This window comes from Chiloscyllium plagiosum, unplaced genomic scaffold, assembly GCF_037043375.1.
Source record: "Chiloscyllium plagiosum isolate Xiang-an unplaced genomic scaffold, Cpla_swu_hap1 HiC_scaffold_9, whole genome shotgun sequence".
Taxonomy (NCBI): Eukaryota; Metazoa; Chordata; class Chondrichthyes; order Orectolobiformes; family Hemiscylliidae; genus Chiloscyllium; species Chiloscyllium plagiosum.
In genome coordinates, this window is record NW_028270147.1 from 116,247,752 (window position 1) to 116,319,840 (window position 72,089).

Here is a 72,089-nt window from a genome sequence, read left to right on the forward strand (position 1 = left end):
AGGCAATTCAGCCCCTCGAGCCCACTCCACCATTTAATACAATCATGGCTGATCCCATCTCAGCCTCAACTCCACTTTCCTGCCCACTCTCCATCATCCTCTAACCCATTATTCATTAAAAATCTGTCCATCTCCTCCTTGGTATGAGACAGGGAAGGGACCACTCCATTTCAGAAAAGACTGACCATGGAAGGGGAAGGAGAGGGGAAGGGATTGGAACATGTTGTGAATGGACAGGATGGGTCAGTGGGTCAGAGTCTGTCCTGTCCCTCCAGCTCACACTGATGGCCTGAGGATCTCCTCTCTCTGCTGGGCCTTCATGGAATGAGGTTTATGAACAAACCAGTCCCCAGTGAGAATAGGCCAACAGCACAGAACTGTCCTTTGTTTGACAAGAATATGTCCGTCTTCCTGACAGAGGCCAAACCCTGGTCAATGTGGAAATGGGCCTTTACTCCAGGAGAAGACATGCTTCTGGGGTCAAGGGTTAACATCCATTTGTGGGGCAGAGCAGAGGGAGATTTATCCTGCATTCAACTGTCACCACCTGGGATACTGTGAGAAAGAGAGAGAAGCGAGACAGAGAGAGAGATGGAGGGTGTGTGAGAGAGAGAGAGACAGAGGCAGAGAGAGACTCTGTGTGTATGTGTGAGAGAGAGAGAGAGAGAGAGAGACAGAGATACAGGGAGAAGCACTTGAGACAGTGTGGGATATGTGAGAGGACCAAGAGGGAGATAGAGGATAGAGGGAGGTAGAAATGGTGAGGCTCAGGGATACAGAGACAGATGTGAGTCAGTGTGATTGAGAGAGATGGAGAGAGAGAAAGAGACAAGGAGAGGACAAAGAGACAGGATGGGTGTGGAACCAAGCATGAAGAGAATTGAGAGAGAGGGTAGGGTTGAGTGTGAGAGCAAGAGGGACACGTGAGTATGGGTAGATACAGAATGACAGAGAGGTAGGGAGAGAGACTGTAGACTGGAAGGTAGAGAGGGAAGGAGAGAGAAAGAGGGAGGAATAGAGAGGGACAGATAACAATCGGAGGCTTTTCGTTGAAGTGAGAGAGGGAGCAAGTGACAGATGGAGAAACAGAGATTATGAGATGGAGTGAGAAAGCATCAGTGAGTTGGATAGAGTGGCTATGAGACAGAGTGAGACAGAGTGAGAGAGAGAGAGAGAAAGAGAGAAAACATGGGAGAGATTAATAGTGGGAGAGAGAGAGGTAGAGAGAAAGACGTGGCAGATGTGAGACAGAGAGAGGGACAGGTCTCTGGTCACCACATTCTGGGAGGGATGTGATTGTACTTGAGAGGGAGCAGAGGAGATTTCCCAGGATGCTGCCTGCGATGGAGGGTCAGCTATGAGGAAAGATTGGAAAGGTTGGGATTGTTTTCCTTGGAGCAGTGAAGGCCGAGAGGGAACCTGATAGAGGGGTATAAGATTATTTGAGGCAGTGATAGGGTGGGTAGGAAGACACTTTTTACATGAGTAAAGGACTCAAAAACCAGGAACAGAGACTGAAGGTAACACAGACATAGAAACATAGAAACCGCAGCAGGAGAAGGCCATTCGGCCCTTTGAGCCTGCTCTGTCATTCAGTATGATCATGGCTGATCCTCTCTCTCAAAGCTATATTCCTGCTTTCTCCCCATTCCCTTCATGCTGTTAAAATGCAAACAATTATCTCTCTCTTTTTCTTGAATATATTCAGTTCCTTGTCCTCCACAGCCTTCTGTGGTAGAGAATTCAACAGGTTGACCACCCTCTGAGTGAAGAAATGTTTCCTCATCTCAGCCCTAAATGGTCTATCCTGTATCCCCCTGAGAATGAACCCTGGTTCCAGACTCTCCAACCAGGGGAAACCTCCTCCCTGTCCAGCCTTGTTAGAATTTTATACATTTCAATCAGATCCCCTCTCATCCTTCTGAGCTCGAGTGAGTCCAGGCCCAGTTGAGTTGGAGTGTGAGAGGAGAGTTGAGAAGAAATGTTTTCACCCAGAGGGTGGTGGGAGTCTGGAACTCACTGCCTGAAAGGCTGGTTGACTCACAAACTCTCATGACATTGGAGCAGTGTTTAGATATTCACTTGTGTTGCTGTAGCCTCCAGGGTAATGGGCCAAGAGCTGGAGGATGGGATTAGTGTCAACAGATCTTTGTTTACCAGCACAGACACAATGGGCCAAATGGCCTCAGTCAGTGCTGTTCACATCAATGACTCTCTGAGATAGACAGAGAAAGAGAGAGAGAGAAAAGAGGAAGTGTGAGGGGCTGACGTGGCTCCCTCTGCCTGATGCCATTTACATACTGAGGAACACCCAGTCAGACTCTCTCAGGCTGCAGCTTTATAAAGCAGAGCCCAGTGAAGGGAGAGTTTATCAGGAACCAGGCACAGGGACAGGAGCACACACCATGATTTCACACATCCAGCTGATCTGGCCCCTGGCATTCTGTGTCGCAGGTACAAATCTCTCTCCTTCCACCTTGAATCTTTAGCTGCTCTCCATTTCACTCCAATTCCACTGACTTGTGATTGAAGGGAAAATGCTGAAACCAGAGGAATGCTCAGTGTCTCCAACAATCTCTCATTTGACAGGCTCTTTCTGTGACAGTTCTGACTTCACTGTGTTTCTCTCTGACCCCTCAGGTATCAGTGGGGACATCATCATGACCCAGTCTCCCCCGGTGCTGTCAGTGGGACTGGGCCAGACTGCAACCATCACCTGTAAATCCAGTCAGATTGCCAGTAGTAATGTTGAATGGTTCCAGCAGCAAGAAGGACAGAAACCCTCTCTCCTGATCTACAATGCAGCATCACGATTCACAGGAGTCTCCAACAGATTCACCGGGACACAAGTATCCAGCACACACTTCACCCTGACAATCAGCAACGTTCAGAATGAGGATGTCGCTGATTATTACTGTCAGCAAAGTTACAGCTCCCCTTACGTTCGGTAAAGGAACCAAGCTCAGACTGAGTAAGTAAATCCTTTCAATACTGGAACTTCCTAAAACACAAATGCTGAATTGTTGAAGGTGTTAGTGGGGAGCTGCAGTGAATGAAATGGTTGATTGAGGAGCACTGTGTCCAACAGGGTGTCCAGCTGTATTTCTTTAGTTCCGTTTGCCCGGATAAGCAGCAAGATATAAGTCAGTCAGTTTTACTCACCGTGTGGAGGAACTCTGTCCATTTGCAGCCTGTGGTCCCATTCCTGCAGCATGCAGTGAAATCAGTGAGTAGCCTCCTGCCAGTCTCAGTGTGTCGGACACGGGCAGAGTTTGATGTGAGCTCTGGCTGCTCTGATCTCACTGTCCTCAGCAGCAGCAGCAGCAGCACAGTGAGACACCGAGCTCCCATCTCCCCCAGCTTTAACTCTGCTCAACCACGCAATCACAGAATTGTTACAGTGCACAAGGAGGCCATTCCACCCATCCTGTCTGTACTGGCTCTCTGAATGAGCAATTGACTGAGTGTCATTCTCCTGCCTTCTCCCTGTCACCCTGCACATGGTTCCTTTTCAAATAACAGTCTCATTCCCTTCGGAATGTTTCAATTGAAGCTGCCTCCACCACACTCTCAGGCAGTGCATTCCACACCTTAACCACTCACTGGCTGAATTTTTTTTTTCCTCATCTCACTTTTGATTCTCTCACTAATTACTTTAAATCTGTGCCCTCTCCTTCTCAATACTTTCATGAGTGGGAACATTTTTTCCCTATTTACTCTGTCTAGACACATCCTGATTTTGAATTGCTCAAACAAATTTCCACTCAGCCTTCACTTCTCCAAGGAAGACAGTCCAAATTTGTTCATAACTGACTTTCCTCATCCCTGATCCTTCCATGGAATTTTGTTTTTACCCAATCTGCAAAATATTCACATCCTTCATGAATTATTCCCCTTATCTATTCCAGTAGTCCCATTTGCTTGCATTTAGCTAATTTCCCCCTATACAGTTCCTGTCCATGTACCTGTTCAAATGTCTTTTAAATGTTGTTATCATACTCATCTCTACGACTTCCTCTGGCAGCTCATTCAATGCATGCACCACACTCTACGTGAAAGAGATGCACCTCAGGTCCCTTTTGAATCTTTCCCCTCTTGCTTTAAACCTCTGCTGTTTAGTTTTGGACTCTCTTACCCTGGGGAATAAACCTGAGCTAGTCATCTTATCTATGCCCATTACGATTTTATAAACCTCTAAAATGTCACCCAGCAGCCTCTGACCTTCCAAGGAAAATAGCCCAGGCCTAACCAGCCTCTCCTTATAACTCAAACCCTCTCGTCTCGGTGACATCCTTGTCATCCTTTTTAAACCCTTTCCAGTTTAATGACATCCTTCCAATAGCAGGGTGACTGGGAATGTGGCCTGATCAATACCTTGGAGAGTCGTAACAACTCCCACACGTAATGCTCTGACCGATAGAAGCAATTGTACCAAATGCTTTCTTCACCATCCTGTCTCCATGTGACACCAGTTTCAATCCTCTATGTGCCTCCACCCCTTGACAACACTCCCCATGGCCCCACAATTAACTGTGTTAGCCCTGGTCTGGTTTTTGTACCAAAATGTAACACCTCCCTATTATCTCAATGTGTAATGTAAATGTACTCTCAAATAGCCTTCTTCATTGTCCATGAAACTACCAATGTTAGTGTCATCGGCAAACTCACAAACCATGGCACCTATATTCTCATTCAATTTGTTTCTATAAATGATGAACAATGATGAACCCAGAACCAATCCTTTTGCCACACCGCTGGTCACAGGCTTCCAGTCTGAACAACAACCACTCTCTGTCTCCAACCATTAAGCCAATTTTGTATCAGTTAGCTTGCCCTCCCTGGATCCAACTTGATCTAACTTACTAACCAGTTGTCCATGCAATACCTTGTCAAAGGTCTTGCTAAAGTACATGTAGGCAATGTCTACCACTCTGCCCTCAGCTATCTTCGTGGTCATGTCTTCAAAAAACTTAATCAAATTTGTGAGACATGATTTCCCACTTACAAAGCCTTGTGGACTATCCTTAATCAATCCTTATCTTTCCAATGCATTTAGATCTTGTCTCTCAAAATCCCCTCCAACAACTTATTCCCCACTGATAGCAGACTCCCTGGTCTATAATTCCCTGGGTATTCCTTGCAGACCTTCCTAAATATCAGCACAACATTAACCACGCTCCAGTCTTCCAGCACATCACCCGTGGCTGTTGATGATACAAACATCTCCACAAGGGGCGTCACTGTCTCTTCCCAAGCTTCCCACAAAGTAGTGGAATGGACCTGATCAGCTCCTGGGGATTTATCTACCTTCATGAGTTTAAAGAACAGATTACAGCATCTCTTCTTCTGTAATATGGACTCTTCTCAAGACATCAACACTTTTTTCCTGAATTTCCTTCTCTTCCATGTCCTTCTCAACCGTAAATACTGCGGCAAAATATTAGATTGGTAACTCATTCATATTCACTTTTAAAATAAAATATGAAAAATTCTAAGAGTGATTTGGAGGTGATCCATGGGATATGATCCATGATCTTTACTTTACTCTAGATTGTCCTTTGTCCTTTTCCACGGTCACCCTGAACCTTATGATACAATGATCACTCTTCCCTAAATGCCCTCTCACTGACACTCGATCTACTTGGGCCTCCTCATTCCCAAGATCCAGGTCTGGCAGAGCTTCTTTCTGATTGGAATGGGAACACACGGCTGGAGAAAATTCACCCGAGCACACTCTCACGACTCTGGCCCCTCTCTGCCCTTCACACTGCTCCGATTTCATTCTATATTCTGATAATTAAAGTCACCCGAATGTGTGCTGTGAATTTCTTGCAGATTTCTTCCTCTACATCCTTCCCTCTAGTTGGTGACCGACAGACTGCACTGAACAACCTGATTGCACCTTTTTGTTCCTTATCTCGAACCAAATCGATTCTGCCCTTGACCCCTCTGGGACATCCTCTTTCTCCAGCTCTGCACTGATCTTAACCAATCCCACACCTCCCATCTTCCTCCCCTTTCCTATCTTTAGTGAACACCTTGTATCCAGGAATATTTAACACCCAGTCCTGTCCTCATTTGAGCCTTATCTGTAAGAGCAACAACACCAGATTTCCACTTGGTAATATGCATCTGTAACTCCCCAATCTTATTCCCCATACTCCACGCAGGCCCCTACATGCACACAGTCAGTTGGATTTCGAAATTATTACGCTCTCCCTCACTGTGACCCGGCCAAATAAGTTATTATTGCTTACTTTGGAGTATCTATCTCTTGCATGATTCTGTTTTCCTTGGTGTTCCTCCCTGATATTTCCTCTTGGTTTCCACAGCCCCCACTTCCATGTTCATTTAAACTCTCTCCAACAGCACCAGCAAATCACCCCACAAAAAGCTCAGTTCTGTTCAGGAGCAACCCATCTGGTCTATAGAGGTCACATCTCCCACAAAGTCATTCCCAATGTCCCAAGAATCTCAAGCGCTCCCTCCTGGATCACCTTTCCAGCCTCAGATATACCCTGTTTTATTCACCTGTTCCTATCCTCACTTGCATTGGTCACTGGGAGTAATCCAGAGATTCAGAATTTTGAGCTCCTGTTGCTAATTGCCTCCAGAGCTCCCTAAATTCTGACTGCAGGACCACATCCCTTTTCTCACTCTGTCACTGGACCACAACTGCTGCCTGTTCCCCCTCTCCCCTCAGCGTGCTCTGCAGCTGCTCAGTGACATCCTTGACCCTGACACCAGGGAGACAACATACAATCCTGGATTCCCATCTGCAGCTGCAGAAACAACTATCGATTGCCCTCACTCTCAAATCTCCTCTCACTATCACTCTTCCAGTCTTCCTTGTACCCCCCTGTACAGCTGAGCCCCCAGTGGTGCCATGGACCTGGCTCTGGCTGCACTCCCCAGATGAACCATCATTCTCATCAGGATTCCAAACTGAATCCTGGTTGGACAGTGGGATGCATTCAGGGGATTCCTGTACTAGCTGTCTGGTCCTTTTGGACTGTCTGCTGTTCCCCCATTCCCTCTCTCCCTGTATATTCTGAAGCTGCAGAGTGACCACATCTAGAAACGTGCTCTCCACGGAGCTCTCAGCCTCACGGACGCTCCGCACTGACACCAGCTTCTGCTCAATCTCCGGAAACCTGGAGCTCCAATTGCTGTCACTGACCACACTGCCTACACTCATGGTATTCCAGGAGCTGGGAAGCATCCTGAAGTTCCCACATGGAACAGGGTGCACACTCTCACCACTCCCTGGTTATCCCTTGATGAAGTTCTGATGACAAACAGCTCCAGCTGGGCTCAAATCCAGGCCTTTCAGTGTTCCAGGGTTTGGCAGAGTCTGTTCAAAAGACAATATGATAATAGAGCAGAATTAGGCCATTCGCCCCATCAAGTCTGCTGTGCCGTTTGGTCATGGCTGATGTGTTTCTCACGACCATTCTCCTGCCTTCTTCCCATTATGTTTGATCGCCTTCCCAATCAGGAACCTACCAATGTCCGTCCGAAACACACTCAATTCCTTCACCTCCACAGCATGAGTTCCACAGATTAACCACCCTCTGGCAGAAGAAATTCCTCCTCATCTCAGTCCTAATGGATTACCCCTAAATTCTGAGGCTGTGCCCTCTGGTCCATGTTTCTCTTACTGGTGGAAACATCTCATCCCCGCCCACTCTATCCAGGCCTCTCAGTATTCTGTAAGTTTCAATGTTATCTCCCCATGTCCTTCAGAACTCTATCAAGTACACATCCAGAGTCCTCAATCTCTCCTCATCAGACCAGGCTGTCACCACCAGGGTCATCCTTATAAACCTCCTCTGGATCTCCCCCAATGCAAGCACATCCCTCCTTAGATACAGGTCCCAAAACTGTTCACAATATTCCAAATGCAGTCTGGCCAGCGTCTCATACAGCCTCAGCAGTACACACCTGCTCTTGTATTCTAACTCAGTTGAAATGAATGATAATATTGCATTTGTCTTCCTAATTGCCAACTGAACCTACATATTAACCTAAAGTGAAATCTGAAAGAGGACTCCTAAGTCCCTTTGGGTTTCAGAATGCCAAATTTCCCCATTTAAAAAACAGTTTGAGCCTCTATTCTTCCAACCTAAGGGCATAACCTCACACTTTCCCACTTTGTATTCCATCAGCCACTTTTTTCCCCTCTCTCTGAGCCTTTCCAAGTCCTTCTGCAGCCTCTCTGCTTCCTCAACTCCCTCTGTTCCTCACCTCATCTTTGTGTCATCAGCAAATTTAAGAACAATGCCCTCAGTTCCTTTTCCCAGATCGTTAATATATAATTAATTGTTACATGAATAGCTGAGGTCCCAACACTGCCCCCTGCTGAACTGCACGAGGCACCAGCTGCCATCCTGCAAAAGACCCATTTATTTCCACTCTCTATCCCATGTCAGTACCGGGCCCCAAACCCCGTGGGCTCTTATGTTATTTAGCAGCCTCCTGTGTGGCAACTTGTCAAAGGCCTTTTGGAAACCCAAACAGATCATATCCATTGGCTCTCCTTTGCTAACTTGCTCATTGACTCCGATTATTACATCAAATTCCAGCTTCTCCCTCTCGAACTGCAGGGTGAATTGTATCACATTATGGTCACTGCTCCCTCAGGGTTCACTCACCTTCAGCTCCCCAATCAGGGCTGCCTCATTACACATCACCGAATCCGGAATTACCTGTTTCCTAGTGGGTCTACCACAAACTGTTCCAAAAAAGGCCTCTCGCAGACATTCCATGAATTCCTTTCCTTGAGATCCATTCCCAAGCTGACTTTCCCAGTCCACCTGCATATTGCAGTCCCCATGATTATTGTAATAATCCCTTTCTTATATGCCTTTTCTATCTCCTGATTTATTTTCTGCCCCACATCCCGACTACTGAGAGGAGACTTGTACATAATTCCCATCAAGCCCTTTGCTATTTTGTGGGTCTTTAAGTTGACTCACACAGATTCTATGCTTTCCAACTCCATATTTCCTCTTGCTGTCGATGTAATTTCAGTTCTTCCTGACAGGATAAACCTGCTCCTCCCTCACCCCACCCCCACCCCCTTCAGATGTACCTATCATTAGAAACATGGAAACATAGAAAATGGCTGCAGGAATCGGCCACTCGGCCCTTTGAGTCTGCACCACCATTCAATATGATCATGGCTGATTACCCAATCTCATTATCCAATTCCCACTCCGCCCCCATATCCTTGATTCCACAGGTTCACAACATCGGAATAACTTAACCCTTAATCTTCGACAGTGACCCCTAGTTTTGGACTTGCCTAATATCAAGAACATTCTTCCAGCATCAAGCCTGTCAATTCCCATCAGGATTTTATATGTTTCTGTGAGATTCCTCTCATTCTTCTAAATCCCAGTGAGTACAAGCCCAGTCGATCCAGTCTTTCCTCATATGTCAGTCCTGCCGTCCCGGGAATCAGTCTGGAGAACCTTCGCTGGACTCCCTCAATAGCAAGAATGTCCTTCCTCAGACTAGGAGACCAAACCTGCACACAATACTCAAGGTGAGGCCTCACCAAGGCCCAGTATAATTCTGCAAGACATCCTTTCTCCAATACACAAATCCTCTCACTGTGAAGGCCAGCATGCCATTAGCTTTCCTCACTGCCTGCTGCACCTGCATGCCCCCTTTCAGTTACTGTTCCACCATGACACCCAACTCACATTGCACCTCACCTTTTCCTAAACTTTCACCATTTATTAATAATCTGACTTCCTATTTTACCACCAAAGTGGATAATCTCACATTTACCCAAATTATATTGCATTTACCAAGTATTTGTCCACTCAGCCAGCCTGTCCAAGTTACTCTGCAGCCTCTTAGCATCCTCCTCACAGCACACATTGCCACCCAGCTGAGTGTCATCTGCAAATTTGGGGGGATTGCATTCAATTCCTTTGTCCATATCATTTATGTATATTGTGAATAGCTGGGGTCCCAGCACTGAACCCTGTGGTATCCAACTCATCACTGCCACTTTGAGAAGGACCCATTTATTTCAACTCTCTGTTTTCTGTCCGCCAATGAGGTCTCTCTTAATGTCAATACATTACCTCTGATATCATGAGGTTTAATTTAACTCATTTTTGACCTTGTCAAAAGCCTTTTGAAAGTCCAGTCACACAACATCCACTGGGTCCTGAGGGAGGGTCACCCAATCTGAAACGCTAACTTCAATTGCTGTCCACAGATGCTGCCAGACCTGCTGACCTTTTCATCAATTTTTGATGTCCACTGATTCAGCCTTGTCCACTCTCTACTGATCACATCCTCAAAAACTTCCAGAAGATGTGTCAGGCCTGATTTCCCTTTCGTAAATCCATGCTGACTTGGTCCGATCCTGTCACTGCTTTCCAAATGCTCGTTTACTGTATCTTTAATAACTGACTCCAGTGTTTTCCTCATGTATAATTTCTCATTTTCACTCTCCCTCATTTTATTAAAAAGTGGGGTTACATTGGATACTGTCCAGTCCATTGGAACTCTGTCAGAGTCGACAGAATGTTGGAAAATGATCAACAATGTGTCCACTATTTCTACACCCACTTTCTTAAATACTCTGATGAGTTGCTGGCCCCTGGGGCCTTACATGTTTTGATACCATCAGTCTGCCCAAAACCATTTCCTGACTAACAAGGATTACCTTCAGTTCTTGCTTCACACTTGACCCTCTATCCCCCTGCATTTCCTTTCAATAGGATGTGCATCCCTGGATATTTAGTTCCCAGCCCTGATCCCCTTGCAGCCACGTCCCTGCACTACAGGCTCATTTACCTTGTTTCATATACTCGATGCATCGAAGTACAACACCCTCAGTCATGCACTGACTGCCTCTTTCTCATAGTTATCTCCTTTAGAAAACATGGAATCCCTGCAGTATGGAAGCAGGCCATTCAGCCCAGACTGACCCTCCAAAAAACATCCCACCCACCCTACAATTGCCATGGATAATGCTCCTAACCTACACATATTTCTGGCAATGGGAGGAAACCCAAGTGGACACCGGGAGAATGTGTAAACCCCACACAGACAGTCAGTTGGAATTGAGTCTGTGTCTCTGGAGCTGTGAGACAGCAGTGCTAACCACTGACCCACCATTCCACCCTGCAGGGCTTCAATTTTGATTCTTGATCCTTTCCATACTCTCTATCCTATTACTTGGTCTGGATGCTTTAATAAAGTGTCCTGTCCCCCTACCTTCTTTAATTAGTTTAAATTCCTCAGAAACTTGATTTCCCTTGGTTTGTGTGGTACCACTTTGTCTACATTATTCCGAATGTTTCATGCGTTAAGATACAAAACCTTTAAGCTTGTTCTATATTGAGTTTCCCTGCACTTTTAAGTTTCCTCAGTACAATATGACATTCACAATACTCTGTCCCTTTCCTTTTATTTTCTGGTAACAATCAATCCCATCACTAACCAGTAATCCTACCTTCTCCTTTAACTTTCATTTCCTCATTTTCCATCCAACTGTTCCAGTTACTTTCTCTTTGAATCGTATTCAGGCTGATACTTATTCCTGAACAAACATCACTCAAAAATATTCCTTGGTTCATTGTTGCTTGTGGTATCTTGCTGTGTACAATCTGGCTTGTACATTTCCTACATTATAACAGTGACCACAATTCAAACAAGTCCCACACTGTCTGCAAATGTCTTTGGGACAGCATGGATCTTTCTTTTCTTTGGATGAACTGGGAATCTTTCAGATGTGAAAGATGCCATTCCAATATTGCACAGTCCTCCTCCTGAACTAGTTTCTGCTTTGTCCCTCTCTTTTGTGAAAACAGACCGAAAGTTTTCATGAGGAACCATTGCTCCATCTTCCACCACCGCACACAAGTTCCCTTCCTGCTCTCGAATGGGCCTCATACATTCCTTTATTCACCTGTTCTTTCTGTGATTATAAAACATCACTGGGATTTCTCAGACTTCATTTGGACACATTTCATCCTGTCAGCTCTTTGCTTTCCTCAGGTCCTGGTAAATTTCACCCCTGCATTTTGTCTTTCAGCCACTTTTACCCAATCCCTGGCTAGTTCAGTAAAATGGTTTGTTCCCAAATGAAAACTTTTACACTTGCTCCATGGTTCTCCATTTCCATCCCTCCTCTCAATCTCACTGAATTCTGATCATTGTCATGAAAATGCTCCCCCATTGATAGCCCTTCCAGCTGCCCACATTCATTCCCTAAACAATGATCCAAAACTGTCCCTTCTCTTTCACCATCACCTTCTCAGAGGCAATTAGTGATGGGCAATAAATGCTCGCCCTGCCAGTGACACTCATATTCCAAGAGCAATTTTAAAAGTCCCTGTCCTTTTATGGGGTTTGTTAGGTATTGAATATAAATGTTCAAATGGATTGTTTTGCCAGTGAATGTTCAGAGTTGAAATCCCTTTGAATGGCAGGGATTAAAATTGTTTGTCTTGTCTTTCAGGCCGTGAGAACTCTCAGCCGAAGCTCACCCTGTTGCCCCCCTCCCCGGAGCAGGTCAATGCCAAGGGCACTGCCACCCTGGTGTGCCTTGCCAATCACTTCTATCCTGATGAGCTGGAGGTGCAGTGGAAGAAGGACGGTGCAGTCATTTCAGACGGGGTTCAGACCAGCAACTACCTGCGAGTTTCGGACAGCACCTACAGTGTCAGCAGCCTGCTGACCCTCTCTGGGTCTGACTGGGAGTCCAACGCTCGCTTCTCCTGTGCCCTCACCCACGTGACCCTCCCCTCTCCCCTCAGCAAGAGCATCAGGAGATCAGAATGTGTAGAGGGTTCGAGACAGTCCACAGAGGAGACACAACTTTAAACAGAACAGGGCTGAGCTGGCAGGACAAAGGTCATTGTCAGCACTGAATTTCAACTCTCTTCCTTCTTGGGATTGGCTCGGTGACATTTCTGAGGTTCAGGGGTTAAGGCAGGTCATTGGGATCAAAAGGAAGCTTTACTCTGTATCAAACCCCGTGCTGACCCTGTCCTGGGAGCGTTTTATGGGGACAGTGATGACTTGTGATGCCAAGTAAAACCTCTCGAAGATGCTGAAAACTGTCAGCTATACAAACAATGAGAACCTCTGAAATCTCTGCCTCAGTAAACCAGGTCTCCTTCCTGCTCAGCCGCCAGTTCGAATTTAAGCTTCTGTCATTACTTAAAGGGACAGGATTCTCAGGTTATTGAGAAAATCTCCACGTGTTTTCCTCAAGTTCCATTGTGGCTGTGATTTTGAGCAGCTTCTTCTGTCTAGGCTGTTAATTGCAGTCTTTTTTCTGTCAATGTAAATCTGGAAAAAGGAATAAAGATCAAGAAGATTCAGTCTCTGTCTCGTGTGCTTTGGAAATGGCCAGAGCTACTGGGAACCCTGCATTGATGAATATGATCAGCAGCATCTTGTTACTCAGTATAACAATTTCACAGGTTTTGGGAAATAAATATTCCTTAAATTAGACTTGGGTTTTCTTCACTCTTAAAGTGCGATGGAATGGTCCCGTGTGTCCCTTGGATTCAGTCCCAGATTCCACCGTGGCTCTTTCATTCAAACACCATTAGCACACTGACACCACATTCAGAGGACAATCCTGAGATGGGGCAAGTTTGGTTCTTGATTGTGGGGAAATGGGGGCTGGGTGTGAAATGTCCAGTCTGAAGCTGGTGGGGGTACTTTATAATGAAGAATAGAAACTGATGTCAGAATAAAGTCAGGTTTTGATGGGAGTGAGGAATATCTCAGTGATCTGTCTCCAGAATCCACACACTACACACATCCTTCTGTCAGACCCTGACGGCAGAGAAACTGCTCCTTGACAACTTATATTTCTCTATCTTTCCCAGAAAAGGTGAAGTATTCTCTGCCTCAGTGATTCCCTGGGACAGGCCATTTTAAAAAGGGCTGTGGGAAGGGAACTGTTGCCTCTCATTGACAAAGCCAATGGAAGGATGTGGAGCTGGCACTGTGAAATATCAGGGCATAGAGGATGACACCAGAAGCAATTCAATGTTGTCACTCTCTCCTTTGCAATTGCTAAACTGGTAACAATTACTTTTTGCTCACAATTTGCTCTCTCGAATTTGATCCACTTGCCTTTCTTACTTTGCTTTTTTTGACTTCAGTCTGTGGGTAGTTCCATCAAAACCCAATCTCCTCACACTCATCCTGGCCCCTGAAGAGATTAGAGACAAACTGCAAATGCTGGAATCTAAGGTTGACAAGCAGGAGGCTGGGAGAACACAGCAAGACTGGCAGCATCAGGAGGTGGAGAAATCGACATTTTGGGTGTAAACCTTTTTCAGGAAGTGGGGTGGGTGGGTGTTGGGGGAGCTGCAGATAAAGGGAGTGGCCGGGGCAGTGTGGTTAGGTGGGGATAGGTGGAGACAGGTCGAGGTTAGGACATGGTTGGTCGAAGGGAGGGATAATTCTGGATTCATCTCTCCCATCGACCAATCAGGTCATACTCTCTATCTTTCTCAACCTATCCCCACCTCAGCACCTCGCTCCCACCCACCCCTTTATCTGCAACTCCCCTGACACCTACCCTCCCCCTTCCTGAAGAAGGGTTACACCTGAAACGTCGACCCCTGAAGAGATTAGACGAGGTTATTTCATTGAATCAAATCATTGAGCCCATCAATCCTGAGAACAGATTCCAACATTGAAGCCCCATTTTCTAGTTGCACATGTAAAGTCTCTTTCAGGCTGAAAGAAGGAAGCTTTCGATTGAGAAATGAGTGAGCTTAACCCAGATCCTGAACAACAGCACTTCAGAATGGAGTGATATAAATCAGAAGCAATATAAATACAGGGCAGCTTATATACTGCAGCTCGCACTGAGTGCAGCCAGCACAGAGGGGAATGCTGGGAGGTTTGGTCAGTGTGGGAGTTTGGTGAACTCAGGGAAGGAGTCCACCTTTGCTTTTCCAAAGTGATTTGGGACTGTCACTTCAGCTGCTGGGAGCCTGCACATGCACTTGGTTTGAATGAAACAAAATGGTAAACAAGAAAATAGGAATCTGGAAATTGTTTCGTATGAGGGAATGTGTAAATAGACTGCTTCAGGACATGTCCATTAGGGGAGGTTAATAAATGCAAAGTACTGAAACTTCAAAACAGAGACTAAAGACAATTACTGGACCAATGAAGGAATGGATATTTTTCAGTTGTAAGTAAGATCAACATTTCTTTATTGCATTGAAATGATTCAGGGTAAATACATCTGCAGTGAATGTAAAAAAACTACAGGAACTCCCATTCAGGGAGTTTGGAATGAAGGCTGAATTGAAAAAACAGTGATATATCAGGGAGTGCCGGAGATACCTGGAGACTTAGTTCCAGAAGGAAGTTATAGGCCTCAGGACTGCACAGTTCAATTCCATGTGTAGTAAAGGGCAGGAGGGTACGACACACGAGGGAGGCAGATAGGGATTTGGAGGATACAGTGGGACAGGAAAACCCCTCACTCTTCTAAACTCCAGTGAGAGCAAGGCCAGCCTTTCCAATCCTTCCTCATCTCACAGGCCCCTCATTCCAGGGATCAATCGGGTAAAACTCCTCTGAAACACCTCTAATGCATTTATATTCTTCCTTCAATAAGGAGACCAAAACTACACACAATACGATATTTGAGATGTGATCACATCAAATCCAGGAATAACTGAGACATCACAGTCTCACTTTCTGGTCCCGAATCACGCCTACTCTTAGTTTTCCCAGCGTTTTTACTGTCCATCTTTAATTGTCCTGGACAAGATGGTGCTGAGCTGCCTTCTTCAACCGCTGCAGTCTATGTGCTGTAGGTAGACTCATAATGTCCTTAGGAAGGGAATTCCAGAATTCTGACCCAGTGACGATGTTTCCAAGTCAAACTGGTGAATGGCTTGGAGAGGAACTTTCTGGGGTGATGCTGCCCTTGTCCTTCTTGATTCAAGTAATCATGGGTTTAGAAGGTGTTGTCTCAGGACCTTTGGTGAATTTCTGCAATGCATCTTGTAGATAGTGCACACAAATGTTACTGAATGTTGGTGTGGAGGGAATGGATATGTGTGGAAGTGGTGCCAAACAAGCGGGCTAAAATTTGATAAACAAAATTTAAATAAAATAATATAAAACAACCTAAAATGAAATAAAATAAAATGTTCTTGCTTTTTTGATTAAACATCACTGAACCCCAAATATTAACTCCTCCCTTTTACATGATAATGAGGATTGAACTCTTGTTGGTGCAGTTTTTTTTTTAATCATCTCAGAATATTCAAAGCTGTGAGCACAGAGCAGTCACGTTCCCGGACAAGATGGTGAGGTCCCACAGACAGTAAACGAATGACGAGACACATCTGTTTTGTTGGCACTCGTTGAATAGCGAGCAGGATACCCGAGGGAATCTCTTCAGAATGGGATCTTGTTGAACCCCCTGAGGTGGGGGTGGGGGTGGTCAGGGTGTGGTGGTGGTTGGGCATCAAATGGTGGAGCCAGAGACTGTGCAACTTTCAACAGTGCACCTCGGTCTCAGCCTGGATTCTGTGCTCTCATTTCTGAGGTGGCTTTCAATCCGATGACCATTTTGACGATGAGGCAGGAGCATTACCCATGGAGCCACGGTCAGTAACAATGTAAACTGTGTGGCTCTGAAAGCCTGAGTCTGCATCTCAGCTCAGAAGGATATCAGCTCATTCATCAAATCTGTTTCTGCCCCTCTGCAGGCTAACCAGGCTGCCGGTGCCTTTCCAACACTCCCACGTTTCCTCCTGTGTCACAGCTCATTCTCCTGAGGGATAGATGTGCTTGGAGTCGAGAAGTGTGGGGCTGGGAAAGCACAGCTGGTCAGGCAGTTGTGCTCAGGCCGAGGACATCACCTTGTCCCTCTGTCAGATCCTCTTCAAGAAACTCATGGCTCACCACCACCGCTCAACAGTTAGGGAAGGGTAACAAGCAAGGATGGAGATGGGGACGCGAAGCCTCAAGTGCTGTTCTCTGCAGTTTGGGGGCACGCTTTGACAGCTGTTTGTTAGATCTTTGAGTATTATTCATTTTTTGCTGATGCCAGTGATAATCCAAAGGACACTCCACCTTTCAGTCTGACAAACCAGGGTCACCCATGTCATGGCTCTGTTTCTGGTCGAGGCTCCAGTCTTTCAAAGAGATGAATTCAAGCCTCACCAGTTTGATCATTTGAATTGTATGCCATTTATTTTGATTTCTCCTGGGATGGGGTGGGCGTTGACGTGTCGATTATTTGTTGCCCTTCCCGAATTGTCCTGGAGATGGCGGTGGTGAGCCATGTAATATCTGGGAAGCAACTGATAGATCATTCCCACTGGAATCGACTGGAATGAATGTGGGTTTATTCATGGCTAATGGAAAGAGTCATTACCCATAATCCTCAGCTGCTGTGCAAGTGCTCTATAGTTACTAGAAGGCAGTTGTTTCTCTCTGCCCGAACAAGACGAAGTCAGAAGTCACACAAAAGCAGGTTCTAGCCAACAGGTTCATTTTAAATCACAAGCTTCCGAAACGCTGCTCCTTCATCAGGTGTACCCCAGTCCACCATTGACATCCCCACATTACTGAACAGTACAAATAAACTGGGGCTTTGAGAGGATCTAACCGGCTCCATCTGGAGAATCGTGGGGAGAGAGAGAGAAAAAAGAGAACAGCTTTCGGACCAGGATACTTATCGCATCGCAATGAAAATGCCCTGCATGCTATGATATATCAAAACGGAGTACTTTGGTGTGATTTTTGATTGTCTCCAGATTGTGCTTTTTTTCATTCTATGATACACGTGGACGATGTCAGTATTGGGTATCACAAAGCATGTTTGGTATCGCAAAGTATGTTTCCTCCATTGAACACTTTCCAACACACTCTCTCCATCTTGCTTTAATCCTTATTGACTCTTGGACATTCCCCCTACACTCTCACTCTGTCCCGGTCCCAGAGGAATTGATGGCCTGAGTTCATGACCCCGCACTGTGTGAAGATTGGTGTGAAGTGAGGCCAGTGTGTTGGAGCTTGGGCCCCTGCTGGAGAAGTCCAGAACCAGGCTCATAGTTTAAGGTTAAGGGGTAAACCCTATAGGACAGAGATGAGGAAAAATGTTTTCACCCGGAGAGTGGAGAGCCTGTGGAATTCTCTGTCACAGAAAGTGGTTGAGGCCAAAACATTACGTTTTCAAGAAGGAGGTTGAGATAGCTCTTGTGGCTAAAGATTCAAGCCATATGGGCTAGGGAGGGATTACAGTACAGTGCTCAATGATCAGCCATGACCATAGATAGATTCTTGATGACTGAAGGGATGAAACATTATCACAGAATGTCGAGTTGAGGTTAAAATCAGATCAACCATAATCTTATTGAATGGGGGAGTGGGTTCAAAGGGCCGAGTGGTCTACTTTTGTTCCTTGCTCATTTGTTGCCTCATACACTTTCACACGATCAGACAATGTAGTTTATATTTTCTACCTGCAGGTTAAGCTGCTTGTACAATATGCTTCATCTGCGCAGTGTTTACTCCTGCTTTTCACCAGGACATGTTAAAGATAATGGTCCCATAATCAATCCATTAACTCTGTGAGTTGATTTATTTAAAACAATAAAACATGTTACAAGTCATGAAGAAGGCATTACAGCAAGCAATAATGTTCAGCATGTTGGCTCAGTGGTTAGCACTGCTGTCTCACAGCACCAGGGACCTGGGTTCAATACCAGCCTCAGGTGATTGTCTGTGTGGAGTTTGCACATTCTCCCTGTGACAGTGTGGGTTTCCTCTGGGTGCTCTGGTTTCCTGCTATGGTGCAAAGGTGTGCAGGTTGGGAGAATTGGCCAAGCTAAATTACCCATGGTGTTCAGGGATGTGTGGGTTAGGTGCAGTAGTCAGGGAAAATGTAAAGTAATGGGGTGAGGGAGTGGGATGCACTTGGAAGATTCGGTCTGGACTTGTTGGGCCAGGTGGCCTGTTTCCACACTGTAGGGATTCTGTGAATTGATCTCGGTCTGTGCAGCTTGCAGGCTCACAGATGTCTAACTGGTAGGTAGAGTGCAACACTGTACATACACAGAGGTGGATTTTCTTAAAGGCAATGTGTGCACACATCACACAGCCACTGAACATCAAGGGGAGATTGTTACATTCTCTTTTGTTGGAGACAGTCATTGCATGGCAGTTGTGTGGCACAAATGTAACCTTATTTGTGTTTCAAGCCCTCAGCTCTGGTAGTAAAATGCTTTGGAAAATCCTCAGGTGACAAAAGGTGGTATACTTTTGGGGTGGTACGATGGCTCAGTGGTTAGCACTGCTGCCTCACAGCGCCAGGGACCCACCTCAGGCAGGTCTGTGTGGAGTCTGCACATTCTCACTGAGTCTGTGTGGGTTTCTGTCAGGTGGTTTGGTTTCCTCCCAAAGTCCAAAGATCTGCAGGCTGGATAAATTGGCCATGCTAAATTGCCCATAGTGTCCAGGGATGTGCAGGCTCGGTGGATTAGCCATTGGAAAATACAGGGATAGAATAGGTGCCTGGGTGGAATGCCCTTCGAAGGGGCAGTATGGACTCAATGGGCTGAATGGCCTACTTCCACATTATAGGGATTCTATGATACAAATTTAAGTTCCTGCTTTCCATTCTAGCCCTGAAGCATGTGGTTCTGTCTCATATCCACTCAAGGGATGGCAACCCTTTGAAGACAGGAGCAGCCTCTATTCTTTTGGAAAGTACTTCTTCCACTCTGTGTCCTTCACAGCCTTGTAGACAGCAACAATGAGATCGGGAAATAACCCAAAGCTATAATCTTCCGCACTCTTCATTAAACTGTGGAACCTGAAAAGTACAATTAATGTCCAAGTCAATGAAGATATTTCTCAGCAATCCCTAAATGCTGAGTTTTAGTACTCAGCAGGCCCCAGGAGTCAAACTAACTGAGTAGATCATTGCTCTGAATTGCTTATAAATGTCACCTTCACATTTCTGGAGGCTTTGATTAAAAAGGTTGTTTACTCCTCTCCAATATGCAGCTTAAAATCAGCTCCAACTCCCAACCATCCAGCTGAGAGCAGAGCCCTGTACAAACTGGAACCTGGTCAGTGGGAGCACTGTCACCTCTGTCTCAGAAGCTTTGCCTATTTAAACCAGAGACTCTCTGACTTAGAGAGTCATTCGGCACAGAAACAGACCCTTTGGTTCAACTCATCCATGCCAATCAGATATCCGAAATTAATCTAGTCCCATTTGCCAGGATTTGGCCTATATCCCTCTAAACCCTTCCGATTCATATACACATTCAGGTGCCTTTTAAATGTTGTAATTGTACCAGCCTCCAGCACTTCCTCTGGCAGCTCATTCCATACACATACCACCCTCTGCATGAAAAACTTTCTCCTTAAATCTCTACCAAATCCTTCCTCTCACCTTAAACCTATGTCCTCTAGTTTTGGAATCACATACCCCGGGCAAAAGATCTTGGCTATTCACCTTATCTATGTCACTCATGATTTTATAAACCTCGATAAAGTCACCCCTCAGCCTCCAATGCTTCAGGGAAAATAGCCCCAGTCTATTCAGCCTCTCCCTGCAGCTCAAAACCTCCAACCCTGGCAACATCCTTGGTTGTGAGGTCATGAGAGGGCACCAGCAATCAGGGTGTTGGTTTGAAATGTGTGTATTTCAATGCCAGGAGCATTCGGAATAAGGTGGGTGAACTTGTAGCATGGGTTGGTATCTGGGATTTCGATGTTCATTTCAGAGATATGGGTTAGAGGACTTTGTTGCAGGTTCCGGGATTGAGACGTTTCAGCAAGAACAGAGAAGATGGTAACAGAGGGAGGGGTGTGGCATTGTTAATTAAGGGTATTATTACAGCAGCTGAGATAACATGTGAGGACACATCCACTGAGGTAGTTTGGGCTGAGATTAGAGGAGAAAGTGAGGTCTGCAGATACTGGAGATCAGAGATGGAAATGTGTTGCTGGAAAAGCGCAGCAGGTCAGGCAGCATCTAGGGAACAGGAGAATCGACGTTTCGGGCATTAGCCCTTCTTCAGGAATGAGGAAAGTTGGTCCAGCAGGCTAAGATAAAAGATAGGGAGGAGGGACTTGGGGGAGGGGCGTCGGAAATGTGATAGGTGGAAAGAGGTCAAGGTGAGGGTGATAGGTCAGACTGGGGTGGGGGCGGAGAGGTCGGGAAGAAGATTGCAGGTTAGGAAGGCGGTGCTGAATTTGATGGATTTGACTGAGACAGGCTGTAGGGAGGGGAAATGAGGAAACTGGTGAAATCCGAGTTCATCCCTTGTGGTTGGAGGGTTCCTAGCCGGAAGATGAGGCGTTCTTCCTCCAACCATCGTTTCGCTGTGGTCTGACAATGGAGGAGTCCAAAGACCTGCATATCCTTGGTGGAGTGGGAGGGGGAATTGAAATGTTGAGCTACAGGGTGGTTGGGTTGGTTGGTCCGGGTGTCCCAGAGGTGTTCTCTGAAACGCTCCGCAAGTAGGCGGCCTGTCTCCCCAATATAGAGGAGGCCACATCGGGTGCAAAGGATGCAATGGATGATATGTGTGGAGGTACAGGTGAATCTGTGGCGGATATGGAAGTTTCCTTTGGGGCCTTGGAGGGAGGTGAGGGGGCAGGTGTGGGCGCAAGTCTTGCACCTCCTGCGGTTGCAGGGGAAGGTGCCGGGAGTGGAGATTGGGTTGGTGGGGGGTGTGGATCTGACGAGGGAGTCACGGAGGGAGTGGTCTTTACGGAATGCTGATAGGGGAGGGGAGGGAAATATATCCTTGGTGGTGGGGTCCGTTTGGAGGTGGCGGAAATGACGGCGGATGATGCGCTGTACATGGAGGTTAGTGGGGTGGTAGGTGAGGACCAGTGGGGTTCTGTCCTGGTGGCAGTTGGAGGGGCGGGGTTCAAGGGCGGAGGATCGGGAAGTGGAAGAGATGCGGTGGAGGGCATCGGCAACCACGTCCGTGGGGAAATTGCGGTCCTACAAGAAGGAGGCCATCTGGGATGTGCGTTTTTGGAACTGGTCCTCCTGGGAGCAGATGCGGCGGAGTCGAAGGAATTGGGAGAATGGGATGGCGTTTTTACAAGGGGCAGGATGGGAGGAGGTGTAGTCCAGGTAGCTGTGGGAGTCGGTTGGTTTGTAGTAGATGTCCGTGTTGATTCGGTTGCCTGAGATAGAAATAGAAAGGTCGAGGAAGGGGAGGGAGGAATCTGAGACTGTCCAGGTGAATTTGAGGTCGGGGTGGAAGGTGTTGGTGAAGTGGATGAACTGTTCAACCTCCTCGTGGGAGCACGAGGCGGCGCCGATACAGTCATCGATGTAGCGGAGGAAAAGGTGGGGGGTGGGGCCAGTGTAGTTGGGAAGATGGATTGTTCCACATATCCTATGAAGAGGCAGGCATAGCTGGGGCCCATGCGGGTGCCCATGGTTACTCCTTTTGTTTGGAGGAAGTGGGAGGATTGGAAAGAGAAGTTGTTCAGGGTGAGGACCAGTTCAGTCAGTCGAAGGAGGATGTCTGTGGAAGGGTACGGCGGGAAAGAAAGAAGCGGAGGGCGGGAAAGAAAGAAGCCCTCCGCTTCTTTCTTTCCCGCCGTACCGACCAGTACCCTTCCACAGACACCCTCCTTCGACTGACTGAACTGGTCCTCACCCTGAACAACTTCTCTTTCCAATCCTCCCACTTCCTCCAAACGAAAGGAGTAGCCATAGGCACCCGCATGGGCCCCAGCTATGCCTGCGTCTTCGTAGGGTATGTGGAACAATCCATCTTCCGCAACTACACTGGCCCCACCCCCCAGCTTTTCCTCCGCTACATCGATGACTGTATCGGCGCCGCCTCGTGCTCCCACGAGGAGGTTGAACAGTTCATCCACTTCACCAACACCTTCCACCCCGACCTCAAATTCACCTGGACAGTCTCAGATTCCTCCCTCCCCTTCCTCGACCTTTCTATTTCTATCTCAGGCGACCGAATCAACACGGACATCTACTACAAACCAACCGACTCCCACAGCTACCTGGACTACACCTCCTCCCATCCTGCCCCCTGTAAAAACGCCATCCCATTCTCCCAATTCCTTCGACTCCGCCGCATCTGCTCCCAGGAGGACCAGTTCCAAAAACGCACATCCCAGATGGCCTCCTTCTTCAAGGACCGCAATTTCCCCCCCGATGTGGTCGACGATGCCCTTCACCGCATCTCTTCCACTTCCCGATCCTCCGCCCTTGAACCCCGCCCCTCCAACCGCCACCAGGACAGAACCCCACTGGTCCTCACCTACCACCCCACTAACCTCCATGTACAGCGCATCATCCGCCGCCATTTCCGCCACCTCCAAACGGACCCCACCACCAAGGATATATTTCCCTCCCCTCCCCTATCAGCATTCCATAAAGACCACTCCCTCCGTGACTCCCTCGTCAGATCCACACCCCCCACCAACCCAACCTCCACTCCCGGCACCTTCCCCTGCAACCGCAGGAGGTGCAAGACTTGCGCCCACACCTCCCCCCTCACCTCCCTCCAAGGCCCCAAAGGAAACTTCACCTGTACCTCCACACATATCATCTATTGCATCCTTTGCACCCGATGTGGCCTCCTCTATATTGGGGAGACGGGCCGCCTACTTGCGGAGCGTTTCAGGGAACACCTCTGGGACACCCGGACCAACCAACCCAACCACCCTGTAGCTCAACATTTCAATTCCCCCTCCCACTCCACCAAGGATATGCAGGTCTTTGGACTCCTCCATCGTCAGACCACAGCAAAATGACGGTTGGAGGAAGAACGCCTCATCTTCCGGCTAGGAACCCTCCAACCACAAGGGATGAACTCGGATTTCACCAGTTTCCTCATTTCCCCTCCCCCCAGCCTGTCTCAGTCAAATCCATCAAATTCAGCACCGCCTTCCTAACCTGCAATCTTCTTCCCGACCTCTCCGCCCCCACCCCAGTCTGACCTATCACCCTCACCTTGACCTCTTTCCACCTATCACATTTCCGACGCCCCTCCCCCAAGTCCCTCCTCCCTATCTTTTATCTTAGCCTGCTGGACCAACTTTCCTCATTCCTGAAGAAGGGCTAATGCCCGAAACGTCGATTCTCCTGTTCCCTAGATGCTGCCTGACCTGCTGCGCTTTTCCAGCAACACATTTCCATCCCTGGGCTGAGATTAGAAACAGGAAAGGAGAGGTCACCCTGTTCGAACTTTCTGTAGGCCTCCGAATTGATCCAGGGATATAGAGGAAAGGATGGCAAAGATGATTCTCGGTAGGAGTGAGTGTAACAGGGTAGTTGTTATGAGGGACTTTAACTTCCCCAATATTGACTGGGAATACTATAGTTCAAGCAGTTTAGATGGGTCAGTTTTTGTTCAACGTGTGGAGGAGGGTTTCCTGACACAGTATGTAGACAATGCCATATTGGCCAGGTGTTAGATTTGGAGGTAGGTGAACATTTTGGCAATAGTGACCACAATTTGGTTATGTTTACAATAGCATTGGGCAGTGATAGGTATATACTGCAGGGAAAGATGTATAACTGGGGGAAAGGCAATTATGATGTGATTAGGCAAGATTTAGGATGCATCAGATGGGGAAGGAAACTGCAGGGGATGGACACACTTGAAATGTGGAGCTTTTTCAAGGAACAGCTACTGTGGGTCCTTGATAAGCATATACTTATCAGGCAGGGAGGTAGTTGTTAAGAGAGGGAGCCATGGTTTTCTAAAGAAGTTGAAGCTCTTGTCAAGAGGAAGAAGGCGGTTTATGTGAGGATGAGGCATGAAGGCTCAGTTAGGAGGCTTGAGAGTTATAGGTTAGCCAGAAAAGATTGAAAAAGAGGGCTAAGAAGAGCCAGGGAGAAACATGAGAAATTGTTAGTGGATAGGGTCAAGGAAAACCCTAAGGCCTTCTATAGGTCCATCAGGAATAAAAGAATGACTAGATTAGGGCCAATCAAAGATAGGAGTGGAAAGTTGTGTGAGGAATCTGAGGATATGAGGAAGTGCTTAATGAATACTTTTCGTCAGTATTCTCATTGGAAAAGGGCAATGCTAGTGAGAATACTGAGTTATAGGTTACTAGATTAGATGGGATTGTGGTTGATCACGAGGTGGTTTTAGCAATGTTGGAAGATCTGAAAACAGATAAGACCCCTGAGCCTGATGGGATTTATCCTTGGATTCTCTGGGAAGTCAGGAGGAGATTGCAGAGCCTTTGTCTTTGGTCTTTATGTCATCATTGTCGAAAGGAGTAGTGTCAGAATTTTGGAAGATAACAAATGTTGTTCCTTTGTTTAAGAAGGGGAGTCGAGACAACTCTGGCAATTATAGGCCAGTGAACCTTACTTTGGTTGTAGGTAAGGTGTTGGAAAAGATTGTGAGAGATAGGATTTATAATCATCTGGAAAGAAATAATTTGATTATAGATAGTCAACATGGTTTTGTGAAGGGTAGCTCGTGCCTAACTAATCTTATTGAGCTCTTCGACAAGGTGACAAAAATGGTGAACCAAGGTAAAGTGGTTGATGTGGTGTATATGGACTTCAGTAAGGCATTTGATAAAGTTCCACAAGGTAGGCTATTGCACAAAAATACGGAACTTCGGGATTGAAGGTGATTTAGCGAATTGGATCAGGAATTAGCTAGCTGAAAGAAAACAGAGGGTGGTGGTTGATGGGAAATGTTCATTCTGGAGCTCAGTTACCAGTGGTGTGCTGCAAGGATCTGTTTTGGGGCCAGTGGTGTTTGTCATTTTTATAAATGATGTGGACATGGACGTAGAAGGATGGGTTAGTAAATTTGCGGATGACACTAAAGTAGGCAGAGTTGTAGATAGTGCCGAAGGATGTTATGGGTTGCAGAGGGACATAGATAAAATGCAGAGCTGGGCTGAGAAGTGGCAAATGAGTTTAATGCAGAAAAGTGTGAGGTAGTTCACTTTGGAAGAAATAACAGGAATGCAGAGTACTGGGCTAATGGTGAAATTCTCGGCAGTATATATAAACAGAGAGATCTCGGTGTTCAGGTGCATAAATCCCTGAAGGTTGCCAGCCAGGTTGAAGGCATATGGTGTGTTGGTTTTTATTGGGAGGGAGATTGAATTTTGGAGCCACAAGATCATGCTTCAGCTGTACAATACATTGGTACGGCCACACCTGAAGTATTGTGTACAGTTCTGCTCACCGCATTATAGGAAGGATGTGGAAGCTTTGGAAAGGGTTCAGAGGAGATTTACTAGGATGTTGCTTGGTATGGAAGGAAGGTCTTAAAAGGAAGGGCTGAGGGAACTGAGGCTGTTTTCATTGGAGAGAAGGAGGCTAATTTGCCGTCCCAAAAAGCAAAGCCTATCATTTATCTAAATAAACTCCATCTCTCACTCCTCGTCCATTGGCCCAACTGATCAAGCATTGATCATATATAATAAACCTGAGCATCGATAAGGCATTGCTGCGACCACACCTGGGCATTGTCTCTCCTTATTTGAGGAAGGATGTGGTGGCACTGGAGGCTGTTCAGAGGATGTTTCCCAGACTGATTCCAGGGATGAAAGGGCTGTCCTACTATGGAGCAGTTAAATAGCTTGGGCTTGTACTCGCTGGAGTTCAAAAGAATGAAGGAGGGATCTGATTGATGGATAGAAAATGGGAAAGAGAAGGTGGATGTTGAATAGATGCTCCCCCTTGCAGGACACTCTGGAACAAGAGGTCATCGATATAGAGTGAGAGGAGGGAGGTCGGTTCAGAACTGAGCTGAGGAGAAACTACATCTCCCAGAGGGTTGTGAATCGGTGAAACTCAATGCCCCAGAGTGCAGTGGAGGCAGAATCAATCCACAGGTTCAAGAAAGATGTGTTTCTGATGGAAAGTGAGATAAAGAGTGATGGGGAGCAGGCTGGAGAGTGGAGTTGAGACCAGGATAAGATCAGTCACAGTCATGTTAAATGGGACAGCGGGCTCGAAAGGCTGAATTGCCTCCTCCCGCTCCTAATTCCTATGTTGAACACACAGTCAAGGCTGACACTGCAAAACTGAGGGAGCTGTTGTCTTTCAGGTGAGATACAAAACAGGGGTCCTGCCACAAAATATCCAACTGTACTATCTCCCCCAGTGATAAGTGTTGGCATTTGAATTCAAATCACAAAGCAAGCCTCATTAATGGTGATCACAATAATGATCCCTGATTGCTGTCCAGCCTCAGCCTTACCCAGTCTGGACTTCATGTGACTCCACAACAAGGCCACAGCAAGGCCAGCAGTTCAAGGACAATTAGTCTTGGGTAACAAATGCTGATCTATGCTAGTGACACCCACCTCCCAGAAAACAGAATGCAACAGAGATTGGTGTCAGCCAAAATTGTCAGATGAGACTCTCAATGAGATGGGGAGATGGTTAAAGATGAATTCAGCTCAGTATGGAACAAGTCCCCACTTGTTAACACATCGTCACTGATAAAATAAGTGAAAGAACACAGAAAACTAAAGACGAGAACACTCGAATGTGGGAATATCAGTGAGAACTCAGGAAACTGAAGGAAGATATGAAGAACTGCAAAGAAGACAAAAAGGAAGCAAGAGTTACAAAAAAGTGATTGAGAGAGAGACCTGCAAGGGGTCACAAGAATAACACAAATGTTTTACACGAAAATTAGAAAATCAAGGCGGCTCCAGTGTAATCTGAACCCTTTAAAAACAAACTGGGAATTCCACGAATGAAACTAAGGGAATGGCCGATATGTACAATAATTAGTTGTGTCAGTTTTCACAGTCAAGGAACGGGATAATGCAGCTTCCATTTCAGGGAGGTTAATAATGAATGGAAGACTGGAATTCACAAAACTTGATGCGTGCCAGAAAACAACATTGGAGAGTGAGCAGCTCTAAAAGCTGACAGATCTTCAGGACCTCAGGGATTTAAAGGAGGGGGATGGGGAAGAAGTTTCAGAAGCTTTTCCCATCAGGTTCCAAAGCAGCAACCATTTCTTTAGTTTGGAAAATATCTTGCTGTAACTCCATGAGTTCAGGAAAGATGAGAGAGGGAACCAAGGAAATTATATCCTGGTCAATCTAACATCTCTTTTGAAGGTTTCATTGGAATCTATAATTAACAGTCAAGAGAATGAACATGTAGAGAACTGGAAATAGCCCACATAGACTTGTGATGGGTAGATTCTAACTAACAAACCAAATGCATGAACTAAATTAGTTGATGCATATAGACTTATCGACTTTCAGAATTGATGATAATTTTCACAAAACAGTCTGCTGACCAAAGTTAAAACCCACGGGATTGAAGGTGAATGTTTGACTTGGTTCGGAGGCTGGTTTAGTGACAGACAACAGAGAAAGAAAGTGACGAGTGGTGTTCCACAAGGATTCTGTGGTGAGGCCTTAACTAATTACTGTATGTATCAATGAGAATCATAGTTGCACATTGACACAAAGACTGATGGAATAGTAAGCAGTGCAGATGGTCTTTTTGTTTAAAACTCAATCCGAGCACAAGGGTGTTGCTATTTTGGCCAGCATTTATTACACAATCTGAGTATCCCTTGAGAATCATGGAATCATTATACAGGCTGGAAGCAGGCCATTCAGCCCATCAAGTTCACACCATCCCACCAAAGAGCATCCCATCTGGACCGACCCCATCTCTGTAATGCTACATTTCCCTTGGCTAACCCACCCAGCCTGCACATCCCTCGACACTATGTGCAATTTAGCATGGCTAATCCATCTAACTGACACATGTGTGGACTGTGTGGAGGAAACACACACAGACATGGGGAAAATGTGCAAACTTCACACAGACAGTTATCCCAGGGTGGAATTGAACCCAAGTCCCTGGCGCTGTGACATAGCAGCACTATCCACTGAGCCACAATCCTGCCTTTTGCAAGGTGGTGGTGAGCTGCCTTCTTGAACTGCTGCCGTCCATGTGCCGTAGATAAACCTATAATGCCCAGAGGGAGGGAAGTCCAGGATTTTGACCCACCAACACGAAAGGAACAGTAATATATTTTCAAATCAGGATGCATATGGATTGGAGGGGAACCTGTAAGTGGTGGTGTTCTGTGTATCTGCTGCTCTTGTCCTTCTAGATGGAAATGGTTGTGGGTTTGGAAGGTGCTGTCTCAGGAGATTTGGTGGATTTCTGCAGCCCACCTTGTAGATGGTGCACACGGCTGTTACTGAACATCAGTGGTGGAGGGAGTGGATGTTTGTCGATGTGGTGCCAATCAGGCAGGCTGCTTTGTACTGGATGATATCAAGCTTCTTGACTCTTTTTGGAGCTGCACCCTCCAGGCATGTGGGGAATAACCCATCACAGTCCTCTCCAAATCTTGACTGATCTTTTCTTCATTCATTTACAGGATTGGGCATCACTTGGTACACCAGCATTTATTGCTCAGAATCAAATGGGGAGGCACTGTGGCTGCCTCATAGCGCAGGGACCCGGATTCGATTCCACCCTCGTGCAACTGACTGTGTGGCGTTTGCACGTTGTCCCTGTGTCTGCCTGGGTTCCCTCCAGGTGATCTGGTTTCCTCCCACTGTTCAAAAATGTGCAGGTCGGGTGGAATGGCCATGGGAAATGCAAGGTTATAGGGGAGTGAGTTTGGGTGGGATGCTCTTTGGAGAGGCGGTACGGGCTGAATGGCCTGTTTCCACATTGTAGGGATTCTATGAATTTCTTCACTCAGAAGGTTTTGAATCTTTGGGATACTCATCCCCAGACAGTTGTCGATACTTAGGCATTTGAATAAATTCAAGATGGAGATCATCCACATGTGGGGAGGCAATGGCCTCGTGCTATCATCACGAGATTGTTAATCCAGATGAGCCCAGTAATATTCTGGGGGACCTGGGTTCAAATCCTGGCAAGGCACAGAGTGGAATTTAAATTGAAAAGAAAACTCTGGAATTCAGAGTCTAATGATGACCATTGTTGGAGGAGAATCCCATCGGGCCCACTAACGTACTTTAGATTGTTGTCCTTGCCCAAACTAACCAACATATCACTCCAGACCCACAGCAACGTAAAATCATTGAATCCCTACTGTGTGGAAGAAGGCCATTCAGCCCATCAAGTCCAAGCAGCATCTCACCCAGAAACACCCCCTCTCCTATTCTTGTAACCCTACACTTCCCATGGCTAATCCACCTAACCTGTGGATCTTTGGACTGAGAGCAAACTGCGGCACTCAGAGGAAACCCACACAGACACAAGGAGAATATGCAAACTCCACAACGATAGCCGCCTGAGAGTGGAATCGAACCCAGGTTCCTCGTGCTGTAAAGCAGTGGTGCTAGCCACTGTGCCACCCATTCCTCATCGCGGAGATAAATATCAATCCCTTATTCCCAGACTGTGACTCTGCTTTAGAATCCCCAGGTTGGGGCACATCCTTCCAAAATCTCCCCTGTCAGGGCCCTGGATAATTTGAAATGTTTCAATGAAATCTCCTCCCAACCTTCTAAATTCCAGGGATGAGATCTGCAATCTCCTCCTGGCTTCCCAGAAGGTCCAAGGATAAATCCCATTCCTGACCCAGTCCCCTCTCTCTATCATTAGACAATCCCCTCAACCCATCACATGAACTGTTGCTGGGTTTGATCATCTCAGTAAGAGTTTCAAGACTTGAAGGAGAGAGAAAGACTCTTTCCGCTTTGGATCGATGCTAAAAACTGAAAAAGCAGGAAACTGCATTTCAGGAGGTCACTGGTGGTGTCTTTATATTCTTTACTCTTGCCTTGTCTCTTGTTCATGTCATTGAGGAGAACGGAGTTAACCTCAAAGGAAATGAACAGCAGAGTTTGTTTTCTCTGTTGATTAAATTCACCTTGCTTGCTCCTCTGAGAATCTGAAGGAGGGGCGAGGCGATGAAAGCTTCTGTTTTCTAATAAACGTGTTGGACTATTACCTGGTGTCGTGTGATTTTTGACCTTGTCCTCTGATCACATTCAGGTTATTCCCACGAGCACTGCATGTTCTTACTTCTCCAGGTCAGGAGGTGGCGATCTTGACAATGGATCTGACAATGGTCTCAATCAGAGAGGACCCACAAACCAGGGACAGCGATACGAGATTACAGGCTCCCCCTGGTGTCCCAGGTACTGGTTGTTGCATCACGGGCCATGTACATAATGCAAATGGTGTGACTGATCCTTCTGATTTTTCCCAACCTCACCAGGTCTCTACAGTCACTGACAAAGCCTTTGGCTACCTTTGCCAGTTAGGGACCTTGATTGATGGGAAACAGACTGAAATGGGTTAATAAGATTTGGGAGTTACAGACACAGATTGCGAAGTGGAAATCTGATGTATGGCTCTGACAGAGACAGTGCGGGACTGGGTATTCCTGGATACAATGTGTTCAGTCAAGATAGGAGAGGGGGACAATTGTGAGAAGTGGTACGATTGGTTAAGAAGATCAGTGCAGAGCTGGAGGAAGAGGGTGCCTCTGAGGGGTCAAGGACAGAATCGATTTGGCTTGAGACAAGGAACAAAAATGGTGCAATCAGATTGTTCAGAGCAGACTACAGGTCACCAACCAGTGGGAAGGATGGATAGGAACAAACTTACAAGGAACTTACAGAGAGATGCAAATAAGTCATTAGAAGGGGAAACTTAAATTATCTGAATATAGACTGGGATAGTAGCAATGAAGGACAGACGGGGCAAGTCTGATCTTAGAGTAGGATAAAAGGCCAGCACAACATCGCGAGCCAAAGGGCCTGTACCATGCTGTTCTGTTTGATTTTCTATTTTCATTCCAAGATTGTATTGAGGGCATGCAGGACAAGAGTTTGTGCTCGGCCTGGATCTTGGTAATGAGTTAGACCAAGTAGATCAAGTGTCATGGGAAGTATTTTCAGAACAGTGATCATTGTATTGTAATATTTAGATTAATTACTTACAGTGTGGAAACAGGCCCTACGGCCCAACAAGTCCACACCGACCCGCCGAAGCGTACCCACCCAGACCCATTCCCCTACATTTACCACTGCACCTAACACTACAGGCAATTTAGCGTGGCCAATTCACCTAACCTGCACATTGTTGGACTGTGGGAGGAAACCGGAGCACCCAGAGGAAACCCACACAGACACGGGGAGAATGTGCAAACTCCACACAGTCGGTTGCCTGAGGCGGGAATTGAACCCGGGTCTCTGGCGCTGTAAGGCAGCAGTGCTAACCACTGTGCCACCGTGCCGCCCATTTAGGAAAATGATTTTTTAAAAAAAGAACAAAGCACAGTCCAGAGTAAGAATAATTAACTGAGAGAGAGCTGAGATCAACAGGGCAAAAGCAGAGCTGGATTGAATAGACTGGATCCGAAGACTGGCAAGAAAACCAGCAGCTGAGCAATGGGTTACCTTCAAAGCACAGATGGGTAGGGGGACAGTTGAGGTACATTCCCTTAAAAAGAGAAGGTAGGGAAAACAAATTCAGTGCTCCTAGGATGCAAAAGGACATAGACATTACGGGTATCATCTATAAATGTACTAACAATGCCCTCAGTTCCTTCATCCAGATCATTAATGTATAGCATGAATAGTTGTGGTCCCAACACTGACTCCTGCGGTACTCTGCTCGTCTGCCTTCCTGTAAAAGACCCCTTTATCCCCACTCTCTGCCTTCTTCCGACCAGCCAATCCTCTACCCTTGCCAGTATCTTGCCCCTTACACTGTGGGATTTATCTTGTGTCGCAGTGCCCTGTGCGGCACCTTGTCAAAGACCTTCTGGAAATCCAAATAGATCACGTACAGTGGCTCTCCTTTGTCGAACTTGCTTCTTACCTCATCAAAGAACACTAACAGGTTTGTCAGACATGACTTCCCCTTGATGAAGCCATGCTGACTCAGCCCTATTTTACCATGCTCTTCCAAGCACCCTGCAATCTCATCCTGAACTTTAAGTCTCAAATCTGACCAATGATTGAGGTCAAGTTAACCGATTATAATTTCCTGTCTTCTGCCTCCCTCCCTTATTTCTTAAACAAGGGCGTTATCTAAGCCATTTTCCAATCCTTTGGAACCCTGCAACCATCTACCCCCCTTAGCAAGCTCCTCCCCCCGCCCCGACTGCAGTGATTCCTGAAAGATCACCAAACCATCACAATCTCCTCAGCAATCTCCTTCAGAAGAATCACATGTTTATGGCAGGCCCCAGGAAGGAAATACAAATGAGAGCCAAGCTGAAAGCAGAAGGTTCGGATGGGAGGTGAAAACACAAAGTAAGAGCAGCCAAGAGAGGTTATGAATGAAGACTGGCAGCTCATACAAAGGGAATCCTCATGTCTTTGATAGAACACATAAACAGCAAAAAATGGAAGAGTGGGGCCAATTAGAGACAACCAATAAGATTTACACATGGAGGCAGGGAACATGACTGAAATGTTAAATGAATATTTTTGATCCGACTTTCCTCAGGAAGGAAATGCTGCCCAGGCTGTAGTGACTGAAGAGGAAACTCAGTCCTTAGAAAGGTTTAAAATTGATAAGGAGGGGCATTAGATAGACCATGCTACTTAAAGGTGATAGGGCACTGGAACCAAATGATCGGAGAATATTGAAGGAAGTGAGAGTGGAAATTGCAGAGGAACTGGATGCTTGCTCCCAGTCTTCCTCAGACTCGGGAAAGTAACAGAGAACTGGAGAATTGCAAACACTGTGCCTTTGTTTAGGTTGTAAGGATAATTCCAGCAGTTACAGACCGATCAGTTTAACTTCAGTGAAGGGCAACTTCTTGAAACAAATCTTCAATATAGAATGAATCTAGCTTCATTGAAAAATGTAGGTTAATCCCAAAGAGTTGGCATTGGTTTTTTAAGAGAATGTTCATTAAAGACAGAGAGATGATGAGAGTAATGTTGTGGATGTGGTGTATAGGGATTTCTGAAAGAATTGATGCGTTGCAACACAACAGATATGACAGGAAAGTGATATCTCATGGAATCAGCAAGACAGTAGCACCATGGGTACAAATTGTTGTAGTGAAAAAAAGACTCGCGGGCATTTTTCAGGCTGAATGGTTCCCCAGTTTCTTTTAATATTCAGCCATGGGTCATGGGGGTTTACTGGTTGGCCAGTATTTGTTGCCTATCCCTAGTTGCCCTTGAGAAGGTGGTTTGGGTGGGGTTCAGTGTGGTGTTACTTGCCACTTATCAGCTAAAAACTGGATATTGTCCTGATCTTGTTGCATTTGAACATGGACTGCTTCAGTACCTGAGGAGTCGCAACTGGTGGCTGAACACTGTGCAACCATTGGCAAACATCATCACATCAGTGTCAGATAGATCAGAGAGGTTGCCACTGCTCCCCTCAGAAGAAGAAGGCTGAGAGGAGATTTGATAGAAGGTTTCAAAGTCATGAGGGCAGGATAAAATAGATTGGGAGGAACTGTTACCCCTTATAAAAGGATGGAGAACCTGGGGGAAGGGATATAAGGTCATTTGCAAAAGAAGGAAACGTGACTTGCAAAAAAAAAACTTCTCTCACACAGCAGAGTCTGGAATGCGCTGCCTGGAAATGTGACGGAGGTAGGTTCAATGAGGCAGGCAAGAAGCATCAGATGGTTATTTAAATGGAAATAATGTGTAAGGGCACAGGGAAAAAACAGAGGGGAATGGCACTGAGTCATGATGCTCATTCAGAGAGATGTGCATACTGGATGGACTGAACAGCCTCCTTCTGCCCCATAACCATTCTGCGATTTCTTGAAACACTCAATACTGATGAAGAAAGATTAAGTGAATTTTTCTCTTTTTCCCCCACTTATGCTGCATCGAAAGCCGCCCCAGAGCTCCTCTGTGTTTAGCACACTTCATTGTGGAGATAGAGGAGAATGCTGAATTTATATTTACACAATTTGGAGATGCCAGTGTTGGACTGTGACGTACAAAGTTAAAAATCACACAACACCAGGTTATAGTCCAACTGGTTTAATTGGAAGCACTAGCTTTCGGAGTGTTGCTCCTTCATCAGATGGTTGTAGAGTACATGATTGTAACACACAGAATTTATAGAAAAAGTTTACAGTGTGATGTAACTGAAGTTATACATTGAAAAATACCTTGATTGTTTGTTAAGTCTCTCGTCTGTTAGAATGACCATGTTAGTTTCACTTCTTTCATTTGTAAATTGCAAAACCTTTTTTAAACGTTACATTCTCAAGTGAATTTAACAATTGGTGTCAGCTCAGATAATGTATTGAATGTGTTAGCTCCCTGTGTGCTGCTATCTGTGCCATAATATTTAGACTGATTCTAAACATTATGAAAAATGAATTAACAGAATCTTACATGGATTCATGCAGGTTTTGAGCAAAGTACGATGTAACTTTGCAAGTACAAATTCACCTCACAAATGTACATGTGTATGTGTGCATGTGGGTTTGTGTGTGTGTGTGTGGGTGGGTGGGGGGCCTTGTGAGTGTCTGTGAGAGAACGTGCAGATGTGTGTGTGCATATAGTGCAATGGTGATCACCTGCAGTGTGACATGAGTCCATGGTCCCGGTTGAGGCCATCCCTACAGGTACCGAACTTAGCTATCAGCCTCTGCTTGGCCACTTATCGCTGCTGCCTGGCCCAAAGTCCGCCTTGGAGGATGGTTTCCCGAAGGTCCAAAGTCGAATGCCTCGAACCGCTGAAGTGTTCTCCAACTGGAAGGGCACTCTCCTATCTGTTGATTGTTGTGCAGTGCCCATTCATCCAATGCCATAGCCTCTGCTCGGTTTCACCAGTGTACCATGCCTCAGGGCATCCTTGCTTGCAGCGTATGAGATAGACAATGTTGGCTGAGTCACACGAGTACCTGCCATGTACATGGTGGGAGGTGTCCCCACGTGTAATGATGGTATCCATGTCCACACTCTGATACCTCTTGCAGCGTCTACCGTGACAGTGTCGTATGGAATTGTCCTGAAAGCCGGGCAGCTTGCTACGAACAATGATTTGTTTGAGGTTTGGGGATTGTTTAAAGGCGAGCAGGACAACTCCATCCAACTCCCTCCAATTTTGGCATCATCCTTGTAAATCTTTTATGAACCCTTTCAAGTTTCACAACATCCTTTCGATAGGAAGGCGACTAGAATTGCATGCAATATTTCAAAAGTGACCTAAGTAATATCCTGTAAAACCGCAACATGAACTCCCAACTCCTATACTCAATTCTCTGACCAATAAAGGAAACCATACCAAACACCTTCTTCACTATCCTATCTGCCAGTGACTCTACTTTCAAGGAGCTATGAACCTGCACTTCAAGCTCTATTTGTTCAGGAACACTCTCGAGGACCTTACCATTAAGTGTTTAGGTCATGCTCTGACTTGCTTTTCCAAAATGCAGCAGCTCGCATTTATCTAAATTAAACTCCATCTGCCATTTCTCAGCCCATTGGCCCATCTGATTAAGATCCCATTGTAATCTGATGTAAACTTCTTTGCTGTCCACTACACCTCCAATTTTGGTGTCATCTTCAAACTTATTAACTACACCTTCCACATTCACTTCCAAATCATTTGGATAAATGATGAAAAGCTGTTGACCCAGGACTGATCCTTGTGGCACTCCACTGGTCCCAGCCCTCTAAGTCTGAAAAGCAACTCTCCACCACCACCCTCTATCTTCTCCCTTCTATATCCAAATGTCTAGTCCTCCCTGTATTCCATGAGATCTAAACTTGCTACAAGTCTCCCATGGGCAACCTTGTTGTATGCCTTACTAAAGTCCATATAGATCATATCCATCACTCTGCCCTCACCAATCCTTTTGTTACTTCTCCCTCCACTGATTGTAATTTTCTTGAGTTCCTTTCTGTGTGTAGGTTTGCTCGCTGAGCTGGAAGTTTCATTTTCAGACATTTCATCACCATACTAGGTAACATCATCAGTGAGCCTCTAGATGAAGTACTGGTGTCATGGTCCGCTTTCTATTTTTGTGCTTGGGTTGGTGATGTCATTTCTTGTTCTTTTCTCAGGGGGTGGTAAATGGGATCCAAGTCAATGCCTTTGTTGGTAGAGTTCCAGTTGGAATGCTTAGAAGCATGGCATTCCAACTGGACCTCTAACAACAAAGACATTGACTTGGATCCCATTTACCACCCCCTGAGAAAAAAGAACAGGAAATTATGCCACCAACCCAAGGAAACCTAACACATAAATAGAAAGCAGGCCATGCCCCCAGTGTTTCATCCGGAGGCTCACTGATGACGTTACCTAGTATGGCAGAAAACGAATCTTCCAGCTCAGTGAGCAAATCTACATCCAGAACCTCAACCTGAGCTACAAATCTTCTCAAAACTCGCTGAGTTCCTTTGACCCAACTTTTCCTGACCTATATCTTACTTGAAGCTGCTACAGCAGGCTTCACTATCATATGAGCCATCAGGCCATTGTACAAGATACAGGCAAATGTGACTGCAAGGTTTCGCTTTTGTACGATTTTCCAATTCACAATTTCTATTCGATGATTGCTGCTAATGGATTCCTCTCCGGTTTATTGCCCCTTCACCTTAGCTAGCCTAATTCTCATACCCTCATAACTGTCTTAACTAGGTTGCAGATGTTAGCGCGGATGAAATGATATCAGTCCGAGCCCAGAGTGCGGTTCAACAATCGGTAACGTTTATTACTGCAGTAACGCCGGCGGAGACCAACCGAGGTTCGAATCTCGGCTGCTCTGCTGTTCCCGCACGCAGCTTCATATTATATACTTTTAGTTGTCAGGATGTGTGGGATTTGAGGATGAATGGGATGATAGTTCCCCATCATCACTGGAGTAGGTGCGAATAGGCTGTTTCCTGCCATCCCAGGAGATTTGCAGGGCACGCACAATAGGGTGCTAATTGGTTTATGTAAAATGGGTCCGGGTATGATCTACTTGTCTCTCTCTGTGAGGGCAGGGGCTAGCACCCCCCTTTGTTCCCTTGGGGTGTTGGTGTGTCTTGGTCTGTCCGTACCTGTCTGGTGGATGCCTGTCCTTTGTGTCAGAATGGCTCCGTATCGATGGGTATGTGTGTGTTTCAGTCAGTCTCTTGATGTGATTAGGAGATGGGTTTCCATATTTAATTAATTCTGGAGTTTTGGCCCATGAGTCATGGGTAATGTTGGTCTAGTGTGGATTCTATCTGTTCTCTGTCTCCTATCTCCCAGTCACGTGGGCAGACCAGCAGCTGCTGAGTTTTTGTGGGTTTTAAAGCTACGACTGCTGTTTAAAACATAAAAATGAATTCTTATCATTTCCTGATGTAGGCATAGTCCCGTGGCAAATGCGGGGCGGCTCTGATGCCCGCTTGCACAGACACGAGTCACTTTTCACTCCTCAAACTGAAAGTAGAATTTAATCATATTATGGTCACTACTTCCCAGGGAAGAGTTCATTGATTCATCAGCGCTGCTGGAGGCGGGGCCACTGACTTCATGTCGCCCATCACGTGTCTTTACTCACGTGGTCAGAGCCCCGCCCCTCCTGGTCTTGCCCCTCAAAATGGCTGCAATGAAGCCGTGGCTTGGTACTTTAGGTTAGATTCCCTACAGAGTGAAAACAGGCCCTTCGGCCCAATAAATCCATACCGACCCTCTGAGGAGTAACCCATCCCCCTCTGACTTTACTACTGCACCGCTTATTCGGTAAAAAAAAGTTTAACAGACTGAAGTGAAACCGCGTCTTCAAGTTGTACTTATATTTAAAATTTATAATAATTGGAGTGCGTCCAATTCCGTTGCTTTGCACGAATTCCCCCTTTTACCTCAGTAGGGGAGGGTTTTCCATACTCTCGCGTTTTTTTCGTGCGGGTGTCGGATATACCGGTTGGGGGGTTTGGGTGGGGAACCCGCCGATGCCGGCTCCGGTGTTGACCCCGACAGCGGGGATTACGTTTGAGAGAAAGCTGTGGGTTTGCCGCTCGGTACAACCGGCGGTGGTGTCACTGCGCAGGCGTGGGATGATCGGCCTGTTGTCGTTGCGCAGGCGCGGTAGGGCCGGACGCGGTGTAATCGCGCAGATGTGGGATTACCGGCGTGTTGTCGATGCGCAGGCGCGGTATGGCCGGACGCGGTATCATCGCGCTGCCGTGGGATTACCGGCCTGGGGTCGTGCGCAGGCGCGCCGCAGCTGGACAATGTATCGTTGCGCAGGCGCGGCATGGCCGGCAACGGTGCACGAGTCTTTGGATCGCGGGCAATTCAAAATGGAACGGCTCAGTCTCAGGGAGAACAGCACTGTGAGGCTCGGAGCTCCTCTCAGAGTCAAATCTGACACCAAGATTGTCCAGACTGGCTTCACCTGCTATTGCAATGGAGACTGGATTCAAAGCAATTACTTTAATCCCTGCTCATCTGTGATTACGGAAAACAAAAATGTAGGGGATGTGGGTGTCGCTGGGCCAGCATTATTGTTCATACCTAGTTACCTTTGAATAGGTGGTAGTGGGCTGCCTTCTTGAACCACTGCAGTATGTGTGCTGTAGGTTGACCCTCAGTGCCCTTGGGTAGAGTTCCTGGATTTTGAACCAGTGATAGTTAAGGAGTGTCAGTATATTTCTAAGTGAGGATGATGAGTGGCTTGAAGGGTGTGGGATATAGGTAAAGCAGTGTTACTTCGGCAATCATAATTGCTTATGTAAGGTAAATGAACTCACATTAAGTGTATAATTGTTCAGCCAAGAGCTGAGTTAACAAGAATGAAAACTATGTAAAGGAAATATATAATTGCTTTTGCATTAGCTAAAATGTGCATACAAGAATGAAATATGCCTGCAAACAATGGTAGATGTTACAGACAAATAGATAAGGTGCTGTGAGGGGAGTGGGTGTAGGTTAAGCTGGATATGCTTGTACACACAGTTACAAGCATGTTTCCTGCTTCTGTAAAAACACAAACAAGAGGTCAACAGGCTCAGTATGGGCAAAGTATGGAAGGAAATGTTGCTTTAGCAGCAAAGAAGCAGATGACATTGGAGGAGGATATATAACGGTGGACCACAGCAGGATGTAATGAAATGGCCAAGCAAAACTTGTAATTTGTTATGCCCAAGGCCGGATGAGGCAAACAGCTGGGTTTAGAGTAGTGGGAGATGTAAACAGGGGAGGAACAATGGGAGGAGGGAAAGAGAAATGAATTGTATATAAGTTGTGTACTCGTTAAACTCGATGTGCCTACCTTATAGGTACCACTCTTGCAAGAGTATAATAAACGATACTGCTGCTTTAGATCTTGTCTCGGACTGAAATGATTGAAGTGAGTCGGTTCTATTTCCCACGAGGGGAATTTGCAGGTAGTAGTGTTCCCATATATCTGCCTTTGTTCTTTTAGATGGAAGGTTTTTTTTGAAGGAGCTGTATAATAACTGTGATAGTTGAGGAGGGAAGGAGGAGGAGGGAATAAAGGTTAAATTCATTGGCTTCTTTGGTCTACAAACACATCCGTAGAATTAGGACTACATGAGAACAGCCCCTGAGCTCCAGCTGGATACCAGTGGAGAGGTATTTTAGGAAAATTGTGTGGTAGACGGAGATGTGTGTAGATTGAAACGGAGAAAAAAACCAATTTACTTCTGTCATCATGTTGGATGTGACTTGGATAAGAGTCATTTCAAAAATGTGGCAAATCGCAAACTTGATTGGAAGGATTCACGTAGAATTTGGGAAAGATGAGCACAGATTTGAGGCAACAAGATGTTATGAAAATTAGCAGGCACTGATGTTAAAGTTCAGATTTGAGATGGTCCAGGGAGTCCCTTGTGGGCTCAGACCTGTCAGCCTCTCTTCGTTTGTCCCGGCAATTGTACTCTTTTGAGTCTGGAATAAAAACCTCTTCCAGACAGTTTAGTTTAATTTTAGTCTTCCCCTTTATTTACCAATAGCATCACTGTTACAACATAACACTGGTACCTATTAGCCAGGCTAGCTAAGGTTCTAAAACCTTAGGAGAGTAGCGACCAGCTCTGCCTTGAAGAGCCCTCGCAGGTTACTGTCACCAACAGGGTTCCTTTATACAAACTTTTACAAAAACACTGCATTTAATTAGATTTAAGCACTTAATTAGACAGACAACATTGGAAAGGCAATAATTCGTAAGGAAGAAAAGTTAATTGACAGGTTTGTGTGTGCCTAATTGATCACTCCTACAGGCCTGGAGCCATTCATCAGGTGGGAAAAACAGATTCAGCCGAGTCAGGTGCCTGTTGGTGAGACAAGTCCCTACTATAAGGAGGCACCAGTCTAAGCGGGAGAAGTTGTAAGGTAACCTTGCATTGCTCGCATGTCAGGTATCATGTTTTACAAAATGGCTTCTTAGCGAGGAGGGCAAACTTTGACTGTAAAAAATGGCTTCCTCATAGTTTGTGTCAGAATCTCTTCAATGTTAGGGTGAGAATAATTTTTAAGCTAGGAGCAGACTTTTGCTTTTTATCTTAAGAAAAGAATAATTCTGAACCTGAGGCTGAATTGTTACTGTAAGGTTGTATTTTAAATGATTCATTTGTTTTGAATTAGATACTTTTTCTTTTCAGAGTTGTGATTCAAATTCAAATAGGACATAAGATCCGACTCATTAGAATTGACAGTGGGGCAGTCCTGGTCTGTAAGAAGAGCAAGTAAGTTAAAGCTTCATCAATGTTACCTTTTACAAAGTTTGCATTTCATAATCAGCGATGGTTACTCAAAATAATCATAAAGCCCCAAAATGCAATTAAATTTAAAACAAGGGTTATGGGGATAAAACCGGAACAGGTTACTGATTGTGGATAATCAGCCATGGCCGTAATAAATCGTGGTGCTAGCTCGAAGGGCCGAATAGCCTATTCCTGCACCTATTCTCTGTATTGAAACCACAGCAAGTAAGCGTGCATTTGAACCAAACCACAAAGAGTTAATTTTTTATTGGCTTTGGCAATCTCAGCATTAAAATGTTCTTCACTCATTCTCTCTCTAGTGTCTTTTTGAACACCCAGGTTAGGGACTATAACAGAATAATGTTTTTCCCTTTCTGTTTGCCTGTCTTGCAAGGGTAATAAGAATCCAGTATAATTGATATGACCTGGCCATTAATTACAAGGCTTTTGACATGCTTGCAGGATGATACCAAGTCGAAGATCACAATCAAACACTGTCATTAATTTCACAAGTGAACACCCGTGAATGTTATCACTCTGTGTCCTGTTTACACAGATTCATTGCTGTTAAGGCAAATGTTCTTAATTGCCTTGGTGCATCCTGTTACCACTTGGTGAGAACAGATGTTTTTATCTTCTGCACATCCTGGGTTCCCCCTTTTGTGGCCTGGCGCCTCCCTGGCTGTCTGTTTATTTTCTACTGTGCAACAAATGTGTTCTATAATTCAACATTACATTTAGTCAAAATGTTTAAGGACAAGTTTTAAGGCTATAAACTTTCTCATTCCCTCCTTTTATCATTTCATGGCAACTACACAGCTTATACAAGTACAATTAATCCATTCAGTCGATTTGTATTCTCAATAATTTGAGTGCTTCCTCTTGCGAGTCATTGTCCAGAGGATCAGAGTCAGAAAGGTACTGGATTTCAGCATAGACATTCGAACGTGGAGCTACAGGGATAGACAAGGGTCGATTAACAAGATTCCTCTTTAGCTTAGGCGAAAAGCAATGTACGGTCCATTCCATGCATAAGTGGACGACACTGTATATTCCGAGGATGAGACTGGGGACTATCAGTACGTTCCACACAGCGACCAAAGCTCGCAAGTAATACTCCATCCATATGGATCGGACGATGGTGCAGCAGGTGTCTTCCCTACATCTTTACCCGTTTTGTTGATAACATCTAAGTTGTCCAAAATGTCTTCAGAGCAATCATTGATATAGGCGCAACATTGCGGGCCAATAACAGAACAAGCGCCTCCTTTAGCAAGGGGGAAATCTAGCAGGAGCCAATTCTGAAGTGTTACCATCCGGGTCTCCTGTAACTCTTTGTTCACCAGCTTCAAAGCGTGGGCAGTTGAGTTGGCAAGTTTTTCGATGTCGTATGCAAGGTCACTTATCTGATCTCGGGCCATCTCAACATCCCAGCCAGGAATAAGTCCTTCCAGCAACTTGGGTCACCAGGTTTGTTGATGGAAGAAGTTGTCTAAGTCCCATTTGTTTTTCCTCTCCTTTTTGTTCCATACTGCTTCACATGTTGGTAGGCATTCTATTCATCATCTACCTCAGGTACTTCATGGTGGAGGGTAAAAAGTGGTAAATTTTGTACGGGGGCACAACATTCGTACCAGTCATTGGGTAAATATGGGTAGCCTTTGTTTACACATCACCAATGAAGGCTAAAAGGAGTTCCAAAGGCGCACTTCTGTGAGTGAATGATGAATCCACTCAGGGCTAGAGCTGAATCTTGTAAACAGCGGGTGCTATCAAACGTTTGGTTGTCCAAGTGTATTAGTGGATAAAGAGCAGGAGTATGACTAGTGTCTTTGATAACCTTTTTACACAGTGCTGGCTTCACTTTCCCCATGTCGTGGGTACCGGAAGTTCTTTCAACGCACCATTCTAACAGTGGAACAGCGTTAACGTTGAATCCTTGACGTTTGTCAGTGCACTTCACCCAGCGATGTGCTACTTCTACCGAATGGGTTTTGCCATCATAAGTGAGGGGTTGCATAAGTGTGTGAGTCCCATTTATACACTGGACATCAGAATGATGGAAGAGTGAGCAAATAACACATGGATCGAGGGTTTAGCTTGAATAAAGAAACCATTGGTAACAGATGGGAGATTGGGAGTACATAGTATTTTTGGTCTTTGTTCGTCTTTCCAGCTTGTCGTCTTAATTACAGTAGCTACTGAATATAGGAACAGAGGAACCTCAGTTATCCGAACGAGATGGGCAGGTGCTATTTCATTCGGATAATTGATTATTCGGTAAAGTGATTTCCTCTGGAGTGCGGAGTTTTCTGTAAAGTCTGTTCCCCATTCAGCAGACTCAGCAAAAGCACATTGTACGTGGGAACCTGCCTGCCCAACCCCAGCCCCGTCTTCCACCCAACTCCAACCCCGTCCGATCCCACCCAGCAGCCCCATTGCCACCCCCAACCTTGTCCGCACCCCACCGCCCGGCCCCAATCCCACTCCCTGAACCCTGCACTTCCGTCGATCCCTACCTACCGTCCGAACCCCTGAGCACGCCCCACCCACTCCCCCACTGTGGAGCAGCTGGATTGTACACCAACAGGAAGACTGCTGCTGCCTTTGTGGGATAAGTCTCCAAATAGCGCACAACCTTTTGACAGGTTCCGCCTCTGCCCTGTACAGGGCAATGTTGGAGCGATAATCTGGGGATGGAGGGTTTGGGGTTCACCCCTGTGTAGAACTCCAGGGAGAGTGTTGCGGGGGGAGAGAGAGGGCAGGAGGTCAGTCATTTGAAGATGGTGCCTGGACTGTTCAGGACTGTCCTCGGCAGCATTTCAGTGAGCCGGGTTTGCTTTTAATCATTGTACCTGTAAACAGAAGACGTGATCAGGGTTGAAACCGCTCTTTGATGTAATGTTTCTATCGGGACCTTAAGATCAGCTTCAGATAATCTGATTATCGGATAATTGAAGAACCTGTGTGAAGGTATTTCTGTCAGTGGTGTAGGTCGGATAGGAGAAGATGCCATCGAGAAGGCATAAGTTGTCTGTCTCATGGGAATAGGTGGCTGAGGGTTTGGTGATTTCGGTACTATCTGCTCAATATTGCAATCTGTACGGTTCATTTTGAGAGGGGAACAGACAAACATTTCAAAGTAACAGTTTTCGGTTGATGGAGTGGCTGAGGTTATGGAATTGTGCCATCCCATGATGGCTGGCATGGAAGTGTTGCGAGGATGACAATAAGGTCAAGAGTGATGTTTGGATACAAAATGTGAGCAGTTGAACTGAGCTTCAGCTGGGCAGCTGCATTCATAACTTCCAATGGTATTAGTACAGGTTTCATTTATACAGTTACATTGGGGTTTAGCCAGTCTGAGATATCACAGATGGGTCGGTTACATCTGGACGTATGTACTTGGGTTCGTTTTTTGTTGGATACCTGTATCAGTACTAACACAGGACTGTGAGGGGATACACGCTTGCAATGTCCTTTGTCGACCCATGTTGAACATCCTTCTATTTTTACTGCAGTTTCAGTTGTCAGAAAAGCTTGATAAGGACCTTTCCAGCAAGGGCCCAATTTTTGATGATTAAAGTCTCTCAATCATACGTAGTCACCAGGGTTGACGTTTTTAAATGTTGGAACTCTTTCTTCCTTCCCTAGTACTCGATAGGCTGCTTTGACCTGTTGATGATATGACTGCAATGCTGTGGTCAGCTTAATCAGGTACATGTGCATTTCTTCTGCCATGACATGCCCATCAACAGGGTGTTGGGGAGTTAATGGTGCAGACCAGGGAGTCCTCAGGGGCTTTCCATATATCAGTTCAGCCGCCGAGAATCCCGTCTTTTTCTATGTCATGGCTTTCTCATATTAAAAAGTGCGTTTGGGAGTATTTGCAGCCAATGAAGGCCAATTTCTTCTACCAACTTGCTTAGCTGACCTTTTAAATTACATTTGGCTCTTTCTACAATTCTCGCTGCTTGGGGATGGTTGGCACAATGGAATTTCTGACTCGTATTCAAACTCTTACATAGTGGCTTGGTTAGCTCCGCACAGAAGTGGGAGCCGTTATCGGAAAACACCGTTAATGGTATTCCAAATCTGGGTATGATTTCCCTTAACAGAATTTTACAAGTAGTTGTTGCTGTCAGTCAGTACAGGGATAAACTCCAACCCTTTATTAAATACATTAATTACCACTCAGCAATACCGATAACAATGGCATCTAGGGGACTGTCTAAAATCTCACTGGATAGTGTCAGAAGGTGCACTTGGCAAGGGCATTTCACCTGGGGACACTTCACTCCTTTCCTGAGATTAATATTTTGACAAATTTGGCAATTTGAAGCTGCTTGTTTTGCTTTTTCTTGCAGGTGGGGATTCCACCAAGTTTGGAGAATTCTGTCCACCATTCCCTCCTTCTCCACATGTGTATGTGTATGAACACAATCAACTAGAATAGGCAGAAGTGAATCGGGCAGACATGTCTATTCTACCAGCGCAACCCAAAGCTTATTGTAGCTATTTACATAACAACCGTGCTTCATCCATTTTTGTTTTCCCTCATCAGAGGCATCCCCCAATGGATCAGAATTTTTTCTTGGTCAGGCATTTTTCTCGGTGTCAGAAGAGGAAATAGAGAGACTCCCTTTGGTTTCCGATTCGTCAGTTGAGTAACCATGTCTTTGCTCAAAAACTGGTTTCTCAGCAGCTGTGTCAGCGGCATTGTTGCTTTTAGTGACATTGGCAGCATCAGAGGAGTGAGCCGAACATTTGATGATTGCCAATTGAAAGGGAAGTTGACTAGCACTGAGGAGATTAGCAACATAGGCAGCATTGAGGATCGGGGTCCCTGATGAGGTAAGGAAGCTGTGCTGCTGCCAGAGTTCATCATGGGCACATCCAAAGGGAATCAGTATAGATATGAGCTGACTTTCCTTCAGCAAGTATGCAGGCACAAGTGAGAACAAGGAGTTCAGCTTGCTGGGCGGAGCAGGGTGGATCGACAGAATAAGCTTCTGTTGTATGGGACAAAGTGACAATTGCATACCCTGACATGTGTTTGCCCTCTGGAGATATAGAAGAAGAACCATCGAATGTAGTGTGGTTAATGTTACAGCAGTATTTAAAGGGGAGAAGTGGATTCTGAAGTAATGAAATCTCATAGCAACTTAGATGAGCCGCAGTTAGGTGTTGAGTATGTTTAGAAGTAAGCAAGGATACCACGGAATGCGAGGTACAGACTTCTACATTTTGATGTAAAGTTATATTAGAGGCAGCCAATACCATAGGATGGATAGTGGGGAGAATCTGGGTGCAGGAAGGCATACCCTGAGCAAACAGGGTCAATCTTAGTGGAGTAATAGGCAACAGGGCACCAAGAGGAGTCATGTTGCTAGATAAGAACCGCTGTAGCACAGGTGTCAAGGATAGAAAAGGGTTTGTGCAATAAAAGGGCAAACCTGCTGAGGTCCCTGGGGAGGGTGGCCAAGAGGTTGCCAGCTGCTTCCACTCCAGCGATCAACCGGGAGCTGCTTTGGGAAAGGGCAGTTCTTGGACCAATGTCCAGGTTGATTACGGTTGAAACAAATGTGTGATTGTTGGGGAACTCGAGGGGCTGGGGGAGGCAGAGAAGACTAGTGAGAGGATGCATAGGGAGTAAAGGACATTGTGGACTGTTGGGGAGGATACAGAGGAGGACCCCAACATCCATTGGGATGTTGTGAATCCACGGTACCAGTAGAATGCCACAGACTGTCTGTAATTACTAATTAGGAGGCAGGGTTGGAATTGCCAGCCTGTACGTTGGCCTAATCCTTCTCATCGGAATTTTAAATTGTATTAGTTTGAATTCACCTTGCACTTCTGGTTGTTTTAAAGTTGAACTGAAATACTTTTTTTGAAAAACTAGCAAGGTTTCGGTTCTTTCAGCAGGGCATCAATTCCTTTCACCATCTGGTTTAAAAGCAGCAGTTAGATTTGATCAAAATCAGTGGCCATAGTTCACTTATCAGTGCAATTGTAGCACTCCTAACGCACAGGGACAAATGATTCATTGGGGGACGTGTATGGCCCTTGGCACGTTGATCCTCAGAGTGGGGTGGGGAGTTCAGGCAATGTTTTGTTTTATGCAGTGTGTTCGTCTTGGCCGTACTGTGGGTGAGTTTTGAGGGGGGACCCGGAAGAAGTCGGCTGACAGGACGGGAGGTGTAAAATATTTCCTCCTCAGAATCAGTGTCCCATTCCTCATCCACAGAGGGATCAGGATTCTTTAGTAATGGGTCTTTGGGAGAGGTGGGGTATAAGGAACTGTCTTTGTTGTCAGTCTGGTCCTGCGCGGCTACAGCTGCAGTCTGTTGTTTATTCACCGGTTTCCCTTTTCTTTGGGGCCCCTGGCATTTCAGCAAGGGTTCTGAATCTTTACTTTGTTTTATTTTCTCCCTAGCCAATTCCAGTTCTGCTTCTAAATCATGTGCTTCACATTTGCATTTTAGTTCTGTCCAATCTAGTTCAGATCCTTCCTCAGTTAATGGACTAATTCCCCTTTTAATACAGTTTTGTCTCCATGATGATTGCATGGCTTTTTCCCATTTTTCCCTATCTACCTTTTTCCACGCTGATATGGCTTCTTTCTGTTTACTTCCCTTTTTTCCCCAAATCCCTTGTTCACTTTTAATGTGCACCCATATTTATCCTATTTATTTTAAATCTTCACAGAATTACTGATCTACAGGGTCTCCAATCCCACAAAACACGGGGGCCTCTAACCCCACAAGATTCGGTTTTTAATACCTATTTAAACGATCTCATTTGGGGTTCCGTCCGGGTCCCGTGAGAATGAAATGGGGGAAGCAGCACACAAAGGTGCAGACCAAGAGCAATCGAGGTATAATCTTACCTCGTGGACCCATTGGTCTCGAGTCCGACCCTTAGGTGAAGCTCCTCTTTTCCAGTTTCATTCAAACGTATCCCTTGTTGGAACCCTGCTTGCAGTGCCAAATTGGTAAAGTACAGATTTGAGATTGCCCAGGGAATCCCTTGTGAACTCAACCTGTAACCTTCTCGGTTCATCCTGGAGATCGTACTTTTGGAAGTCTGGAATAAAACAAAAACCTCTTCCAGACAGTTTAGTTTAATTTTAGTCATCCCCTTAATTTACTAATAGCATCACTGTTACAACATAACACTGACACCTATAAGCCAGGCTGACTGGATTCTAAAATCCCAGGAGAGTAGGATATCACTCTTCCTTCAAGAGCCCTGGCTGGTTACTCTGTTGTACTATCACAAACAGGCTACCGTTATACGAACGTTTACATATGCTGTACTGACAAGAATATGCCTTCTTTAGACAAAAAGTTAACAAAAGCACTGCTTGTTCTGAATGAGACAGATAACAGTGAAGGACAATAATTCGGGAGAGAAGTTAATTGATACCAAGTTATTAATTTCACAAAGGGACAGCTGTGAATGTTATCACTTGGTATCCTCTTCATGCAGATTCACTGATGCTCAGGAAAATGTTCTTAATTGCCTTACCCTCCTGCCTCTCTATTTTCTGGTGGACAGCAAATGTGTTCTATAATTCAACATTACATTTTAGTCTAAAAGTTTCAGGACAAGTTTTAAGGCTATAGACTTTCTCAAACAAAACTTAAGAGAGCTTGCCCAAGTCTGGGAGGGAGGACCGTTTGGCAAACTTGAATAAAGACAAGAATGAAGAAAGCATTAACGGACTGATGTGTTCAGAGAGAAGGCATCCAAGGCAGCACTGGAGACAGACACCAATATTAACGCTGATGTGTCTGTGTATTCTTCCAGTGCACAAAGGGAGGACTTTTCACGAAATATCCACAAGAACTCTTCAACTCCTCTGTTGGATTTACTGAACAGGGAAAAGGACCAACTCGAGGCTCAATTTAAAGTACCATTCCTCGAGCCTCAATCTGAGGAAATTAATGAGGAGCACATGGACATTAAAGCAGAGGAACCCAAGGACAATCGTGAGGATAGTGAAGACTTTAAAGGAGATGATCTGAAGAGCAGTGATTCAAAGGCCAATTCTTTGGTTGATTATAATACTATCTTCCTTTGTCAAGGCCGCTATTGAACAATTGCAAGAAATCACAAAGTCTATAGCTGAGAAGGTTTGGCTTACTAATCAATGATTACAGTTCAAATTGGATGTTGAATCCTGGCCCAGGTCACCTTCCAAGGATCTAGAGGAGGAACACAAGACTGATATCCCATTGGACACATTTGAAAGAGATGATAGTGATGATGATAAGGAGGAAGTATTATCTTCAGATCTTTGTCCTCGATCTGTAAGTACTATGTTTTAACATACTTATAGGATTATCATTATTTCCCACACAATATGTCAAAATACAACTCCACTTTTTTCAGGTTGCACATGTTGCAGGTCATCATGTTTACAAATTATCCTGAGTGTTCCCCTTTACCGAGGACCCTTTACCAAAAGACTGTTGTGAGGAATATCTTGATAAATTGTTAAATATTCTGATGACTGCATTGAATTCTGTTTATCATTTTGCCCCTTCCATAAAAGTCCAAACCACTTTATCCTCCACTGTTTGTACTCTCCCATTATTAATTTATCATCATCATCATCATCATCCTGTTATTCATTAAATCCCATCTGTCACAACTTTGCCCACTCTGAGAATCTATATTTTCTGTTTCTATTTACATAATATATGGTGTCTCTTACAGTCACTAATTTTTTTGAATTCTTCTGTATCATTTCTGTCTTTCCATTGGTTGATAATACACTACATGATTATTAATCATCTTCTTAAAACTCTCCAGAATCTTATCTTCCACAGGTCACTCCATAATTTTCAGTTGAAGAAAACCTTAAAGGTTGCACTTTTCAGTCTGAATTTGTAATGTGTTGAGGTTCCCAAAATTGACCAAAATATTCTAAGATCTTATGCAACTTAATGTGGCTTAAATTGTTTGTGTGCAGTTGGAAGAGCCAGGTTTCTTTTAATGGCCATATCTGTCACTTTCAATGGCCTGTATGTTTGAATACTTTGTAGCATTTTTCTCTGACCTGATGAGGATCTTAGAATTTCAGGTGTAATTCCTTTTCTTATCCACTCAATGTGTTACTTCATCTCACTCTTAACTTCAGTTCCTGAAGTTAAGATGAACTCATCTGTTAAACTGAGAATGATTTGACCTTCCTGAAATGCTGGTCCGCTGTATGAATCCACGTCAGCCCCAATGTTTATGGTGAGACTTCCCACAGCACTGATCTTGAGTTATCTACCTACAGTCTATTATAAAGGCGGAACATTTTTGGAATTTGCCTGAGCAGAGACCTCTTAGAAGATGCTGTTGGCAAAGTGCTGAACCATGTAGTGCAGTGAATCGTTAAGTGAATAATTAATCATTTCTCAGTCTAGGTCTGAGGCAAAGTAAAATGTCAAACCTTCTCACAGTCTGGGAGTATTGCATATTCCCTTAGAGTTGTTTTGAATATGCTTTTGGATCTCACTGATATTGTTCGCTTCAATTATAATTACATTTTCAAGCATTCCGTAGATTTTTGTTTAATAGAACATGCTTTGAGTTTCACATCATTCAGAATGGGGGGAAGAGTCCAAAGGCCCAAGAGTCAAAGGCTTCACTGAGCAGTTTTGGGCAAGGATAATGGATTGTGGGTTGTTTTGTCTGTGTATTTAGGGTGTGTGCTACAACTGCCATTTCTCCTGTGCTTTTATCCACAGATCTTCATTTCTTATGAGGTTATGAAGTTGTTTAGATTCTACAAAGAGCAATATCAGAAAACAGACTGGCAGGAGATGAAGACATTTGACAGGAGAAAACGTGATTGGATGGACCATATTTTGGTAAGTGCTTCAGTTTAGCAACTGTTCAGTTTTATATTGTACCACTGCATCACGACTATGAACACTGCGTCCTACATCTGAATTTTCTATTATTTCAAATGACAAAGGCTTTATTTTCAACTTTCTGGTTGAATTGAAAACTTGTCCTCACTGCAGTAATTTGCTGAAAATCAAGGCCTACTATTCCTTAGTTGCCACAAAAGTTTAAAAAAATTCAGAAGTACATTGATTTCAGTGCAGTTGTCAAAATAGTGTCATGTGTACTTCTTTAAATCCCAATGTTTGATTTCACTTTCTCTCCATGTTTCTTTCAGTCGTATGGTGAATTTGTGAAGAAGACCGAAGCTGAACTCAGCAAAGATCTTGGTGTTGCCAGCTCAACCTCCACCAAACCGCCGATTAAAACTCTGTGCTCCACTGCGACTGAGAAGCTGAAGATTAAACTGCTGTCTCAGCGGAAGTAATTTCAGTAATTGTGTGACCTTACGAAGGGATGCCTCTTGTATTTCCCTTTTATACCTGAGTGGGACCCCTTTTGTCCAAATAATTTGTTGATTAAATGGTTCTTTAGTGAAGGAGAGCAGTACATTTGCAGAGAGTTTACAGCAGGGAAAGGTGCCTTTTGGCCCAACAGACTTCATCAAATCTAAATGATGTTTTGTCCTTCAACTGATCTCATGACTTAAATGGGGAATGGTGTCTCTTCAGTTCGGTGATTCAAATCAACCAAACCAATTGTCACATAAGCACTCCTTCCATACCCAAAGGATATGTGGGTCAAATAGTAACATGTCTTGCACTGATTTATTTCAAGATTCCTTTATTCAGTCATATGCTTAAGCTATTCAATCCAATTTTCTTGTGTTCCCCTTGGATATGTGGTTATGCATAAGGAAACTTCCTCATGTCCCCTTAAACAATGTGTGATTCAACATAACAGTTGTGTTGAATCAATAATTGTAACCCAACTCTGCTCCTTGAGCAGATAACTAATCCAAGGATTCTAGCTTAGCCTTTAACTCCATGTTCAAGTTCTAAATCTTTCAGTGAGCAATGGAAAATAACAAAGAACAATGTCAATCATTTACTGTCTCTCCAGGCTCTGCGTCTCTTGCCACTGAGTACTCCCTTAAGTTTGATGAGTCAATGACTGAAGATGAGATTGAAGAGAAATCCTTCCATCTCCTTCTGCCATCAGAGAGCCATCGCTGCTTTAATATGGGGAAGAAACGCAGCCAGCTGGATGATTCCGATGACATACTGCAGGATCAATTGGCTTCAATAGCTGCAAAAGTGAGTTCTCCCATGGGTTAGCCAAGGGTGAGTGGTGGTGCCAGTTAGTGGGATCTCAGTGCTTGGAATAGTTGCTTCTCTGCATGTTCTAGGTATCTTGCCATGAGATTCAGATGTAGAGGATGATGAGCAGATGGGGCAATGAGTGTAAGGCAAGTGTTGGGCAGGGGCTGTGTTTTTTAAAAGATAAGTACCACTCACTAACAATGTTACCAGAGTTTATAAATCTTGAAGAGGAATAAATCTTTTGCATTGTTAATCTTTGTGATCAAGTTACCATGTAGTGAAGACAGAGATTAATATTTACTGGGATTCCTTGCTCACCTCGTCAGGTAAACACAAGCTAAATTTGATTGCTAAGAATGTCCCTGAATTGACAACTTTCTACTGTCCATTTAAGGTGCGGGTAATAAGATGTAAAAGACAAGTGGAGCTTGCAGAGGAATTTGATTTGAACAAGAGACATTTGTGCAGATAATAAGAGATATTCTAATTGGAAGGATATGGTTGGTGATATTCTGCATGGATCTATGTTGGTGCCCTATCTATTCACTATTCATAATGAAAGGAAAGCCACATTCAAAATTTGGGGCCTCTCTACAGATTAGCAGCGATCTCGAGTGTCGGTAGATGGAAGCATAAAATCAGAAAGCAAACTTGATAGATTAAGTAAATGAAAAATCGACAGATGAGTTTGTGTCGGCAAGTGAGAGGTTGGATCAAAACAGGATATTTCTTGATTGTGAAAATCGAGAGACAGTGGAGTTCAAAGAAACTTGATGGGGGTGATCCAGCTGCATACAGTTCATGAAAATGTCACAAACAGGCTCAGAAAAGTGATCAAGGGGCCAGTGGAATGTTGACATTTATGTCCAAAGAAGACTCGAAAACAAAGGATGAGAAGTCATGCTTCAGCAGTTCAAAACCTAGTCAGTCCAAGCCGTCAGGGCTGGGCACCATGGCTTAAGAAGAGTATCACTCTTTGTGGAAGTGCAATGTAGACTTACTGAAGTGATACTTGGGCTCTGAGGCTTAATTTAAGAAGAGAGATTGAATAGATAAAATGTGAGAGTCAGAACATTGAGATGTGATATTGTGGAACACTTTTGCACATGGAAATGGATGACGTTTGAAACTCCCTTCCACAAACAGTGGTTGATGTGAAATCAGTTACAATTTTTAAATCTGAGATTGGTAGATTTTTAACCAAAATGCTGAAGGATTATGGGACAAAGGCAGGGATTTGTCATGATGTTGAAGATTACCATGATTTGGGTGAATGGTGGAATAGGCTCAAGAAGCTAAATAGCCTCCTCCTGGTTAATGTTGATGTAACCATGACACCCTTATTCTCCGTATGTGCAACTCCTATTCTGTTTTTGGTTTTTTTTATCGGCAGCAATTTGGTAACTGGAGTCCTGACCAGAAAATTATCAGTATGAGGGACTTTGCCAGTCTTAATGTGTTTTACAGATGATGAAATAAGACAGTCAGCATTTACTTATCCTGATAAATATTGGGATAGTTTGTTGGGATCACTTGTGATGCAGCATGATTGGCATGTCTGATGATACTCCAGCTACTTTTAATTGTTGTTGTCTGCAGTCAGTCCTGAGTTTTTGTGGATTATGGGGCAAGTTTTGCTTGGGTCAGGGGAAGCAGATCACCTCACTCTGTACTGTTTGTCCTCCTGTCTTTCACTGCTCAGCATGATTTGAGCATGCCCTTTTCAGGAGGTCAAGACAGTTTCTCTCAATTCATCATGGTGCGACAATACATGGAGGAGGAGGAGATGCGTGCACAACACCAGGTGTACTCCTCAAGCTGAGAGGACAAGCCTTGAAGGAAAAGACCAAAGCACAGCTGGCCTGGTTGGAGCACCAGAAAAAGTGAGTAGCTGACCTATGCAGTGATGTTAGGCTGAATAGCCTTTCAAAAATGCAATGTAAGAATGTGCAGATACTTCTAGTAATCCTTTCCGGAGAAGGGAGAAAGCTGTTGTCTTTTCTCATTGCAGTGAGGCTGTTGTGCAGAAGCTAGGTATTCACATCATCTTTCCCCTTATCACTGTTCGGAATGAGTAGAATGAATGTAATTTTGACTTTTTTTTCGAATTTTTAAGTTTGTTCTTTGAATTTGGGATATTTCCGGTAATGCTGGTATTTATTTACTATCCCTCATTCTCGAAATGGTCATGGTGGTGAGCTGCATTGAGCTACTGCAGTCTGCTTGGTCAATATAAACATATCAACTCGCAAGTGCTGTTAGGTTTGGAGTTCAGGGCTCTGGAACAGATTGATGCAAGACTGTTGTCCTAACCCACGGGTCAGGATTTTAAACAAATTACTTCAATGGATTTCTTCGCTGCTGTTAAGGCCAGTATTGTTGTCCATCCTTCATTGCACTTGGGAAGGTGATCGTGAGCCATTTCCTCAAACATCTGCAGTTCACCTGCTACAGGTACAACCACAATGCTGACAGGAAATGAGTACCTGGAATTTTGATCCTATAGCATTAAAGGAATGGTATATTGCTAAGTCAGGATGTTGTATGGCTTGGAGATGAATTTACAAGTAATGGTGTTACCATGCTATCTACTGTCTGTGTCCTTTTAGGTGGTAGAGGTCAGAGGCTTTGAAGATGCTGTTGAAGGAATTGAGTGAGTTCCTGCAGTGCATCATATAGTGCACATAGCTCTCACTGTTTATTGGTGAAGGACGTGAATGTATAGATTGGTGAATGTGATGCTGATCAAGCAGGTTGCTACATTCTATTATTGTTATGTTTCTAGGGCATGTACTGGGGAGACAGGAAGTGAGTTACTCAGTGAAGAAGTTCCAGCTTCTGACCTGGTTTTGTTGACACAGTATTGTTTAGCTGATCCGGTTCAGTTTCCGGTCGAGGGTAACTCTAATGTGAATTGTGAGGGAAGCAGTGATGATAATACCACTTCATATCAAAAGGATTGCAAGAGATGGTCAATGTTTGGTAGGTATGGTGTGCATGCCATCCATGCTGCCGTAACACTGCAGTCACATATGTCATACTAGCTGTGGGCAGAAGATTTCCTCCTTCAAAGTCCCTCCATGAATTAGTTGGGTTTTTATGGCTGCTCAACATCTTTGTGGACACTTTTACTGACACCAACCTTTTATTTCCAGAGTAACTTTTAAAATACCCTTTTTAATTTTGTGAGCATAAACAATATCTTGTGGAGATAAATTTTCTCCAAATCGAGTATGACGAGCATGGAGGGCATTAAAGTTATAAAATATTAAGAAGAATTTGCTGTTTAACAAAATCTTAAACCCTGATCAGTCTCTTTCTGGTTCAGTTGCTCATTCAGCAGTAGTCAAACTGTGAGATCTACTTGGGCAGATTTATCCAAGTTTGTCTGTAAATTCCAGCATCATTATACCATGTGTCAGAAGCTGTGGTTTACTAAAGAAGTTGAATCTCTTGTCAAGAGGAAGAAAAGGCTCATGTTGAGACATGAAGCTCAGTTAGGGAGCTTAGAGATACAAGTTAGTGAGGAAAGACCTAAAGAGAGAGCGAAGAAGAGCCAGGAGGAAACATGAAAAATCACTGGCAGATAGGATCAAGGAAAACCATACAGCTTTCTATAAGTATATCAGGAAGAAAAGAATGACGAGAAAGATCAGGGCCAATCAAAGATAGTTGTGGGATGTTGTGCATGGAGTCCGAGGAGATGGGGAAGCACTAAATGTTAGTATTCACACGGGAAAAAGATAGTGTTGTCGAGGAGAATACTGCGATGCAGGCTATTAGACTAGACGGGATTGAGGTTCATAAGGAGGTGTTAGCAATTCGGAAAAGTGTGAAAATAGATAAGGCCTCTAAACTGGATGGGATTAATCTGAGGATTCTCTGGGAAGCCAGGGAAGAGATTGCAGAACCTTTGATCTTTGTTGTCATTGTCTACAGGAATAGTGCCAGAAGACTGGAGGATAACAAATGTCGTCCCCTTGTTCAAGAAGGGGAGTAAAATCAACTCTGGTATTATAAACGACTGAGCCTTATTCAGTTATTTTAAAACAAGTTGCTTTTCAAAGTTCAATTCTTAACTTCAGCTCACAGTTCCAAACCAAAACTGAGAAAAATATAGTGATGGTCTCAACAAGTTGCTGATTTTTGTTGGCAGAGGTTTTACCAATCACGCAGGGTCAGGCAGTGTCACGCAGACTTGGAATGTTACGTTATTTGCTGTTGGATCCACGACAGATTTGCCAGATTCTGTATTCACTCAACCCAGGCAGACTTTCCAACTTTATTCCTGGTGAAGGGCTTTTGCCCGAAACGTCGATTTCGAAGCTCCTTGGATGCTGCCTGAACTGCTGTGCTGTTCCAGCACCACTAATCCAGAAACACTTTCCAACTTGCCCAGCAGCAAGAGCTAATGTGCAATTCTCGAAAGCGGAAATCTGCCTATTCATCATCTTTCTCTTCTGCAAAGTACTTGGCTGCTGAGGCCAGTTTTTCAGGTTTGAGAACTCAGGTTAACTCACCACAGACCAGGAAGCAACCTCCTGAAATAAAATCAGAAATGCTCACTCAAAGTTAGGCATCAGTTGTCGAAAAAGAATGTGAGTAACTCTTTCATGATGATTTTCCACCTGGAGTACTTGACTGTTTGAGTTTGCGTTGACAATGCATTTTGTCAAAGAAAAACAAAGTTTTCATCAAGAACAAGCATTGTAAGTTGTAAAAGTTGCACAGTGCCACCTGGAAACTGTGCAACTTAGAACTTAATGGGTTATGGAGTTGTGTGCCCTGACTTCATTTTTGTCTGTACTCTGTCGTCAAAATAAATTTATTGACGATGTAAAGACGGGTTTGGTTGGTCTCTAACATGGTAATACATTGCATCCAATTTCATCACAGGCTGAAATCAGGCATCTTCAAGAGGCCAACAAGGCTGCTCACAGGGAGAGGCAGCTGATTCTGAAACAGCAGGAGATTCAACATATGCTCCAGACCACCATCAAAATTCAGGAGAAACTCAAATCCGCTGGGGAGAGCAAGTTGGTTAGTATCCCACCATTTGCAAACTCCTGAACTGTTCAATGCAAGGTTACTATTAAAGTAAGGAATTACTTACTCAGCAGCATAAATCATGGATGATCACTTTCAATCCAAGCTTGCTCTCAGCCAGGTTTCTGGTCGATATTATCATTACAATATAAATAAAACTTTTAACATTTTACAGAAAAGATGTAAGAATGGTTTGTCTGCCACTGAGAAACATCAACTTAAGCCTCGGTACTTTTATTAAGTTGATAATATGTTCCCATGTTCCCTTATGTAGAGTCCGAATCTCTGCAACCTAAAGCTGTATATGCAGGAATACCTGCTGCTGCCGAGAATACCATCCTTTGTATTCATCGATATCGAGTTTTGTTCTGCATTCGGTAGAAGTGACAGCACAAGAAATGGAGCTTTCAGCCCAATATATCTGTGCTTCTGTTCTTTCACTCCCTGCAATCTGGCTCCTACCTGTTATCAGCATATCCTACAAAGGTGTCAAAACATTTTTGCACTTGATCATGTGCATAGGAATGGGACTAGGTTATTGAGCCACTCATCTGTTTGCACTTACTTCTATTATAATTGATCTACATCTCCCTCCCTTAATCGGTTTCTCTGAATAAACATTCCCAACTAACAAAAAATCAGTCTCACTTTTGAAATTTTCAATTAATTAAAGCTCAATTAATTCAAAACTAATGAAACGCTCTGCCTGCCTGAAAGGAAATGGTGTTGCTTAGTTGCAGAAACCAGTCTTTGAATCTCATCTGTGTTTCACTGCAACTAATTCTGGAGCTGTTTCCTTTTAGGAACAAACTTAACTTTCCATGCGTCCATCTTGGTATCTTCTCAGGTTTCAACTCGACAGGACCAGCGGAATGCAAAACAACCAGAAGTGGAGAATGTTTCCAAAGTGAGCCCCACTTCCAGTCCCCTGCAAACAAATACAGAGATGTGGAGTCCTTCCCCTGTTTCGATTTCAGGCAGTGAGACCAGCAGCATCATGCAAAAACTGAAGAAGATGCACAGTCGTATGGATGAAAAGTAATATCTCTTATGGTTCCTTATAAGGCATATTGCTGTGAAAGGCTGGCAAGCCAACCAGCTCATTTGTCAACTGGTGATGTTATAGAGAGGATGAGAAAGAGAGAGACAGAGTGGCTCTGAACAGAGATAAATAGATGAAGTCCATTTAACTGTGGTTTTTCAAAGGCAGTGTGTTTGCTGTATATGGTGTTTCTAATTATCCCACCTGAGGTGTTGTCATGTTTGACCCTGCGAGTGGGGCAGCAAAACATAAATATGGCCTCACTGCTACTGGTCTCCAAGTAGTGGAGCTTTTTTCTTATCCTCATCTTCTTTACTTACACCCATTGCCCTGGTGTAACAGTCTCAGAATGGGATTGCAATGTGAAAACTTTCACTGGTGCAAAGCTTGCTTTGCCTTTCAGTGGAGTGTGTTGGGAAACTGGAGGTACATGCAATGTTGCAGGAATTGTTTTTCCTGGTGGAATTATCAGCTTGACATCATTGTGTAAGCTTTTTTATCCTATGAAGGCAATTGCGTACACTACGGAGGATGTAAACAGGCCTTATTGGGGCAGTACCATGGCTCAATGGCGAGCCCTGCTGCCTTACAGTGCCAGGAACCCGGGTTCGATTCTACCTTCAGGCGACTGTGTGGAGTTTGCACATTCTCCCCGTGTCTGCATGGGTTTCCTTCCGCGGTCCACAAATATACATGTTAGGTGGATTGGCCATGCTAAATTGCCCATAGTGCCTAGCGATATGCAGGCTAGGTGAATTAGCCATGGGAAATGCAGAGTTACACTGATAGCATAGGGGAGTGAGCCTGGGTGGGATGCTGTTCGAAGGGTCATTATGGACTCAATGGGCTAAATGGCCTGTTTCCACACTGAGGGATTCCATGATTTGTTCCAATCAGTTCACATCAGTGTTACTGCTCCACTTGAGACTCCTGTCACCTTTGCTCATCTATTACACTGACCCTCTATTCCTTTCTTCCTCTAATCTTGTCTATTTTCCCCTTAAACACCCGCATGATATTTGATTCAGCCACTCCCTGTGCAGTCTTCATTGCTGTAATCCAATTCTGCAGAACTTCCATATCTCCCTGATGGATTTCTTGGTGACTACTTTGTGGTCTCAAGGTATGCTCTTCCCTGTGAAAGGAAACATTCTGTCTGTATCCAGTCTGCTGAACCCTCTCAACATTTTAAAGACCTCTATTATGTCCCTGTTTGGCCTTCTTTCAGAGAAAAGAGACGTAGCCTGTCAACCCTTTCCTGACATGTGAACCCACACATTTCTGTGACCAACCTTGTCAATCTTGTCTGTGTACCCACTTCAGTTTCTCCTTTTTCTATTTATAGTATGATGATCAGCCTGCACACAGTATCCAAGTGTTGGTTAAGCAAGGTTTGATTCAGGTTTAGCATATTTAATAAATAATTAGATAGGGATGATGTGCTAAACGACTGGTGTTTTTTTCTGATCTAATTAATTTAAATAAATGTGAGGTACTGCATTTTGGTAAGGCAAATCAGGGCAGGACTTAATGGGAAGGTCCTGGGCAGTGTTGCTGATCAAGGAGACCTTGGGGTGCAGGTTCCTAGTTCCTTGAAGACGGAGTTTCAGTCAGACAGGGTCGTGAAGAAATCGTTTGGTGTGCTTGCCTTTATTGGTCAGTGCATTGAGTATAAGAGTTGGGATGTCATGTTATGATTGTACAGGACATTGGTGAGGCCACTTTTGGAATAATGCATTCAGTGCTGGTGTGTTGTGAAACCTGAAAGGATTCAGAAAAGATTTACAAGGATGTTGCTCGGGTTGAAGGTTTGAGCTATTGGGAGAGGCTGAAGGGTAACCTTAAAAGTTTATAAAATCATGCGGGGCATGGATAGGGTGAATAGCCGTGATCTTTTTCCCAGGTTAGCGGAGTCGAAAACTAGAGAGCATAAGTAAGAAAGGAAAAATTTAAAAGTTACCTCAGGGGCAATTTTTTCACACGTATGGAATGAGCTGCCAGAGTTGGTGGCAGAGCAATAATGACAACATTAAACAAGCATCAGATGGGTTTGTAAGGTGTGGATGGACTGTTAGGAAGGCAGTGCTTGAGATTCTCCCACTATCTAAGTCAGAAAGAGAAATGGAGCTGGGGTTGGATTTGATGAGCTCTGTTGCCATTTGAAGTTAATGAATCCGAGCAGAAGGGGTTGTGTTGAGGCAGAGGTGTCGCGAGGTTGGCTACAAATGTTTTGATGGAATATTTGTAATTTCTCCTTAATAATGTGAGGTTTTCTTGAGTATCTAAAGATAAAGCAATTTTGGGGTGATACTCAGCTGTTTTGTTTTTCTTGTTTTGCTCCTTTTGTTGTAAACATTGCTCTCCTGTCACCACTACTTCTCTGTCTTTACGTCTCATCACTGGGCTTCTCTCAGTGTCTGTTTTCCCAACGTACATCCCAAATTCCATGTTACATCTGCAACCAGCTGGTCAGGTACTGTGCAACCTCTGCTTCTCACTGATCAAGCATGCTCTGTTTCATCACATACATGTGGATGATGTGGGGGTTGGTGGAGGGCCAAGGGAAAGGAATTGTGTAGAGAAATGTGCATTCCTTTGGCTTAGTTGTGGCTTCACATAGATGCAGCAAGCTGCTAGTTGGCAATATACTGCAGACCTTATAATTAATCTGGAACGTGCTTTTAAAGGGGTGTTACTGTGAAAGCAACAAGTTGAAGTTACACAAACAATCTTGAGCTGCTCATGCTAACAGGATGCAACAAAGATTGACCTTTTTAACGTTGAGTTGGACTTTCGCAAAATAGTTTGGCAGAGTTAACAGCCCACTAATCTTGATAAATGTAGCTTTAAGAAATCTGAAATTTGAGTTGCAAGGTTGAATTTTCACATAGCAGTGCAAATGTGTCTTTGGTGAACATTTGAGGTATCCTTATGGATGTGAAAACTTAATTTGTATGTAACCGTCAGAGTAGTATCTCCAACTACATGCAGCTACTTTTGTTAAAATGCCTGTCGGTTTAATAGTGCTGTCAGATCTCAAATCTTTGTTTAAAATTGAAAGTACCAATAAGAAATAATATTCAGGGCTCAGTGCTGCATTTAGTAGCAACTGGACAAACTCAGGAGCATTTTGGATGATTTTAGCAGTGGCAGGAATTCTGTATTGATTTCTAATTTGAATTTAATCTTGCTTCAGAGCTGCTTGATTTCCCCTTTTTATTTTGTTTTAAACTGCATTCACAATTAAGTTTGTTACTTTAATACTTTTCTGCAGCTCCTTCGTAGACTCCCACAGAAAAGACAATCACATGTCCCTCTTTTTACTTTGTTTTTGCAAGTTGACTGTTGGTATTTCTACCGTATAGGATCTGTTGTGGGGTTAATCTACCATCTTCTTCCTGTTCACTTTTCAAGCGAAAAGGACTTGGCATTGATGGCAGGGTAACTTACCTGGCATTTTAACCGGATCAGCCACATAAATACTCTGGCTGCAAGAGCAACCCAGCAGCTGGGTGTTCTGCAAAGAATAACTGACCAAAGCCTGAGAGGCACTTTTTGGGAGTGTGATGGAATACTCTCCATGTGCTTGCATGAGTACTGCTCCAACAGCAAGGAAAATGCTTGACATTGTCCTGAGCAAAGCAGCTCACTTGGTTGACACCCCACCCATTGATTTCCTCCTCAATGGCACACATTTGCAGCAGTGTGTACCAGATATGAGATGCACTACAGCAACTAACCAAGGCTGTTTTCACAGCACCTTCCAAACCCATGATCTGTGCTATCTAAAGACAATGGTAGCTACTGCTCCCTTACTAATGCTACCACCTCCCAAATCCCTTCCAAGCTGCATAACATTTTTGAATTGGAATTATATCGCTAAACCTGGAACACATCCTGACAGCACTGTGGGTGTACCTTCAAGAGGGCAGCATACCACCACTTAAGGGCAATTGGGAATGAGCAACAAATTCTGGTTTCATTGGCACCACTCTTATTCCTTAACCATCTTCAATGAAAGCAAGTAACACAAATATACCCCTTGTGTACAGTGCAGCTGTGTACACAATCTCCAGAAACTGTGCTATAAACCTTATCTGTTCTAAATAGTATTTTCGTTAGAACGCTGCATCTAACTGAATATTTATTCATTAATTAGTCATGAGAGAGGAAAAAGCTTTGTCATTTTGCAGCAATGGAATAGTATTTTGTGATAATCCAGTTTAATTGAAGATCTCTTTGTCTTGTATAATGTGATGTGAACGTTTAGATAACATGTCGGCTGTACTACATTTCTGAAAGAAATTCACCCAGAATTAGTGAAATCATTGAAAAATATTGCAGAATTTGAAGTGTGAATTATGTTTGTTGTGTGAATGTTGTAATATTGGAAAGCTAATAGAAACTAGCACGTTCTCCCAGGGGTGAATTAAATACCACTGGAACTTTGTAATAATTATGCTTGTGTAAACCTTTAAAGAGGCTGTAAAAAAGAATAAGCTTTTTCTTTTGTGATCCAGGTAAGCAATTAACATGTTTTAGAAGTATTTGTACATTTTTCCTGTTTGTAACATGAAAAACAAGATAATAATAAGCCCCTTGAGCCTACTCTGTTATTCAGTATGACCATGACTGATCATCCAACTCCATACCCTGGTCCCACTTTCTCCCCATACCATTTGATCTCTTTAGCCCTAAGAACTATATCTAACCCTTGAAAATATTCAATGTTTTGTCCTGAAATACATTTTGTGGCAGAGAATTTTGTTGGTTCAACACTATCTGGATGAAGAAATTTCTCCTCCTCTCAGTTCTGAATAGCCTAACCTATATCCATTAGGCTCTGACCACTGGTTCTGGCCTACCCCACCATGAAGGCCAACATACCATTTGCCTGCTGCACCTGCATGCTTACTCTCAGTAACTGGTGTACAAAGACACCCTTTGTTGTAATTCTCCCTTTCCTAATCTAGTCAGATAATCTCGCTGTCTCTTTTTGCAACCAAAAATCTCACATTTATCAAAATTATCTTTCATCTACCATGCATTTTCCCAAACACTTAACTTAAGTAAATCACACTTGAAGCATCTCTGTATCCTCCTCACTGTTTACCCTTCCACCCAGCTTTGTGTCACCCGCAAACTGAGAAATAGGAATCGTTCCCTCATCCAAGTCATTCATATATATTGTATATATTGTGAATAACTGGGTTTGAACCACTGATCCCTGTAGTACCTCACTGGTCACTGGCTGCCACTCAGAAAATGGCCTGTTTATTCCAGCTCTTTGTTTCCTGTCTGCCAACTAGTTCTCTGTCCATGCAAATACACCCCCCCCTCCCATTCTCACACATTCTTGCTAATTTCTTATGTGGGACCTGATCAAAAGCATTCTGAAGTCAAAGTAACATCCACTGGTTGCCCCTTATCAATTCTACTAGTTAGGTCCTCAAAATTTCAGTAGATTTGCTAAGTATGAATCCCCTCTTTCAAATCTATGCCGACTCTGTCCAATCCTGTCACTGTTCAGTAAGAAACTTGACTGTACACCAATATAGCTTGTAAATGTATCTGCTCCCAGAATTTGGAAAGCGGGCACACTGCCCTCCAAAGAAAAATCTGCTGTCGCAGGCTTCACTCTTATTGCATACATTTATTGTCCACTTCTTTCATGTGATCATTGATTTTACAAACAATTTCCAAAATTCTTTAAATCCTGAAGAAATGTGATGCCAGCCCTTTGTAGAAGTGAAGGGAAAGTGTGATGCTTGCTTGACCTTTGTCTCTATGGATCAGACCAAACCGAACCTTGAGCAAGATGTGAGATGTGTCCCACAAACATTTTTTAAAAAGCAAAGATTTTTCTCTGAGATTTAAGTGTTCAATTAAGTATGATCAAAAAACCTCGTAAAAATTGAGAGTTTGTTTTCAGCCCCTTTAAAGAGACATGCTCTCGGCTGACAATTTTGTGACATGTGATCATTCTTTGATAAAGGTGGCTGTGTCCAACACTGCAGGATGTTGTGCTGAAGTGCCTAATTGGGTGGGTGAGCTTTATTACTGGTGTAACTTGGCTCATTTTGAGATGGAATTAAAGTTAAATCTGAGTTCAAATCTTGGTATCCATGTTGGCATTTAGGCCAGAGGATGGTTCTGGTGATGAAAGTGTTGTGTCCAGTCATCAGTCTGTGCAAGGTGATATCCAGGAGGAACTTAGTCATCTAAAATCATAAGACTCTGATGTCGAGGATGTATTAGGCTTGTCTCAGCAATCTGATCAGTCTGAACAGTTGCTGAAATGAGACATTGAGAAACTGCAGCACATCAATGTCCCTGAGCATATCAAGGAATTAACTCCACTAAACAGAGTACTATCTGATGATACAGAACAGCATTTAGTAGCTGAGCTTGTTGAAAAGACATTTGAGGACTTGAAGGATGAGGAATATTACTTGCACAAGGACGGCTATCCTGATGAGGAGGACGGTGCAAGTGATCATTCAGCCAGTTCTGTGAAGATTGTCAGATCAGTTAAGTTGGGCACCTCCATTGCATCTGCGCTATCTGACTCTGGAGAATTGAAAAGAATTCCATCAGAGAATGATTCTTATTCTCAAGATTTTGAGTATCTTTCACAAGGAAAGGAAGCAACTTATTCAGAAAATTTTGAGTCATTGCGAAGGAGGAATGAAGACATGAATAAAAGTTTACACGGTGGGAGTTGCAAAGCTAGCCCGGAATCTGCAGAAGCCCTTTCGCGAAGGATCAAAATCACCACTCACTGAGGCCCAAGTGCTCTCCTGTCCTGTGCATTTCAGCAGGAGGGAATGAATGAAGGGAAGAAACTTTCTCGAAGTGTTTCACCAAGTATCATTGTGGATGATGAAATCAGTGAGCGACTAGGTGAGAAATACTCTCCCAGCTGTGGTAGCGTACATTCAGAACAACTTGTAGACTTGAAATGACCAACTGAGAAGAACAAAGTGATGCTAGCAAACAGGAACAGATTCCCATGCCATCACATTCTCCCTCTCACCCCAACAGCCATGTTGCCTGAAATCGATGAGTTGCCTGAATCCCAAATTGGTGCAAGAATTTTAGTTAGTAGCATCCACTAGGGACACTTCGCTTCAAGGGCAGAACTAGCTTCGCCAGTGGCTTTTGGGCTGGTGTGGAGCTGGATAAGCCAGAAGGCAGTCATAATGGGACATATGATGGAGTTGAATACTTCACATGCAAGGACAAATGTGGCATTTTTGCTCCTCGCCACAAGATTTCCCTTCGACCTGAACATTATGGGGATGGCATCGATACAACTGAAGATGAAAAGGGCCTACTTGTGGAGGATAAATTAAGTCAAGACTACAAAACGTGTTGTGATGAAGGAAAAAAGCCAGAGCTTTCAAAAGAAGTAACAGAACGGCAGGCGGAAGAGTTTGAGCTCAGTAAGACTTTAAGCTGAGTTAACTTAAAAACAGCTTGAATGATCAAAATGCAAGTAATCAGTTTTCTGAACCAAGTACCTTTGACTTACTGCACAGTATTAATGAATCTAGCAAGGCAGTGGTAACTTTTGGAGATGACCAAAATTTAAAAGAGAGCTTGCCCAAGTCTGGTGAGGAGGAACGATTGGCAAACTTGTGTGAAGACCAGAATGAAGAAAACACCGTACTGATGTGTTCATAGAGAAAGCATCCAAGGCAGTACTAGAGACAGAAACCTACATCAATATCAATGTGTCTTCCAGTGCACAAAGGGAGGAGTTTTCACTAAATATCCACATGAACGCTTCAATTTCTCTGTTGGATTGACTCAACAGGGAAAAGGCTCAATTTAAAGTATCATTCCTCGAGCCTGAATCTGAGGAAATCCATGAGGAGCACGTGGACATCAAAGGAGAGGAACTTGAGGGCAATCATGAGGATAGTGAAGACTTTAAAGGAATGATCTGAAGAGCAGTGATTCAAAGGCCAATTCTTTGGTTGATATGTTACCATCTTCCTTTGTGAAGGACGCTATTGAACAGTTGGAAGAAATCATGAAGTCTCAAGCTGAGAAGGTCCAGCTTACTAATCAAGGATTACAGTTCAAACTGGATGTTGAATCCTGGCCCAGGTCACCTTCCAAGGCTCCAAAGGAGGAAGCCGGAGATGTGTTGCTGGAAACGTGCAGCAGGTCAGGCAGCATCCAGGGAACAGGAGAATCGATGTTTCGGGCATAAGCCCTTCTTCAGGAAGGAGGAACACAAGACTGTTATCCAGTTGGAGACATCTGAAAGAGATGACAGTGTTGATGATAAGGAGGAAGTATTATCTCCAGATCTTTGTCCCTGATCTGTCAGTATTAATTTTGAACCTGTTTTGGGATGGATTTGAATTTCAAGAATTGGAGATGTGTTATCGGTCTCGAAGCATTGATGCAATTATTTTATTAATGATTCCAGAGCTCGTTAATTCCCACATTTGAACATACAGGTAGACAATTCTTTATTCGAAATCCCGAAATCTGAAAAGCTCCGAAATCTGAAGTTTTTGTCGTGAATTTTTTTGTCTAATTAACAAGATTGTTTGGGTTCACTCCACACCCACTCGACCCACATCACACTGGGGGTGTGGCCCAGCACTGGCAGGCATCAGTTCTGTCTCAGGGCTCATAGTTTTCACAGGTGGGTCCGCTGTTCAGTAAGAGTTTTAAAAATTTTACTGTTAAACTGTCACTCTGAAAACTAAAGAATTCCGAATTCTGCAAACCAGCTGGTCCCGAGGGTTTTGAATAAAGGATTGTGTCCCTGTCGTACCGACAACAGGATGGTGGGACCAATGACAGGATTGTTGTTGTTTCCTGAACAATATGTCAAAATACAACTCCACTTTCTTCAGGCACATTTTGCAGGTCATCATTTTCAGAAATTACCCTGAGTGTTCCGCTTTCCCAATGACCCTTTACCAAAAGACTGTCGTGAGGAATATCTTGATAAATTGTGAAATATATTTGTGGGTGATAAAATCAAGTTGTGGGGAATGTACTTAAAATTTCTGGTGTCTCGTTGTTTTCTACCTTGCCCATCAATTCTCAAAATATTAGATTAGATTAGATTACTTACAGTGTGGAAACAGGCCCTTCGGCCCAACAAGCCCACACCGCCCCGCCGAAGCGCAACCCACCCATACCCCTACATTTACCCCTTACCTAACACTACGGGCAATTTAGCATGGCCAATTCACCTGACCTGCACATCTTTGGACTGTGGGAGGAAACCGGAGCACCCGGAGGAAACCCACGCAGAGACGGGGAGAACGTGCAAACTCCACACTGTCAGTCGCCTGAGGCGGGAATTGAACCCGGATCTCTGGCGCTGTGAGGCAGCAGTGCTAACCACTGTGCACCGTGCCACCCAAAATACGTATAAGTACACCCGATTATTTCTCAAGGATTTAGTGACCATTTCTACTGTGTAATTATTGAGTTTAGAACTTAAAGCTTGCTATTGAAATTCAAATCTTTTCCTCCTGCACTTTTCTGACCTTCCCTCGAAGGGAGGCAATGTTTTTAAAGAGGTTTTTTTTAAAACTAAGTTTTGAATCATGCTTTTCAATCTCTGGCTAAATCAGTTCACACACAGTTTATCCAGCGTAGTGTTCTGAAGCAAAGTCCAGAGATTGAATGACCATCTGATTAGAAGAACAGAAGGGTTTATGGTTTGCACATATTAACATTGATTGGGCAAGCAGCTCTTTTCATGAAAGTGCTTGACAGGTTCTCATACTGTCCATTCCTTTCTGAGCATTCAATGTAGGAAATTGCTGTAATAGGAGCTTGGGTCACTTTGATTTGATACAGCAACATCCTGACTAAACTGACACATTCTTTTCTGATTTGCATTTACCTACAAATTGCAGGAATATAAAAGGGGTGCAGCATTCAACTGAAAATGATCTGATTTTGGAAAGCTGAAGCTCAGAACCTTCAGTCTGAAATCGTTCATTCCCCTAAGTATAATAAACAGAAAGATGCAGAGAGTGTGGGCGGCATGGTGGCACAGTGGTTAGCACTGCAGCCTCACAACGCCAGAGACTCTGGTTCAATTCCCGCCTCAGACAACTCTGTGTGGAGTTTGCACGTTCTCCCCGTGTCTGCGTGGGTTTCCTCCGGGTGCTCCGGTTTCCTCCCGCAATCCAAAAATGTGCAGGTTAGGTGAATTGGCCATGCTAAATTGCCCGTAGTGTTAGGTGAAGGGGTAAATGTAGGGGTATGGGCCTGGGTGGTATACACTTCGGTGGGTCGGTGTGGACTTGTTGGGCCGAAGGGCCTGTTTTCACACTGTAAGTAATCTAATCTAAGAGTTTTTTGTGAGGTGAGATTCAGCTTTTGGCATTTGAACACAAAATTATTTTCCCTTAGTTAAGCAAGAAAGACATGGGTTAATAGTGCTCGACAGCAGCTCTGATTGATGATATGTATAACAGAGAAGGTTAAAAACATTATCTCGATCCTGATGACTGCATTGAATTCAATTTACCATTTTGCCCCTTCCCTAAAAATCCAAAGCCCCTTTCTCTTCCACTGTTTGTACTCTCCCATTATTAATTTATCATCCTCATCATCATCATACTGTTATCCATTAAATCCCATCTGTCGTAACTTTGCTAACTCTGAGAATCTATAGTTTCTGCTTCTAATTACATAATATATGGTGTCTCTTCCAGTCACTCAGTATTTGTTTCAAGTTCTTCTGTATCATTTCTGTCTTTCTATTGCTGTTTCCATTTGTTGATAAGACAATACATGATTATTATTCACCTTCTTAAAACTCTCTAGAATCATGATCTTCCACATGTCACTCCATAATTTTCAGATAAAGAGTGCCTCAAAGGTTGAACTTCTCAATCTGTGATCATGTCTGTACCTCTTTTCCTGATAATATCTTGAGAATATGCACTGTGTTGAGATTCCCAAAATTGACCAAAATATTTGAAGATCTTATGCAACTGTCATGGAAATTAAATCGACTTGACTCAACTATTAGCAAGAGCAAAGAAAGGAGCTTAATTTAAATTCTGCAGAATTGACCCAGTACATTCAGCTAGATGCCTCAATGTAAGGGGTATCTGAGCATTGTTCAGATACTTGCCTTATACTGTTTCTTATCACGCTCTCAAAGGCAAAGACTGGGAAAACTCATTGTTATTCTCTCATCCCCTGGTCTTGGACATGACAGTTCTTCAGCTTTCGCTGAGTACGACTATCGCAAGGTCAAGGTGAATGTTTACAAAATTCAAACAGCTGACTGCAGACCTCCTCAAAGTATTGTTTACAAAGCTCAGCACAGCATTAAGTTTTAGAAAAGCATTCTCTTTCAAATTTCACAGTAAATGGATAATTTTCCATTACACAACTTAATGTGACTTAAATTGTTTGTGTCCAGTTGGAAGAGCCAGCTGTTTTTTAATGGCCATATCTATCACCTTAAATGGCCTGTATGTTTGAATACTTTGTGGCCTTTGCTGTAATCGGATTTGGATTTTACCGTTTCAGGTGTAATTCCTTTTTTATCTTCTCAATGTATGACTTCGTCTCACTCTCAACTTCAATTTCATCTTCCGGTAAATATTCTTCTGTATCTGTCGCTGCATTACAATTCCATCTCTGTCCCTTCAACCCAAGTTGGAATCGTTTAGTTTCCTTCTCTTAAATTCCCAAGTCAAGATTGTGTTTATTACTATAACAATTAAGGGCAATCTGAGCATGGGCTCCTGTGGGTCCCTTCCATTGTCCACACCTTTTTTATGTGAAATCTTTATTTTACCCTGACCCTTGCATTTTCCCAACCACCTCTATCCATTTGACTATGCTCCCTTTCATTTGAGGTGCCCTTGAGTTTTGCCATTGGTCTTCTCAGAGGCAACTACTTGAAATAATTTCTGAAAATCCACGTCAATCATGTAAACTTTTTCCCACTAAGCTGCTCTTTGACAAATACCACCTTGTCAAATTGTTTGATAGTTCACAACCTGCTCATTAGAAATTCATGCTCATTTCTCCTGATTAGCTACTGTCTCTTCAAGTGCTCATACTTCATTCCATATTGTTCACTCTTAATTTACCAACAAATGAAGCAAAACTAACTAATCACAAAATTCCTGTTTTGCTTTTTTTGAACGAGGAGTTAGCTGCCCGATAATCCTCTGGTCGAATTTTAGGATGTAATAATTGGAGCCATGATAGTTTGCTTTCTATTTGCAGCATGTTGTAGGTGTCATTCATTTTGTTTCAAAGATTTGCCTCCTTTTATGTTGTGGTACCTTCCTCAGTATTATGCAGGTAATCTTATCTAATACATCTGCACCTACCCTTGGTAGTTCTGCAATCCTATTAAACCCCTTCTCTAATCTCTCTCTTGCCTTTTCTCCTGTAATCAATGATATTCTAAATGTATCCTTGGTTCAGATTGTGGTAAGTTGTTATTTTATGTATTTTGAACAGTATTCCCCTTTTGTTTTCACTGTAGCAGTCTAACAACCTTTTTTTTTTGGGGGGGGAGAGGACGTATCTAATATAATCTTTTCTCTGTTACTCTTTTCCTTCTTCCAGCATGTATTTAACATGATGAGAGAAATTTTCACTGAGGTGTTTTCTGAAGATCCCAGTTCCAGCCAACCTCCATGGATGAAGCCAAGCCAAATCAGCTCTTTTTTTCAAACGAGCGAGGAATCCACAGAAGTTAAATGAAGCGAAGCTAATAACTCCATGTAATCCCTTTGTCCTACTTGTCAGTAATAATGTTGCAAGTGTGATGCTGGTTGGAGTTAAAATATGTAGATCGATTAAGTGAGTGACTCACCTTGTAAAGAGTGGCTACTATCCTGACTTGAAATCTGTCACTGCTTCTGGGAAGTCCCTCCCTAATGAGATTGTGGGTCCAGCTCAGCACCATCTTCTCAAGGACAACTAGGAAGGGGCAATAAGTGCTGGCCAGACAATGATGCCCACATTCCATGAACAAACAAAATAAAATATTTTCTTCGAAGCTCATTGAACACCAAGGAACTCCATTTTAATTCTAAACTCCTCAATAAATATATTTTTTTAAATGACTCTCAGGCTCTAGGCATCGCCGGCTGGCCAGCATTTATTGACTGATCCTAGTTGCTTTTGAGAACCTGGTGAGCTATCTTTTGTAACCACTGCAG

The 72,089-nt window shown here is 44.1% G+C and overlaps 1 long non-coding RNA gene across 1 annotated transcript; it reads left to right on the forward strand.

Moving 5' to 3' along the window:
• Positions 1-2,643: 2,643 nt before the first annotated feature.
• On the forward strand, positions 2,644-13,358 carry LOC148149270 (uncharacterized). Its single transcript, XR_015758243.1, has 2 exons — positions 2,644-2,971; positions 12,491-13,358. It is a non-coding gene; the product is annotated as an uncharacterized LOC148149270 (long non-coding RNA).
• Positions 13,359-72,089: the final 58,731 nt, after the last annotated feature.